Below are 72,089 nucleotides of genomic sequence, written 5' to 3' on the forward strand. Positions count from 1 at the left end.
AATAAACACCCAGGATTGGCTTATTTGAACCTTATTCACTCTGGAATGAAAGGAGGCTTTGTACACAGATCTCATAGCGCCCCATAGCAAAACTTAGTATGGGCTCCATGCATCTAGTTTCCCACCAGTGTATGCATGTCAATTACTCCCAGGCAACACAGAACATTTGCAATGCCCCAGATTTCCGATTTTCCTTTTTATCAAGTGGAAAACATTTTACATAAATACAAATTGTAATAAGAAAAATTTGCTATTGGCCTCACCTACTTTATCCAACTTAATTGTCCGAAAAAGAGGTGCTTCAAATGTATGGCGCTCATTCTGAACACTATGTTTCTCAATGTATTTACACCAGAAACCTGGCAAAGACACATTGATAAAGCTCCTGCTTCTCTTCTATTAAAAAGCTAGCTGGCTGCTTAGTGGAGCATAGTAAATATGAATTACTACAACTTCCATGGAAGCTGTAATAATCTTTCCCTAGTGGTCACTCAAGGAAGAGAAAAACAAGTTCCGTGCTGGGCCCCCTTCCCACCAGGTACCATAGCAGAACCTCACACTTCCTTGGCCACACAGCATAAAAAAGCACAGTTTTCAGTCCCTACATTCTTCAGCAGATTCATGGTAGCAAGAGGTACCTTACCAGCCTTTCAGAACATTCAATCACAACATGTTTCCTGATTGGCACTTTCACCTTAAATGCCTTTGTCAGTACTTCAAGCCTTCAAGTACTGAAGACCAATGAAGAACGTATTTCCATGGATTATTTTTAAAGGGTTGGCTTTGAAGTCGGATTTTAACGGCAGCCAATTATTAGATATGGAGAAACTGACGTTCAGGGACACAAGAAGTGTAATAGGTAAAACTTTTCAGTTTCCTTTCCGGTAGCCTAACTGGTAGAACACTTCTATCCTGATTATACTTAGAACTATTAGATATGAGGGTTCTGGAAAGACCAAGATTTATCATGGCTTGTGAGGAGATTTTGGGCAGCCAATTGTCTGATGAGGATACAACTTTTATTCTCTGTCATTCTCATGGCTTCTCAAATTCTGAGTTAGGTTCTGTGGCACTCTGAAGCAAGGATGGATGCCTCAAAATAGGATAGCCAATCTGTTGGGATAGTATAAATCTGGGGTGAACAACCCACAGCCCCCAGAACTGAGGTTTGTGGCCCCCATTCTAATGGGCAGAAACACAGCTGATCGCCTGAGCTTCACACGACGGAGCAGCTCCTGCTACTGCACTGTAGCAGGAGCCGGACTGGTCCCCAGCAGGGAGCTGAGGAGAAGGCAGAAGTGGTTTTACAGCGCTTATGCCTTTTTCTCAGATAAGTGAGCAGTAGGGATGAGCGAACCCGAACTGTAAAGTTTTGGGGTGTCGTGTGACACGGACCCGAACCCGAACATTTTCGTAAAAGTCCGGGTTCGGGTTCGGTGTTCGTCGCTTTCTTGGCGCTTTTTGAAAGGCTGCAAAGCAGCCAATCAACAAGCGTCATACTACTTGCCCCAAGAGGCCGTCACAGCCATGCCTACTATTGGCATGGCTGTGATTGGACAGTGCAGCATGTGACCCAGCCTCAATTTAAGCTGGAGTCACGTAGCGCCGCACGTCACTCTGCTCTGATCAGTGTAGGGAGAGGTTGCAGCTGCGACGTTAGGGCGAGATTAGGCAGTGATTAACTCCTCCAAAAGACTTAATTCAGTGATCGATCTACAGCTGCGGATCATTGAACGGCTGCTATTCAATTGCTCACTGTTTTTAGGCTGCCCAGAGCGTTTTTCAGTCACTTTTTACTGAAGTGATCGGCGGCCATTTTGTGTCTTGTGGTGCGCCAGCACAAGCTGCCACCAAGTACATTTAACCATCAATAGTGTGGTTATTTTTTGGCTATATTCTACATCATTGTCAAGCTGTCACCAAGTGCATTTAACCATGAATAGTGTGGTTATTTTTTGGCTATATACTACATCAGGGTCAAGCTGTCACCAAGTGCATTTAACCATCAATAGTGTGGTTATTTTTTGGCTATATCCTACATATGGGGCAAGCTGTCACCAAGTGCATTTAACCATCAATAGTGTGGTTGTTTTTTGGCTATATCCTACATATGGGGCAAGTTGTCACCAAGTGCATTTAACCATCAATAGTGTGGTTAATTTTTGGCTATATCCTACATATGGGGCAAGCTGTCACCAAGTGCATTTAACCATCAATAGTGTGGTTATTTTTTGGCTATATCCTACATGTGGGGCAAGCTGTCACCAAGTGCATTTAACCATCAATAGTGTGATTATTTTTTGGCTATATCCTACATATGGGGCAAGCTGTCACCATGTGCATTTAACCATCAATAGTGTAGTTATTTTTTGTCTATGTCCTACATCAGGGTCAAGCTGTCACCATGTGCATTTAACCATCAATAGTGTGGTTATTTTTTGGCGATATCCTACATCAGGGTCAAGCTGTCACCAAGTGCATTTAACCATCAATAGTGTGGTTATTTTTTTTTTTGCTATATCCTACATCAGGGGCAAGCTGTCACCAAGTGCATTTAACCATCAATAGTGTGGTTATTTTTTGGCTATATCCTACATCAGGGGCAAGCTGTCACCAAGTGCATTTAACCATCAATAGTGTGGTTATTTTTTGGCTACATCCCACATCAGGGGCAAGCTGTCACCCAGTGCATTTAACCATCGATAGTGTGGTTATTTTTTGGCTATATCCTACATCAGGGGCTTGGCTGTGCTTGCTATTTTATTGAGGGGTGAAATACAATTGCCAAAATAGCAGTACCTTAAATCTGGTGTTTCAGCTGTGGCCAGCCAATTGTAATACTGTCTGCTGTCTGGCAAAGGATATCTTTTTGCTCAGGTTTGAAATACAATTCCCAGTTCCAAGTCTAATTCTGTGTGTAAACGTATTCCTGTCACCCAGCGCCTAAATACTAGGCCTCAAATTTATATTCATCTAAATCTGTGGTTATTGCTGTGGCTGGGCAAGTTATTTAGTGTCCGTCAAAGCACAGTTTTGTTCTGGGTTGAAATACAATTCCTAATTTAGCAATTCTCTAAATTAGTGGTTTCTGCTGTATCAGGCCTACTTTAAATCTATCCCTAAAAGGGTATATTAGATTCAAGGTGCAGATAGGGTCATTCTCAATAACTTCACACACACGCTACTGTGCAATTCCAAGTCTAATTCTGTGTGTAAACGTATACCTGTCACCCATCGCCTAAATAATAGGCCTCAAATTTATATTCATCTAAATCTGTCATTATTGCTGTGGCTGGTCAAGTTATTTAGTGTCCGTCAAAGCACAGTTTTTGTTCTGGGTTGAAATACAATTCCCAATTTAGCAATTCACTAAATTAGTGGTTTCTGCTGTATCAGGCCTACTTTAAATCTATCCCTAAAAGGGTATATTAGATTCAAAGTGCAGATAGGATCATTCTCAATAACTTCACACACACGCTACTGTGCAATTCCAAGTCTAATTCTGTGTGTAAACGTATACCTGTCACCCAGCGCCTAAATAATAGGCCTCAAATTTATATGTATCTAAATCTGTCATTATTGCTGTGGCTGGTCAAGTTATTTTGTGTCCGTCAAAGCACAGTTTTTGTTCTGGGTTGAAAAACAATACTCAATTTAGCAATACTCTAAATTAGTGGTTTCTGCTGTATCAGGCCTACTTTAAATCTATCCCTAAAAGGGTATATTAGATTTAAGGTGCAGATAGGGTCATTCTCAATAACTTCACACACATGCTACTGTGCAATTCCAAATCTAATTATGTGTGTAAACGTATACCTGTCACCCAGCGCCTAAATAATAGGCCTCAAATTTATATTCATCTAAATCTGTCATTATTGCTGTGGCTGGTGAAGTTATTTGGTGTCCGTTAAAGCACAGTTTTTGTTCTGGGTTGAAATACAATTCCCAATTTAGCAATTCTCTAAATTAGTGGTTTCTGCTGTATCAGGCCTACTTTAAATCTATCCCTAAAAGGGTATATTAGATTCAAGGTGCAGATAGGGTCATTCTCAATAACTTCACACAAACGCTACTGTGCAATTCCAAGTCTAATTCTCTGTGTAAACGTATACCTGTCACCCAGCGTCTAAATATTAGGCCTCACATTTATATTCATCTAAATCTGTGGTTATTGCTGTGGCTGGGCAAGTTATTTAGTGTCCGTCAAAGCACAGTTTTTGCTCTGGGTTGAAATACAATTGCCAATTTAGCAATTCTCTAAATTAGTGGTGTCTGCTGTATTAGGCCTACTTTAAATCTATCCCTAAAAGGGTATATTAGTTTCAAGGTGCAGATAGGGTCATTCTCAATAATTTCACACACACGCTACTGTGCAATTCCAAGTCTAATTCTGTCCGTAAACGTATACCTGTCATCCAGCGCCTAAATACTAGGCCTCAAATTTATATTCAGCTAAATCTGTCATTACTGCTGTGCCTTTATTAGTGTAATACAGTACCTAAATAGATAGCCAGATAGTGTTAGGTGTCTGTAAAAAAAAGGCCTGAATTTGAATACAATACATTGGGCCAAATAATATTTTTGTTATTATGGTGAACGGTAAAAATGAGGAAAACATCTAGTAAGGGACGCGGACATGGTCGTGGTGGTGTTAGTGGACCCTCTGGTGCTGGGAGAGTTCGTGGCCGTTCTGCCACAGCCACATGTCCTAGTATACCAACTACCTCAGGTCCCAGTAGCCGCCATAATTTACGACGATATTTGGTGGGGCCCAATGCCGTTCTAAGGATGGTAAGGCCTGAGCAGGTACAGGCATTAGTCAATTGGGTGGCCGACAGTGGATCCAACACGTTCACATTATCTCCCACACAGTCTTCTGCAGAAAGCGCACAGATGGCGCCTGAAAACCAAGCCCATCAGTCTGTCACATCACCCCCATGCATACCAGGGAAACTGTCTGAGCCTCAAGTTATGCAGCAGTCTCTTATGCTGTTTGAAGACTCCGCTGGCAGGGTTTCCCAAGGGCATCCACCTAGCCTTTCCCCAGCGGTGGAAGACATAGAATGCACTGACGCACAACCACCTATGTTTCCTGATGATGAGGACATGGGAATACCACCTCAGCACGTCTCTGATGATGATGAAACACAGGTGCCAACTGCTGCGTCTTTCTGCAGTGTTCAGACTGAACAGGAGGTCAGGGATCAAGACTGGGTGGAAGACGATGCAGGGGACGATGAGGTCCTAGACCCCACATGGAATGAAGGTCGTGCCACTGACTTTCACAGTTCGGAGGAAGAGGCAGTGGTGAGAACGAGCCAACATCGTAGCAAAAGAGGGAGCAGTGGGCAAAAGCAAAACACCTGCCGCCAATAGACTCCGCCTGCTACTGACCGAGCACCCCAAAGGCAGCTTCAAGGAGTTCCATGGCATGGCACTTCTTCAAACAATGTGCTGACGACAAGACCCGAGTGGTTTGCACGCTGTGCCATCAGAGCCTGAAGCGAGGCATTAACGTTCTGAACCTTAGCACCACAACCTGCATGACCAGGCACCTGCATGCAAAGCATGAACTGCAGTGGAGTAAACACCTTAAAAACAAGAAAGTCACTCAGGCTCCCCCTGCTACCTCTTCTGCTGCTGCCGCCTCGGCCTCTTCTGCTGCTGCCGCCTCCTCGGCCTCTTCCTCCGCCTCTGGAGGAACGTTGGCACCTGCCGCCTAGCAAACCTGTACCACCAACACCACCACCACCTCCGTCACCAAGCATTTCAACCATGTCACACGGCAGCGTTTAGCTCGCCATCTCACAAACATTTGAGAGAAAGCGTAAATTCCCACCAAGCCACCCTCGATCCCTGGCCCTGAATGCCAGCATTTCTAAACTACTGGCCTATGAAATGCTGTCATTTAGGCTGGTGGAAACAGACAGCTTCAAACAGCTCATGTCGCTTGCTGTCCAACAGTATGTTGTTCCCAGCCGGCACTACTTTTCCAAGAGAGCCGTGCCTTCCCTGCACAACCAAGTATCCGATAAAATCAAGTGTGCACTGCGCAACGCCATCTGTGGCAATGTCCACCTAACCACAGATACGTGGACCAGTAAGCACGGCCAGGGACACTATATCTCCCTAACTGCACACTGGGTAAATGTAGTGGCGGCTGGGCCTCAGGCGGAGAGCTGTTTGGCGCACGTCCTTCCGCCGCCAAGGATCGCAGGGCAACATTCTTTGCCTCCTGTTGCCTCCTCCTCCTACTCGGCTTCCTCCTCCTCTTCTTCCACCTGCTCATCATGTCAGCCACACACCTTCACCACCAACTTCAGCACAGCCCGGGGTAAACGTCAGCAGGCCATTCTGAAACTCATATGTTTGGGGGACAGGCCCCACACCGCACAGGAGCTGTGGCGGGGTATAGAACAACAGACCGACGAGTGGTTGCTGCCGGTGAGCCTCAAGCCCGGCCTGGTGGTGTGCGATAATGGGCGAAATCTCGTTGCAGCTCTGGGACTAGCCGGTTTGACGCACATCCCTTGCCTGGCGCTGGTGCTGAATTTGGTGGTGCAGAAGTTCATTCACAACTACCCCAACATGTCAGAGCTGCTGCATAAAGTGCGGGCCGTCTGTTCGCGCTTCCGGCGTTCACATCCTGCCGCTGTTCGCCTGTCTGCGCTACAGCGTAACTTCGGCCTTCCCGCTCACCGTCTCATATGCGACATGCCCACCAGGTGGAACTCCACCTTGCACATGCTGGACAGACTGTGCAAGCAGCAGCAGGCCATAGTGGAGTTTCAACTGCAGCACGCACGGGTCAGTCGCACTGCGGAACAGCACCACTTCACCACCAATGACTGGGCCTCCATGCGAGACCTGTGTGCCCTGTTGCGCTGTTTCGAGTACTCCACCAACATGGCTAGTGGTGATGACGCCGTTATCAGCGTTACAATACCACTTCTATGTCTCCTTGAGAAAACCCTTAGGGCGATTATGGAAGAGGAGGTGGCCCAGGAGGAGGAGGAGGAGGAAGAGGGGTAATTTTTAGCACTTTCAGGCCAGTCTCTTAGTAGTGACTCAGAGGGAGGTTTTTTGCAACAGCAGAGGCCAGGTACAAATGTGGCCAGCAAGGGCCCACTACTGGAGGACGAGGAGGACGAGGATGAGGAGGAGGTGGAGGAAGATGAGGATGAAGCATGGTCACAGCGGGTGGCACCCAACGCAGCTCGGGCCCATCACTGGTGCATGGCTGGGGGGAAACGCAGGATGATACGCCTCCCACAGAGGACAGCTTGTCCTTACCTCTGGGCAGCCTGGCACACATGAGCGACTACATGCTGCAGTGCCTGCGCAACGACAGCAGAGTTGCCCACATTTTAACCTGTGCGGACTACTGGGTTGCCACCCTGCTGGATCTATGGTACAAAGACAATGTGCCCACCTTACTTCCTGCACTGGAGCGTGATAGGATGATGCGCGAGTACAAGCGCACGTTGGTAGACGTGCTACTGAGAGCATTCCCAAATGTCACAGGGGAACAAGTGAAAGCCCAAGGCCAAGGCAGAGGAGGAGCAAGAGGTCGCCAAGGCAGCTGTGTCACGGCCAGCTCCTCTGAGGGCAGGGTTAGCATGGCAGAGATGTGGAAAAGTTTTGTCAATACGCCACAGCTCACTGCACCACCACCATTCAACTTCTGGGTCTCTAAATTGTCCACGTGGCCAGAGCTAGCCTTTTATGCCTTGGAGGTGCTGGCCTGCCCGGCGGCCAGCATTTTGTCTGAACATGTATTCAGCACGGCAGGGGGCGTCATTACAGACAAACGCAGCCGCCTCTCTACAGCCAATGTGGATAAGCTGACGTTCATAAAAATGAACCAGGCATGGATCCCACAAGACCTGTCCATACCTTGTGCAGATTAGACATTAACTACCTCCCCTTAACCATATATTATTGTACTCCTGGGCACTTCCTCATTCAATCCTATTTTTTTTTAAATTTTACCATTATATTGCGGGGCAACCCAAAGTTGAATGAACCTCTCCTCTGTCTGGGTGCCGGGGCCTAAATATACAGACGTGGACAAAATTGTTGGTACCCTTTGGTCAATGAAAGAAAAAGTCACAATGGTCACAGAAATAACTTTAATCTGACAAAAGTAATAATAAATTAAAATTCTATAAATGTTAACCAATGAAAGTCAGACATTGTTTTTCAACCATGCTTCAACAGAATTATGTAAAAAAATAAACTCATGAAACAGGCATGGACAAAAATGATGGTACCCCTAGAAAACACAGAACATAATGTGACCAAAGGGACATGTTAATTCAAGGTGTGTCCACTAATTAGCATCACAGGTGTCTACAACCTTGTAATCAGCCATTGGGCCTATATATATGGCTCCAGGTAATCACTGTGTTGTTTGGTGATATGGTGTGTACCACACTCGACATGGACCAGAGGAAGCAAAGGAAAGAGCTGTCTCAAGAGATCAGAAAGAAAATTATAGACAAGCATGTTAAAGGTAAAGACTATAAGACCATCTCCAAGCAACTAGATGTTCCTGTGAGTACAGTTGCACATATTATTCATAAGTTTAAGATCCATGGGACTGTAGCCAACCTCCCTGGACGTGGCCGCAGGAGGAAAATTGATGACAAATCTAAGAGACGGATAATCCGAATGGTAACAAAAGAGCCTAGAAAGACTTCTAAAGAGATTCAAGGTGAACTTCATGCTCAAGGAACATCAGTGTCAGATCGCACCATCCGTCGTTGTTTGAGCCAAAGTGGACTACATGGGAGACGACCAAGGAGGACACCATTGTTGAAAACGAATCATAAAAAAGCAAGACTGGAATATGCCAAACTACATGTTGACAAGCCACAAAGCTTCTGGGAGAATGTCCTGTGGACAGATGAGACAAAAATCGAAGTTTTTGCCAAGGCACATCAGCTGTATGTTCACAGACGAAAAAATGAAGCATATCAAGAAAAGAACACTGTCCCTACTGTGAAACATGGAGGAGGCTCTGTTATGTTCTGGGGCTGCTTTGCTGCGTCTGGCACAGGGTGTCTTGAATCTGTGCAGGGTACAATGAAATCTCAAGACTATCAAGGAATTCTAGAGAGAAATGTACTAGCCAGTGTCAGAAAGCTTGGTCTCAGTCGCAGGTCATGGGTCTTGCAACAGGACAATGACCCAAAACACACCGCTAAAAACACCCAAGAATGGCTAAGAGGAAAAAATTGGACTATTCTAAAGTGGCCTTCTATGAGCCCTGACCTCAATCCTATTGAGCATCTTTGGAAGGAGCTGAAACATGCAGTCTGGAAAAGGCACCCTTCAAACCGGACACAACTGGAGCAGTTTGCTCATGAGGAGTGGGCCAAAATACCTGCTGAGAGGTGCAGATGTCTCATTGACAGTTACAGGAAGCGTTTGATTGCAGTGATTGCCTCAAAAGGTTGCGCAACAAAATATTAAGTTAGGGGTACCATCATTTTTGTCCATGCCTGTTTCATGAGTTTATTTTTTTACATAATTCTGTTGAAGCATGGTTGAAAAACAATGTCTGACTTTCATTGGTTAACATTTATAGAATTTTAATTTATTATTACTTTTGTCAGATTAAAGTTATTTCTGTGACCATTGTGACTTTTTCTTTCATTGACCAAAGGGTACCAACAATTTTGTCCACGTCTGTATGACAATGGACTGTTCCAATGTTGGGTGACGTGAAGCATGATTCTCTGCTATGACATGAAGACTGATTCTCTGCTGACATGAAGACTGATTCTCTGTTATGGGACCTCTCTCCTCTGCCTGGGTGCCTGGGCCTAAATATCTGACAATAGACTGTTCCAGTGTTGGGTGACGTGAAGCATTATTCTCTGCTATGACATGAAGACTGATTCTCTGCTGACATGAAGCCAGATTCTCTGTTACGGGACCTCTCTCCTCTGCCTGGATGCCGGGGCCTAAATATCTGACAATGGACTGTTCCAGTGTTGGTGACGTGAAGCATGATTCTCTGCTATGACATGCAGACTGATTCTCTGCTGACATGAAGACTGATTCTCTGTTACGGGACCTCTCTCCTCTGCCTGGGTGCCTGGGCCTAAATATCTGACAATGGACTGTTCCAGTGTTGGGTGACGTGAAGCATGATTCTCTGCTATGACATGAAGACTGATTCTCTGCTGACATGAAGACAGATTCTCTGTTACGGGACCTCTGTCCTCTGCCTGGGTGCCTGGGCCTTAATATCTGACAATGGACTGTTCCAGTGTTGGGTGGCGTGAAGCATGATTCTCTGCTATGACATGAATACTGATTCTCTGCTGACATGAAGCCAGTTTCTCTGTTACGGGACCTTTATCCTCTGCCTGGGTGCCTGGGCCTAAAAATCTGACAATGGACTGTTCCAGTGTTGGGTGACGTGAAGCATGATTCTCTGCTATGACATGAAGACTGATTCTCTGCTGACATGAAGCCTGATTCTCTGTTACGGGAGCTCTCTCCTCTGCCTGGGTGCCTGGGCCTAAATATCTGACAATGGACTGTTCCAGTGTTGGGTGACGTGAAGCATGATTCTCTGCTATGACATGAAGACTGATTTTCTGCTGACATGAAGCCAGATTCTCTGTTATGGGACCTCTCTCCTCTGCCTGGGTGCCGGGGCCTAAATATATGACAATAGACTGTTACAGTGGTGGGTGACGTGAAGCCAGATTCTCTGCTATGGGACCTCTCTCCAATTGATATTGGTTAATTTTTATTTATTTTATTTTTATTCATTTCCCTATCCACATTTGTTTGCAGGGGATTTACCTACATGTTGCTGCTTGCCCTCTAGCCCTTTCCTGGGCTGTTTTACAGCCTTTTTAGTGCCGAAAAGTTTGGGTCCCCATTGATTTCAATAGGGTTCGGGTTCGGGACGGAGTTCGGGTCGGGTTCGGATCCCGAACGTTTCCGGTAAGTTCGGCAAGAAATTCTCGAACCCGAACATCCAGGTGTTCGCTTAACTCTAGTGAGCACTACACAGTTTGGACCCGGCTTGGGGCAGAGGAGCGCAGAGCTGCAGGATCAGGAGACCTTGATCAGCTCTGCCTTCTACAAAGCCCCCACAGCAGGCTGGTTTCCCCTGTAACTGGGGCTCCTTTGGATGTTTCAGTTAGTTGAAATAGTGCAAAAAAATATATTATTGTCTCCCAAAGGTCTTTTACGTGACATCCTGGGGACAAATTATGTAGGAAAACATATTTATATAAAAGACAAATTAGACAAACAAACTAAAATAAAAATATAATAAAATACAAATAAAATAAAAAGTTATGTGGCAAAAAATATTAAATTATTAAAAGAAAAAAAAAACATAAAAAGAAAAAAGGAAAAGGAAAAAATGCAAAATAAAAGGGTGTTCACTGTCTTTATATAACTTCTTGGAGGACATATTATGTGGTAAAAATATATTCAAATAAATAGAAAATGTAAAAAAAATTGTATTTAAAAAAAAAATGATAAAATGTAATAAAAAAATACTAAAAAGGAAAAAGTGCAAAAAAGTAGAATGTTCATTGTCCACCAACAGTCTTTTTATGACCTCTAAAACAATAAGTAAAAAAAACAATAAAAAAAATTATAATAAAAATATTAATAAAAGGCATATAAAAGGAAGAAAAAGTGGAACTAATTATAATAATTTATTTCTGTGGCAGTTTGCATATTTAAAGAATAAGGAGTTATAGTTTAAAAAAAATACTTTCCCTCTAATAAATTATATGTGTCACGTTAAAAATTGTTGTAGTCCAACAAATAACAGTTACAACTGTTTGAACCAGCATGTACACTAAAACACAAAAAAAAATTCTGGTCATTAAGGCTTTTTCAGGCCTCGTCATTAAAGTGTTAACCAATGAGCGCTTTCCCTGCTAGTGAAGCAAAGTGCGTACTGGCTATTACATGGCATCTGTAACTGGGGGGCAGGATGCAATAATAACCAATGAACGCTGTCATCTGCAGTGATGGAAAGTGCTGATTTATATATAGGAGGCAGAATGGCAGGAAATGTCACCACTTTTATGGTAAAAATTATTTGTAATAAGTTCCTGCAGCATGGCCCCTGAAATAGAAGATTCATAATTACCTGCTCCCCACAGCTCTGGTCTTCTGCGCTGCCCCTGCTGCGTCGATCTTCCGGTTCCTGCACTGTTTACACCTGGCATTGCATCGGCATAGTCACATACATCGCTCCAGTCAATGACTGGCTTCAGTGGTGACTAGGGATGAGCGAACCCGAACTGTATAGTTTGGGTTCGTACCGAGTTTTGGGGTGTTCGTGACACGGACCCGAAGCCGAACATTTTCGTAAAAGTCCGCTTTCTTGGCGCTTTTTGAAAAGCTGCAAAGCAGCCAATCAACAAGCGTCATACTACTTGCCCCAAGAGGCCATCACAGTCATGCCTACTATTGGCATGGCTGTGATTGGCCAGTGCAGCATGTGACCCAGCCTCAATTTAAGCTGGAGTCACGTAGCGCCGCACGTCACTCTGCTCTGATCAGTGTAGGGAGAGGTTGCAGCTGCGACTGTTAGGGCAAGATTAGGCAGTGATTAACTCCTCCAAAACACTTAAGTCAGTGATCGATCTACAGCTGTGGATCATTGAACGGCTGCTATTCAATTGCTCACTGTTTTTAGGCTGCCCAGAGCGTTTTTCAGTCATTTTTTTCTGGGGTGATCGGCGGCCATTTTGTGTCTTGTGGTGCGCCAGCACAAGCTGCCACCAAGTACCTTTAACCATCAATAGTGTGGTTATTTTTTGGCTATATTCTACATCAGGGGCAAGCTGCCACCAAGTGCATTTAACCATCAATAGTGTGGTTATTTTTTGGCTATATCCTACATCACCGTCAAGCTGTCACCAAGTGCATTTAACCATCAATAGTGTGGTTATTTTTGGGCTATATCCTACATCAGGGTCAAGCTGTCACCAAGTGCATTTAACCATCAATAGTGTGGTTATTTTTTGGCTATATCCTACATCACCGTCAAGCTGTCACCAAGTGCATTTAACCATCAATAGTGTGGTTATTTTTTGGCTATATCCTACATCAGGGGCAAGCTGTCACCAAGTCCATTTAACCATCAATAGTGTGGTTATTTTTTGGCTATATCCTACATCAGGGTCAAGCTGTCACCAAGTGCATTTAACCATCAATAGTGTGGTTATTTTTTGGCTATATCCTACATCACCGTCAAGCTGTCACCAAGTGCATTTAACCATCAATAGTGTGGTTATTTTTTGGCTATATCCTACATCAGGGGCAAGCTGTCACCAAGTCCATTTAACCATCAATAGTGTGGTTATTTTTTGGCTATATCCTACATCAGGGGCAAGCTGTCACCAAGTGCATTTAACCATCAATAGTGTGGTTATTTTTTGGCTATATCCTACATCAGGGGCTTGGCTGTGCTTGCTATTTTATTGAGGGGTGAAATACAATTGCCAAAATAGCAGTACCCTAAATCTGGTGTTTCAGCTGTGGCCAGCCAATTGTAATACTGTCTGCTGTCTGGCAAAGGATATATTTTTGTTCAGGGTTAAAATACAATTCCCAACTTAGCAATTTCCTAAATTAGTGGTTTCTGCTGTATCAGGGCTACTTTAAATCTATTCATTAAAAGGGTATATAAGATTCAAGGTGCTGACAGGGTCATTCTCAATAACTTCACACACACGCTACCGTGCATTTCCAAGTCTAATTCTGTGTGTAAACGTATTCCTGTCACCCAGCGCCTAAATAATAGGCCTCAAATTTATATTCATCTAAATCTGTGGTTATTGCTGAGGCTGGTCAAGTTATTTTGGGTCCGTCAAAGCACAGTTTTTGTTCTGGGTTGAAATACAATTCCCAACTTAGCAATTCTCTAAATTGGTGGTTTCTGCTGTATCAGGCCTACTTTAAAGCTATCCCTAAAAGGGTATATTAGATTCAAGGTGCAGATAGGGTCATTCTCAATAACTTCACACACACGCTACTGTGCAATTCCATGTCTAATTCTGTCTGTAAATGTATACCTGTCACCCAGCGCCTAAATAATAGGCCTCAAATTTATATTCATCTAAATCTGTGGTTATTGCTGTGGCTGGTCAAGTTATTTAGTGTCCGTCAAAGCACAGTTTTTGTTCTGGGTCATTGTGAGTGATAGGTTATTTGACAACGGAAGTCCGTTTTTAGTTCCGGGGTAGAAGTGATCTTTTACTCGCGGTTTGCAGCGGCGTCTGTACCGCAGCCCCTGAAGAAGCGAATAGCGAAACCCGGGTCGGGCATTTCTATGTGCATGCTTGTAACTTAAAAATTGTGAGTACAATAAACCTCTTACCTTTAAAGATACCGAGGGTATTGCACCATCTGTTCTATTCCTTCTTGAAGGTATTCGGGTCCGGTGTTTGGATTCCTTGGTTGGTGATTCATCACGAGATCTGTGGACCAGCAGGAGGTGGATTACAACCTTTTCGTATGAACATTACGTCTCTGTGAATAACGCCTCTGTTAGCTGGATTAGACTTCAGTTCTCTGTATTTGTAGGGTTCAAGAACTGACATAAACTGTTTATTTGGAGAGCGGGTCCCGCACCTTCTGTTCTTTTTGGGCCTATTGGCCGGAGACATTTTTTCACACGACCCCCAAACACTGAATTCAAGCCACAGTACACTGTGAAGACAGTGAAGCATGATGGCACAAGTATCATGATATGGGGATGTTTCACATACTACAGTGTTAGGCCTATTTATCTCATACCAGGGATCATGGATCAGTTTGAATACATCAGAATACTTGAAGAGGTCATGCTGCCTTATGCTGAAGAGGAAATGACCTTGAAATGGGTGTTTCAACAAGACAACGACCCCAAACACACCAGTAAACATGCAACATCTTGGTTCCAGACCAACAAGATTGTTATGGAGTGGCCAGCCCAATCCCTGGATCTTAATCCAATAGAAAACTTGTGGGATGACATCAACAATTAAGTTTCTGAGGAAAAACCAAGAAATAGAGAAGAACTGTGGAATGTAGTCCAATCATCCTGGGCTGGAACACCTTCACAGGTGCTAGAAGTTGGATGACTCCATGCAACACAGATGTACAGCAGTTCTCAGAAACAGTGGTTATACAACTAAATAGTAGTAAAGTGATTCAAAGTGAAGCAAAATCTTAATTTTTCAGTTTATATAGTGAATGTTTGAGTTTGTAAAGTAGAATACAAACACTGCTATTTTTTTGAACAGTCAAATATTTACTTTTCTTCAATTTGTTTAGAGGAACAACACACAATAGATATATTTTTCATTATGTTTAGATTTGAAATAGAATGCGTAGTGTTCCCAATGCATTTGGGTGTATGGAAATAAAAGCTATTAGAAGGATTTTTAGCTTTATTTACTTTTTTAAACACACTGCTATTATTTTGAACACAACTGTATGTATGGACAGCAGAACCTATCACACTACCTAACACACTGCACTGCAACAGCTACACTATATCACTATCTAACCTACACTGACTATCTCCCACTAACTATCTGTAATATATATATATATATATATATATATATATATATATAAGCTAACTAACTATCTATCTACTGTAGAGTGGAAAGCACAGAGCAGAGGAATGACACTGCTTATATAGTTGCTGGGGAGGTTCTTATATAGTAAGGGGAGGGTAACTTTCCTATTGATTGCTAGGGATTAGGGATGAGCGAACTCGAACTGTATAGTTCGGGTTCGTACCGAATTTTGGGGTGTCCGTGACACGGACCCGAACCCGGACATTTTCGTAAAAGTCCGGGTTCGGGTTCGGTGTTCGTCGCTTTCTTCGCGCTTTTGTGACGCTTTCTTGGCGCTTTTTGAAAGGCTGCAAAGCAGCCAATCAACAAGCGTCATACTACTTGCCCCAAGAGGCCATCACAGCCATGCCTACTATTGGCATGGCTGTGATTGGCCAGAGCACCATGTGACCCAGCCTCTATTTAAGCTGGAGTCACATAGCGCCGCCCGTCACTCTGCTCTGATTAGCGTAGGGAGAGGTTGCGGCTGCGACAGTAGGGCGAGATTAGGCAGATTAACTCCTCCAAAGGACTTGATTAACTGATCGATCTGCAGCTGTGGATCATTGAGCTGCTGATCCTCAATTGCTCACTGTTTTTAGGCTGCACAGACCGTTTGTCAGTCTCATTTTTCTGGGGTGATCGGCGGCCATTTTGTGTCTTGTGGTGCGCCAGCACAAGCTGCGACCAAGTGCATTTAACCCTCAATGGTGTGGTTGTTTTTTGGCTAAAGCCTACATCAGGGTGAAGCTGTCACACCAAGTGCATTTAACCAGCAATAGTCTGTTCATTTTTTGGCCATATACAAAATCAGGGGCAAGCTGCGCCTGTCACCAAGTGCATTTAACCCTCAATGGTGTGGTTGTTTTTTGGCTAAAGCCTACATCAGGGTGAAGCTGTCACACCAAGTGCATTTAACCAGCAATAGTCTGTTCATTTTTTGGCCATATACAAAATCAGGGGCAAGCTGCGCCTGTCACCAAGTGCATTTAACCCTCAATGGTGTGGTTGTTTTTTGGCTAAAGCCTACATCAGGGTGAAGCTGTCACACCAAGTGCATTTAACCAGCAATAGTCTGTTCATTTTTTGGCCATATACAAAATCAGGGGCAAGCTGCGCCTGTCACCAAGTGCATTTAACCCTCAATGGTGTGGTTGTTTTTTGGCTAAAGCCTACATCAGGGTGAAGCTGTCACACCAAGTGCATTTAACCAGCAATAGTCTGTTCATTTTTTGGCCATATCCCAGTCTAATTCTGTCACTAAATCCATACCGGTCACCCAGCGCCTAAATACTAGGCCTCAAATTTATATCCAGCTAAATCTGTCCCTAGTGCTGTAGCTGGGCGAGTTATTTAGTGTCCGTTCAAGCACATTTCTTGTTCTGGGTTGAAATACAATTCCCAATTTAGCAATTTCATAATTTAGTGGTTCCTGCTATATCAGAGCTCTTTGAAATCTATCCCAAAAAGGGTATATAATATTGAAGGTGCACATAGGGTCATTCAGAGTAACTTCACACACACCCGCTACTGTGTATTTCCAAGTCTAATTCTGTCACTAAATCCATACCGGTGACCCAGCGCCTAAATACTAGGCCTCAAATTTAATTCCCTCTAAATCTCTCGTTACCCACCGCTGTACTGTTGTTGCTGGGCAAGATATTTAGTGTCCGTCAAAGCACATTTTTTGTTCTGGGTTGAAGTACAATTCCCAATTTAGCAATTTCATAATTTAGTGGTTTCTGCTATATCAGAGCTATTTGAAATCTATCCCAAAAAGGGTATATAATATTGAAGGTGCACATAGGGTCATTCAGAATAACTTCACACACACCCGCTACTGTGTATTTCCAAGTCTAATTCTGTCACTAAACCCATACCTGTCACCCAGCGCCTAAATACTAGGCCTCAAATTTAAATCCCTCTAAATCTCTCGTTACCGTTGTCCTGTTGTAGCTGGGAAAGTTATTTAGTGCCCGTCAAAGCACATTTTTTGTTCTGGGTTGAAGTACAATTCCCAATTTAGCAATTTCATAATTTAGTGGTTCCTGCTATATCAGAGCTATTTGAAATCTATCCCAAAAAGGGTATATAATATTGAAGGTGCACATAGGGTCATTCAGAATAACTTCACACACACCCGCTACTGTGTATTTCCAAGTCTAATTCTGTCACTAAATCCATACCGGTGACCCAGCGCCTAAATACTAGGCCTCAAATTTAATTCCCTCTAAATCTCTCGTTACCCACCGCTGTACTGTTGTTGCTGGGCAAGATATTTAGTGTCCGTCAAAGCACATTTTTTGTTCTGGGTTGAAGTACAATTCCCAATTTAGCAATTTCATAATTTAGTGGTTTCTGCTATATCAGAGCTATTTGAAATCTATCCCTAAAAGGGTATATAATATTGAAGGTGCACATAGGGTCATTCAGAATAACTTCACACACACCCGCTACTGTGTATTTCCAAGTCTAATTCTGTCACTAAACCCATACCTGTCACCCAGCGCCTAAATACTAGGCCTCAAATTTAAATCCCTCTAAATCTCTCGTTACCGTTGTCCTGTTGTAGCTGGGAAAGTTATTTAGTGCCCGTCAAAGCACATTTTTTGTTCTGGGTTGAAGTACAATTCCCAATTTAGCAATTTCATAATTTAGTGGTTCCTGCTATATCAGAGCTATTTGAAATCTATCCCAAAAAGGGTATATAATATTGAAGGTGCACATAGGGTCATTCAGAATAACTTCACACACACGCTTCTGTGCATTTCCAAGTCTAATTCTGTCACTAAATCCATACCGGTGACCCAGCGCCTAAATACTAGGCCTCAAATTTAATTCCCTCTAAATCTCTCGTTACCCACCGCTGTACTGTTGTTGCTGGGCAAGATATTTAGTGTCCGTCAAAGCACATTTTTTGTTCTGGGTTGAAGTACAATTCCCAATTTAGCAATTTCATAATTTAGTGGTTTCTGCTATATCAGAGCTATTTGAAATCTATCCCTAAAAGGGTATATAATATTGAAGGTGCACATAGGGTCATTCAGAATAACTTCACACACACCCGCTACTGTGTATTTCCAAGTCTAATTCTGTCACTAAATCCATACCGGTGACCCAGCGCCTAAATACTAGGCCTCAAATTTAATTCCCTCTAAATCTCTCGTTACCCACCGGTGTACTGTTGTTGCTGGGCAAGATATTTAGTGTCCGTCAAAGCACATTTTTGTTCTGGGTTGAAGTACAATTCCAAATTTAGCAATTTCATAATTTAGTGGTTTCTGCTATATCAGAGCTATTTGAAATCTATCCCTAAAAGGGTATATAATATTGAAGGTGCACATAGGGTCATTCAGAATAACTTCACACACACCCGCTACTGTGTATTTCCAAGTCTAATTCTGTCACTAAACCCATACCTGTCACCCAGCGCCTAAATACTAGGCCTCAAATTTAAATCCCTCTAAATCTCTCGTTACCGTTGTCCTGTTGTAGCTGGGAAAGTTATTTAGTGCCCGTCAAAGCACATTTTTTGTTCTGGGTTGAAGTACAATTCCCAATTTAGCAATTTCATAATTTAGTGGTTCCTGCTATATCAGAGCTATTTGAAATCTATCCCAAAAAGGGTATATAATATTGAAGGTGCACATAGGGTCATTCAGAATAACTTCACACACACGCTTCTGTGCATTTCCAAGTCTAATTCTGTCACTAAATCCATACCGGTGACCCAGCGCCTAAATACTAGGCCTCAAATTTAATTCCCTCTAAATCTCTCGTTACCCACCGCTGTACTGTTGTTGCTGGGCAAGATATTTAGTGTCCGTCAAAGCACATTTTTTGTTCTGGGTTGAAGTACAATTCCCAATTTAGCAATTTCATAATTTAGTGGTTTCTGCTATATCAGAGCTATTTGAAATCTATCCCTAAAAGGGTATATAATATTGAAGGTGCACATAGGGTCATTCAGAATAACTTCACACACACCCGCTACTGTGTATTTCCAAGTCTAATTCTGTCACTAAATCCATACCGGTGACCCAGCGCCTAAATACTAGGCCTCAAATTTAATTCCCTCTAAATCTCTCGTTACCCACCGGTGTACTGTTGTTGCTGGGCAAGATATTTAGTGTCCGTCAAAGCACATTTTTTGTTCTGGGTTGAAGTACAATTCCCAATTTAGCAATTTCATAATTTAGTGGTTTCTGCTATATCAGAGCTATTTGAAATCTATCCCTAAAAGGGTATATAATATTGAAGGTGCACATAGGGTCATTCAGAATAACTTCACACACACGCTTCTGTGCATTTCCAAGTCTAATTCTGTCACTAAATCCATACCGGTGACCCAGCGCCTAAATACTAGGCCTCAAATTTAAATCCCTCTAAATCTCTCGTTACCCACCACTGTACTGTTGTTGCTGGGCAAGATATTTAGTGTCCGTCAAAGCACATTTTTTGTTCTGGGTTGAAGTACAATTCCCAATTTAGCAATTTCATAATTTAGTGGTTTCTGCTATATCAGAGCTATTTGAAATCTATCCCTAAAAGGGTATATAATATTGAAGGTGCACATAGGGTCATTCAGAATAACTTCACACACACGCTTCTGTGCATTTCCAAGTCTAATTCTGTCACTAAATCCATACCGGTGACCCAGCGCCTAAATACTAGGCCTCAAATTTAAATTCCCTCTAAATCTCTCGTTACCCACCGCTGTACTGTTGTTGCTGGGCAAGATATTTAGTGTCCGTCAAAGCACATTTTTTGTTCTGGGTTGAAGTACAATTCCCAATTTAGCAATTTCATAATTTAGTGGTTTCTGCTATATCAGAGCTATTTGAAATCTATCCCTAAAAGGGTATATAATATTGAAGGTGCACATAGGGTCATTCAGAATAACTTCACACACACGCTTCTGTGCATTTCCAAGTCTAATTCTGTCACTAAATCCATACCGGTCACCCAGCGCCTAAATACTAGGCCTCAAATTTATATCCCGCTGAATTTGAATACAATACATTGGGCCAAATAATATATTTGTTGTTGTGGTGAACCATAACAATGAGAAAAACATCTAGTAAGGGACGCGGACGTGGACATGGTCGTGGTGGTGTTAGTGGACCCTCTGGTGCTGGGAGAGGACGTGGCCGTTCTGCCACATCCACACGTCCTAGTGTACCAACTACCTCAGGTCCCAGTAGCCGCCAGAATTTACAGCGATATATGGTGGGGCCCAATGCCGTTCTAAGGATGGTAAGGCCTGAGCAGGTACAGGCATTAGTCAATTGGGTGGCCGACAGTGGATCCAGCACGTTCACATTATCTCCCACCCAGTCTTCTGCAGAAAGCGCACAGATGGCGCCTGAAAACCAACCCCATCAGTCTGTCACATCACCCCCATGCATACCAGGGAAACTGTCTCAGCCTCAAGTTATGCAGCAGTCTCTTATGCTGTTTGAAGACTCCGCTGGCAGGGTTTCCCAAGGGCATCCACCTAGCCCTTCCCCAGCGGTGAAAGACATAGAATGCACTGACGCACAACCACTTATGTTTCCTGATGATGAGGACATGGGAATACCACCTCAGCATGTCTCTGATGATGACGAAACACAGGTGCCAACTGCTGCGTCTTTCTGCAGTGTGCAGACTGAACAGGAGGTCAGGGATCAAGACTGGGTGGAAGACGATGCAGGGGACGATGAGGTCCTAGACCCCACATGGAATGAAGGTCGTGCCACTGACTTTCACAGTTCGGAGGAAGAGGCAGTGGTGAGACCGAGCCAACAGCGTAGCAAAAGAGGGAGCAGTGGGCAAAAGCAGAACACCCGCCGCCAAGAGACTCCGCCTGCTACTGACCGCCGCCATCTGGGACCGAGCACCCCAAAGGCAGCTTCAAGGAGTTCCCTGGCATGGCACTTCTTCAAACAATGTGCTGACGACAAGACCCGAGTGGTTTGCACGCTGTGCCATCAGAGCCTGAAGCGAGGCATTAACGTTCTGAACCTGAGCACAACCTGCATGACCAGGCACCTGCATGCAAAGCATGAACTGCAGTGGAGTAAACACCTTAAAACCAAGGAAGTCACTCAGGCTCCCCCTGCTACCTCTTCTGCTGCTGCCGCCTCGGCCTATTCTGCTGCTGCCGCCTCGGCCTCTTCCTCCGCCTCTGGAGGAACGTTGGCACCTGCCGCCCAGCAAACAGGGGATGTACCACCAACACCACCACCACCACCTCCGTCACCAAGCGTCTCAACCATGTCACACGCCAGCGTTCAGCTCTCCATCTCACAAACATTTGATAGAAAGCGTAAATTCCCACCTAGCCACCCTCGATCCCTGGCCCTGAATGCCAGCATTTCTAAACTACTGGCCTATGAAATGCTGTCATTTAGGCTGGTGGACACAGACAGCTTCAAACAGCTCATGTCGCTTGCTGTCCCACAGTATGTTGTTCCCAGCCGGCACTACTTCTCCAAGAGAGCCGTGCCTTCCCTGCACAACCAAGTATCCGATAAAATCAAGTGTGCACTGCGCAACGCCATCTGTAGCAAGGTCCACCTAACCACAGATACGTGGACCAGTAAGCACGGCCAGGGACGCTATATCTCCCTAACTGCACACTGGGTAAATGTAGTGGCAGCTGGGCCCCAGGCGGAGAGCTGTTTGGCGCACGTCCTTCCGCCGCCAAGGATCGCAGGGCAACATTCTTTGCCTCCTGTTGCCACCTCCTCCTTCTCGGCTTCCTCCTCCTCTTCTTCCACCTGCTCATCCAGTCAGCCACACACCTTCACCACCAACTTCAGCACAGCCCGGGGTAAACGTCAGCAGGCCATTCTGAAACTCATATGTTTGGGGGACAGGCCCCACACCGCACAGGAGTTGTGGCGGGGTATAGAACAACAGACCGACGAGTGGTTGCTGCCGGTGAGCCTCAAGCCCGGCCTGGTGGTGTGTGATAATGGGCGAAATCTCGTTGCAGCTCTGGGACTAGCCAATTTGACGCACATCCCTTGCTTGGCGCATGTGCTGAATTTGGTGGTGCAGAAGTTCATTCACAACTACCCCGACATGTCAGAGCTGCTGCATAAAGTGCGGGCCGTCTGTTCGCGCTTCCGGCGTTCACATCCTGCTGCTGCTCGCCTGTCTGCGCTACAGCGTAACTTCGGCCTTCCCGCTCACCGCCTCATATGCGACGTGCCCACCAGGTGGAACTCCACCTTGCACATGCTGGACAGACTGTGCGAGCAGCAGCAGGCCATAGTGGAGTTTCAGCTGCAGCACGCACGGGTCAGTCGCACTACAGAACAGCACCACTTCACCACCAATGACTGGGCCTCCATGCGAGACCTGTGTGCCCTGTTGCGCTGTTTCGAGTACTCCACCAACATGGCCAGTGGCGATGACACCGTTATCAGCGTTACAATACCACTTCTATGTCTCCTTGAGAAAACACTTAGGGCGATGATGGAACAGGAGGTGGCCCAGGAGGAGGAGGAGGAGGATGAGGAAGAGGGGTCATTTTTAGCACTTTCAGGCCAGTCTCTTCGAAGTGACTCAGAGGGAGGTTTTTTGCAACAGCAGAGGCCAGGTACAAATGTGGCCAGCCAGGGCCCACTACTGGAGGACGAGGAGGACGAGGATGAGGAGGAGGTGGAGGAGGATGAGGATGAAGCATGGTCACAGCGGGGTGGCACCCAACGCAGCTCGGGTCCATCACTGGTGCGTGGCTGGGGGGAAAGGCAGGACGATGACGATACGCCTCCCACAGAGGACAGCTTGTCCTTACCCCTGGGCAGCCTGGCACACATGAGCGACTACATGCTGCAGTGCCTGCGCAACGACAGCAGAGTTGCCCACATTTTAACCTGTGCGGACTACTGGGTTGCCACCCTGCTGGATCCACGCTACAAAGACAATGTGCCCACCTTACTTCCTGCACTGGAGCGTGATAGGAAGATGCGCGAGTACAAGCGCACGTTGGTAGACGCGCTACTGAGAGCATTCCCAAATGTCACAGGGGAACAAGTGGAAGCCCAAGGCCAAGGCAGAGGAGGAGCAAGAGGTCGCCAAGGCAGCTGTGTCACGGCCAGCTCCTCTGAGGGCAGGGTTAGCATGGCAGAGATGTGGAAAACTTTTGTCAACACGCCACAGCTAACTGCACCACCACCTGATACGCAACGTGTTAGCAGGAGGCAACATTTCACTAACATGGTGGAACAGTACGTGTGCACACCCCTCCACGTACTGACTGATGGTTCGGCCCCATTCAACTTCTGGGTCTCTAAATTGTCCACGTGGCCAGAGCTAGCCTTTTATGCCTTGGAGGTGCTGGCCTGCCCGGCAGCCAGCGTTTTGTCTGAACGTGTATTCAGCACGGCAGGGGGCGTCATTACAGACAAACGCAGCCGCCTGTCTACAGCCAATGTGGACAAGCTGACGTTCATAAAAATGAACCAGGCATGGATCCCACAGGACCTGTCCGTCCCTTGTCCAGATTAGACATTAACTACCTCCCCATAACCATATATTATTGGACTCCAGGGCACTTCCTCATTCAATCCTATTTTTATTTTCATTTTACCATTATATTGCGATGCTACCCAAAGTTGAATGAACCTCTCCTCTGCCTGTGTGCTAGGCCTAAATATATGCCAATGGACTGTTGCAGTGGTGGCTGACATGAAGCCTGATTCTCTGCTATGACATGCAGACTAATTCTCTGCTGACATGAAGCCAGATTGTCTGTTACGGGACCTCTCTCCTCTGCCTGGGTGCTGGGCCTAAATTTATGACCATGGACTGTTGCAGTGGTGGCTGACGTGAAGCCTGATTCTCTGCTATGACATGCAGACTGATTCTCTGCTGACATGAAGCCAGATCGTCTGTTACGGGACCTCTCTGCTCTGCCTGTGTGCTAGGCCTAAATATATGCCAATGGACTGTTGCAGTGGTGGGTGACGTGAAGCCTCATTCTCTGCTATGACATGCAGACTGATTCTCTGCTGACATGAAGCCAGATTGTCTGTTATGGGACCTCTCTGCTCTGCCTGTGTGCTAGGCCTAAATATATGCCAATGGACTGTTGCAGTGGTGGGTGACGTGAAGCCTCATTCTCTGCTATGACATGCAGACTGATTCTCTGCTGTCATGAAGCCAGATTGTCTGTTACGGGACCTCTCTGCTCTGCCTGTGTGCTAGGCCTAAATATATGCCAATGGACTGTTGCAGTGGTGGGTGACGTGAAGCCTCATTCTCTGCTATGACATGCAGACTGATTCTCTGCTGACATGAAGCCAGATTGTCTGTTACGGGACCTCTCTGCTCTGCCTGTGTGCTAGGGCCTAAATATATGCCAATGGACTGTTGCAGTGGTGGGTGACGTGAAGCCTCATTCTCTGCTATGACATGCAGACTGATTCTCTGCTGACATGAAGCCAGATTCCTCTGTTACGGGAGCTCTCTCCTCTGCCTGGGTGCTGGGCCTAAATTTATGACAATTGACTGTTGCAGTGGTGGGTGACGTGAAGCCTGATTCTCTGCTATGATATGAAGACTGATTCTCTGCTGACATGAAGCCAGATTGTCTGTTACGGGACCTTTCTCCTCTGCCTGGGTTCTGGGCCTAAATTTATGAAAATTGACTCTTACAGTGGTGGGTGACGTGAAGCCTGATTCTAGGCTATGATATGAAGACTGATTCTCTGCTGACATGAAGCCAGATTGTCTGTTACGGGACCTTTCTCCTCTGCCTGGGTTCTGGGCCTAAATTTATGAAAATTGACTCTTACAGTGGTGGGTGACGTGAAGCCTGATTCTCTGCTATGATATGAAGACTGATTCTCTGCTGACATGAAGCCAGATTCTCTGTTACGGGACCTCTCTCCTCTGCCTGGGTGCTGGGCCTAAATATATGACAATGGACTGTTGCAGTGGTGGCTGACGTGAAGCCTGATTCTCTGCTATGACATGCAGACTGATTCTCTGCTGTCATGAAGCCAGATTGTCTGTTACGGGACCTCTCTGCTCTGCCTGTGTGCTAGGCCTAAATATATGCCAATGGACTGTTGCAGTGGTGGCTGACGTGAAGCCTCATTCTCTGCTATGACATGCAGACTAATTCTCTGCTGACATGAAGCCAGATTGTCTGTTACGGGACCTCTCTCCTCTGCCTGGGTGCTGGGCCTAAATATATGACAATGGACTGTTGCAGTGGTGGCTGACGTGAAGCCTCATTCTCTGCTATGACATGCAGACTAATTCTCTGCTGTCATGAAGCCAGATTGTCTGTTACGGGACCTCTCTGCTCTGCCTGTGTGCTAGGCCTAAATATATGCCAATGGACTGTTGCAGTGGTGGGTGACGTGAAGCCTCATTCTCTGCTATGACATGCAGACTGATTCTCTGCTGACATGAAGCCAGATTGTCTGTTACGGGACCTCTCTGCCTCTGCCTGTGTGCTAGGCCTAAATATATGCCAATGGACTGTTGCAGTGGTGGGCTGACGTGAAGCCTCATTCTCTGCTATGACATGCAGACTGATTCTCTGCTGACATGAAGCCAGATTCTCTGTTACGGGACCTCTCTCCTCTGCCTGTGTGTGTGCTGGGCCTAAATATATGCCAATGGACTGTTGCAGTGGTGGCTGACGTGAAGCCTCATTCTCTGCTATGACATGCAGACTAATTCTCTGCTGACATGAAGACAGATTCTCTGTTACGGGACCTCCCTCCTCTGCCTGGGTGCTGGGCCTAAATATATGCCAATGGACTGTTGCAGTGGTGGCTGACGTGAAGCCTCATTCTCTGCTATGACATGCAGACTGATTCTCTGCTGACATGAAGCCAGATTCTCTGTTACGGGACCTCTCTCCTCTGCCTGTGTGTGTGCTGGGCCTAAATATATGCCAATGGACTGTTGCAGTGGTGGCTGACGTGAAGCCTCATTCTCTGCTATGACATGCAGACTGATTCTCTGCTGACATGAAGCCAGATTCTCTGTTACGGGACCTCTCTCCTCTGCCTGTGTGTGTGCTGGGCCTAAATATATGCCAATGGACTGTTGCAGTGGTGGCTGACGTGAAGCCTCATTCTCTGCTATGACATGCAGACTAATTCTCTGCTGACATGAAGACAGATTCTCTGTTACGGGACCTCCCTCCTCTGCCTGGGTGCTGGGCCTAAATATATGCCAATGGACTGTTGCAGTGGTGGCTGACGTGAAGCCTCATTCTCTGCTATGACATGCAGACTAATTCTCTGCTGACATGAAGACAGATTCTCTGTTACGGGACCTCTCTCCTCTGCCTGGGTGCCGGGGCCTAAATATCTGAGAATGGACTGTTCCAGTGGTGGGTGACGGGAAGCCAGATTCTCTGCTATGGAACCTCTCTCCAATTGATTTTGGTTAATTTTTATTTATTTAATTTTTATTTTAATTAATTTCCCTATCCACATTTGTTTGCAGGGGATTTACCTACATGTTGCTGCCTTTTGCAGCCCTCTAGCTCTTTCCTGGGCTGTTTTACAGCCTTTTTAGTGCCGAAAAGTTCGGGTCCCCATTGACTTCAATGGGGTTCGGGTTCGGGACGAAGTTCGGATCGGGTTCGGATCCCGAACCCGAACATTTCCGGGATGTTCGGCCGAACTTCTCGAACCCGAACATCCAGGTGTTCGCTCAACTCTACTAGGGATGTTGCTAAGCTCTGACAAAGATATTGCAGCCTTTTCATTGGCCCACAAGCAAGAAGGGAGGTTACTGATGAAAAAAAAAAATCTAGAATATTAGAAATTACAAATATATATCACTATATTTTAAATATTCCCGCATTCTTGAAGTGCTGATATTCGCGATTTAAATCATTCCTCCTCAGTCACTTTGCATTGGCTTGTGTAATAGGCTGATTCAAATGAGCACCGAAATTCTTTTATTTGCGTCCCCTTGAAAAAGAGCAATGTGACAATGCGGCCCTCAGATCAAAAAAGGTTGTGCACTGTGCACCCCTGGTAGAAATAAACTGTAGCACTCCAAAGTAGATGCAAGATTTGAGTAAGTTTATTATGATACATTTGTGGCAAAATGTGTGACGTTTCGGTCAACAAACAACTTTTTCAAACACTTTTTGTCGAGTGCATACTGTTTTGCCCTTTTTTGGCACTTTATTCTACCTTTCTTCCTTGACAAATAGGCCCCTTGCAGACGAGCATGAGTGGATTAGGTCCGGATGCGTTGCGAATGCACCCGCGTGAAAAATGTGAGATTTCGCAAGCAAGGTCATTCAGTTTTGTATGCAATCGCGTTCAGTTTTTTAGCATGCGGATGCAATGCGTTTTAATGCGTTTTGCACGCGCGTGATAAAAAACTGAAGTTATACAAACAACATCTCTTAGCAACTGTACGTGAAAAACTCATCGCATTCGAACTTGCTTGGGGATGTGACGATTTTCACGCAGCGCAGCCCAATTCACTTCTATGGGGCCAGCGTTGAGTGAAAAATGAAGAATATAGAACATGCTGCGATTTTCACGCAAAGCACAAGTGATGCATGAAAACCAACGTTCATGTACACAGCCCCATTGAAATGAATGGGTCCGGATTCCGTGCTGGCGCAATGCGTTTGCATCAAGCATTGCACCTGCACGGAATACTCGCTCATGTGAAAGGGGCCAAAGTGTTTGAAAAAGGTTGTTTATTAACTAAAATGTCACACACATTGTTTGCCATGAATGTATCAAAACAAACCCATTAAAATGTGGCCAGTGATGGCCAGTTCGCATTGTTCGCCCGAGAGCATATGCGGGCTGCCATCTTTTTTTACAAGTCCTGCGAGGCACAGGTAAGCCCTTGCCTGTGCCTGTGCGCGAGCCAGTCTGAAAACAAGTGCGGTTAGCGGGAGCAGGCAGTTCCGAGAACAGCCACTGGGGGCCTTCATCTGCCTGTTCTCGGAACTGCCTGCTCCCGGTGACCGCCTTTGTTTTCAGACCGGCTCACGGCACAGGCACAGGTAAGGGCTTACCTGTGCCTCGCCGGACTTGTGAAAAAAGATGGAAGCCCGCATATGTTCGCGGGTGAACAATGGGAACTGGCCGTCACTGAATGTGGCTTCTCAAATTGTGTGAGAATTCAGGTGAATTCTTTTGAGACTCTGACTAGATGGTATAGGCCAGTGGCCTTCTTGAGTCCGCAAATTGCGTATCCGCAAAACATGGATGGCGTCCGTGTGCGTTCCGCAATTTGCAGAACGGACAGCCATTGATATAACTGCCTATTTGTGTCCATTTTGCGGACAAGAATAGGACATGTTATTTTTTTTTTGCGGACCACGGAATGGAGCAACGGATGCGACCCCATTGAAATGAATAGGTCCACATCCAAGCTGCAAAAACTGCGGCTCGGATGCGGACCAAAACAACTGTCGTGTGCATGAGACCTGAATTTGCTATTCAACTCTTCACAGAACTTCTGTTCTGGCTCTTTTGCCACACTTTAGGCCCCAAAAATTTGACCTAACAGAATGGCACCAAGCTGTCAGGCTTTTAATTCCAACTATTTGGTGGTCTCATGATCCTCCTACTATAAGACCCCCTCCGTAGCTGCTTTGTTTAACAGAGCCATGCAGTGAGAGGGGTTGACCACATAAATGAGTGAAGCTTGGGTGCAACAAGAACAATGGTGATCCTGTTATTACATCATTGCATATTAAGAAAAAGTATCACCGAGGAACAGAGCCTCAGATCAACAAAAGAAAAACAGTGATTTAATCAAGTGAACTACAGCTATCTGTCTATGCAAATAGTTTTATAGGGAGGTCGCTGGTGATAGATTCACTTTAAATTATCTTGGCATACTCTCCATTTAGTTACCTGGGGTATAAAGGCTTTTAGGCTCAGGATATATTGGTTTCAACCCCTCTTAGATGAACTTGTTTTTATAATACTTATGAGAAATGCATGCTGACTCTCTCCAATTCTTTACTTTGGAAGCAATTTCCCTCACATTTTTTGATCTTTCACAAGGGAACATTCTGCAATTTTTCAGCCAAACAGCTGTTTTCCCCACAAATATCGTTTATGAAATATTGTTTTGCTTACTAAGTACTTTCATCCTTACACTGAACCTTTAGCACTTACAATTGTCTTGCTAATTAAATCTCATTCATATGATTTATTTGCCTTTTTTTTTTTATTAAACCTAAAAGGACTCATCACTAGTTCACCTGGTGTTATTTTTTTCCCTTATTGTGAAAAAAAGAAATAAAAAATCTTACTAGAAGAAAGATAAAACAATAGTTGTCAGCTATATGTCCTAATCCTGCTTCATCAGAACTATATACAGGTAGCACAAAAGTATGTAATAAAAACCAGCACAATAGAGTCTTACATATACTTTTTTAACTACATATTGTGCATATAAAAAGATTTTTCACTGTGATTTTTACAATCATTTTTGTGCTGATTTTTTTGCTACTTATTACGATTTGTAACATGCTTTTAGTCTAGCATTTTTCAATTCCCATAATTTTTTTTATTTTTTTTTTACAATTGTTAAATATAATTAAATCAGCATATATATATATATATATATATATATATATATACACATATATATATATATATATATACAGACGTGGACAAAATTGTTGGTACCCTTTGGTCAATGAAAGAAAAAGTCACAATGGTCACAGAAATAACTTTAATCTGACAAAAGTAATAATAAATTAAAATTCTATAAATGTTAACCAATGAAAGTCAGACATTGTTTTTCAACCATGCTTCAACAGAATTATGTAAAAAAATAAACTCATGAAACAGGCATGGACAAAAATGATGGTACCCCTAGAAAACACAGAACATAATGTGACCAAAGGGACATGTTAATTCAAGGTGTGTCCACTAATTAGCATCACAGGTGTCTACAACCTTGTAATCAGCCATTGGGCCTATATATATGGCTCCAGGTAATCACTGTGTTGTTTGGTGATATGGTGTGTACCACACTCGACATGGACCAGAGGAAGCAAAGGAAAGAGCTGTCTCAAGAGATCAGAAAGAAAATTATAGACAAGCATGTTAAAGGTAAAGGCTATAAGACCATCTCCAAGCAACTAGATGTTCCTGTGAGTACAGTTGCACATATTATTCATAAGTTTAAGATCCATGGGACTGTAGCCAACCTCCCTGGACGTGGCCGCAGGAGGAAAATTGATGACAAATCTAAGAGACGGATAATCCGAATGGTAACAAAAGAGCCTAGAAAGACTTCTAAAGAGATTCAAGGTGAACTTCATGCTCAAGGAACATCAGTGTCAGATCGCACCATCCGTCGTTGTTTGAGCCAAAGTGGACTACATGGGAGACGACCAAGGAGGACACCATTGTTGAAAACGAATCATAAAAAAGCAAGACTGGAATATGCCAAACTACATGTTGACAAGCCACAAAGCTTCTGGGAGAATGTCCTGTGGACAGATGAGACAAAAATCGAAGTTTTTGCCAAGGCACATCAGCTGTATGTTCACAGACGAAAAAATGAAGCATATCAAGAAAAGAACACTGTCCCTACTGTGAAACATGGAGGAGGCTCTGTTATGTTCTGGGGCTGCTTTGCTGCGTCTGGCACAGGGTGTCTTGAATCTGTGCAGGGTACAATGAAATCTCAAGACTATCAAGGAATTCTAGAGAGAAATGTACTAGCCAGTGTCAGAAAGCTTGGTCTCAGTCGCAGGTCATGGGTCTTGCAACAGGACAATGACCCAAAACACACCGCTAAAAACACCCAAGAATGGCTAAGAGGAAAAAATTGGACTATTCTAAAGTGGCCTTCTATGAGCCCTGACCTCAATCCTATTGAGCATCTTTGGAAGGAGCTGAAACATGCAGTCTGGAAAAGGCACCCTTCAAACCGGACACAACTGGAGCAGTTTGCTCATGAGGAGTGGGCCAAAATACCTGCTGAGAGGTGCAGATGTCTCATTGACAGTTACAGGAAGCGTTTGATTGCAGTGATTGCCTCAAAAGGTTGCGCAACAAAATATTAAGTTAGGGGTACCATCATTTTTGTCCATGCCTGTTTCATGAGTTTATTTTTTTACATAATTCTGTTGAAGCATGGTTGAAAAACAATGTCTGACTTTCATTGGTTAACATTTATAGAATTTTAATTTATTATTACTTTTGTCAGATTAAAGTTATTTCTGTGACCATTGTGACTTTTTCTTTCATTGACCAAAGGGTACCAACAATTTTGTCCACGTCTGTATATATATATATATATGTGATTACTACAAAACACAAAGTATAGAAGCAATTTACCTATGTGTATTAACAAAATAAATGAGTGTCAGGCCTCAATAATCTGTTTCCGTGAATTCTATTTCCACATGGTTGGAATTTAAATGTTTTTTGAGACTTGTTCAAGATAAAAGTATCTGTGATAGATAACACAATTTAGACCTTAATCAGTTTCTCTTCATTTCTGTGTTTCCAATTGTTAATTTTTTTTTATTAGGGACTGATTATATTCAACTTAGCAGCATATATACATGATTACTACGCCAATTGACAGGGTAGCACACAAAAGTAAACCAAAACTAACAAGTGGAAAATGGTATAAAAAATATAATTTATTGATAAAATACAAAAGATGGAGCTACTACAGAGTTACAAGAATACGGAGAAGCGCAGGGTCACAGACGCCACAGTTCACCTAAGTGTCTATGAATGATGACACATTAACAGGTACCAAAATCAAGTACTAATATACGTACAAATATGACCAAAATGGGCCAATATGGAAGTTCTAAACAATACCTATAAACAAGTAATGCAGTTAACCCTGTTGATAGCAGGGGAAAGACACAGTGAATCACCACCATGTCTTCAGGTACGTTCTAAACTGGTATCTCCCTGTCCAAACTTTTGCTAGGGACCTTTGCATGTATCCATAGTGAGTCTCTCCGTGCATCCATGGTAATTATTGTTCACATCGTGATCTCTATTAGAGAATTTCACTCCCATGGTCTGCTGTTCCATGGTTTCAATACCATGTGTAGATTCACTGTGTCTTTCCCCTGCTATCAACAGGGTTAACTGCATTACTTGTTTATAGGTATTGTTTAGAACTTCCATATTGGCCCATTTTGGTCATATTTGTACGTATATTAGTACTTGATTTTGGTACCTGTTAATGTGTCATCATTCATAGACACTTAGGTGAACTGTGGCGTCTGTGACCCTGCGCTTCTCCGTATTCTTGTAACTCTGTAGTAGCTCCATCTTTTGTATTTTATCAATAAATTATATTTTTTATACCATTTTCCACTTGTTAGTTTTGGTTTACCTTGGATGTCATACAAGTGGTATTTGTAACTGTCTAGTCGACAGGTGGCCTTTTGTAGGTTAATAGCATTGAATATATATTTATAGGCAATTCCTCATTCATGGATTATCGATCACGTGACAAAGATTGGATGTCACAATTGGGATCAGTGTTTGGTGACACTACAGTGCAAGATGCGGAGAAATGTGATAGCAAGGAATTAAAGCATAAGCTCAGAGAGGCCCTTAAAAAACGTACCAAGTTGTGGTGGAATAAAGCCTCCCTAGAGAATTACCTTAATAGGAATATTATACCACGGGGACTTCGGATCCAGATTTTTCCAACTTTGGAGGGTGAGGATCCCTCTTTTATTGCAAAATGGGAGGAAACTCTCACTAAATGTTCACAAACCTTAATTGAATTGCTGATTGGGGCGGATCGGAGATCTTTGGAGGCTGTGGAGAAGGACATTGACAGCCACAAGGACAATATCAACCAACTGCTGACTAAGGAGGATTTGGAGACCTTTGATAGAGGTCTTGAGGAAGATTTAATCAAGTGGGAAAAAGAAATCCAGTTGATTAAAACAAAAAAATTCCAGAGAGATCTGGGAGACTACCAGCAAAACAAAGTATTTAAGTGGCAACGCACGAACCTCAGATCTGAATCCCGTTCACGATCCCAGTCCCTAGTATCATCTTTATCTGAGGAAGAATGTGGCGGGCCTTTTTTAGAAGGACGCCCGGCCACTACTCGCGGTCCAGATCCCGACAGGGCAGGCTACAACCTCCGCACTCCAGTACAAAAGCGGAAACACTGGAACGGGTATGGCCGAGGGAAGAGAGCAAAGAACTAAAGGTAATAAATCTTTCTACCATTAATCTCACCCCAGTACAACAAGAGGTCTTACAAAAAGGTTTATCATTTTCTCCAGTTGGTAGATTCGACTACTTTGAGGTAGTCAAAGATTTAGAACTGTTTGCCCGAAAATTACTTTTCAAAAAATACTTTAATCGCGGTCAGGAAGGGACTGCCTCCCTGTCTCCAGTTGAGAGGCAAGCGATTAGAGACTTAGAATCCCTTTTGGACGACCAGGTAGAAACTACACCCAGTAGATCCCCCATACATCTGCACAGGCGCTCGCAGACGTTTCCCCCTAAAACATTATGTCCCGCAGTGGATGTCTTTGTGAAGCTTGTCAAACGTGATCTTAACATTGATCACTCACATATTAGGGGTGATAATTTGTCACGCCCACAGAGACAGGCACTGCGTGAACTTCAAAATCTCAAGGAGGTAGTTATAAAACCTGCTGATAAAGGGGGCAACGTCGTGATATGGCCTGTGCAGATGTATGAAAAGGAAGCCTTTCGACAGCTAAATAACAAACAATGTTATAGAAAAATTGAGAAAGATCCCACCTTGATCTTCAAGAGGGAATTAGATGACCTGATTGAGGGAGGGGGGATTGTAACGGGATTGCTGTAGAATATCTAAAATTAGTCAAAGTCAAGTCAAATGTTGCATGCAACAATCATTAAATAGGTGGTCGACAAAAAAGGGGTGGGTCAATGGGCGGAGTCAATGGGGCGGCAAAATTAGCTTTTGCCTAGGGTGGCAAAAATCCTTGCACCAGTCCTGACTATAAAATGAACACCTCCTTATAGACTGCACTGACTATAAAATGATTGCACGCTGATGGACCACACTGAGTATAAAATGAAAACCTCTCGACAGACTGCACTGATTGTAATGGGATTTAGTTTCTATTAGAAAATCCGGCATTTCACCGGACAAGAAGACGCACCATGCTGCGCTATTCTGTCCTATATTTTAGATGGAATCTGCAACACAAGTTCCTGATGGATCCTCCAGTACAGATGTGGATAAAACCTACACAATAGACTTCTGTGCATGTAATCTTTCCCCCCATCAGTCAGAGCATGATTGCTCTCTGACTGTCACATATGGGGGTCTTTTTTTTTCCAAAGGACTGAACATAAGTTCTTTTGCACAAAAATGTGATGTGAACACAGCCTTACACACTTCAGTAATAACGATTATCACTTGAGAGGAATTTCTGATTTGGAAGGTTTCCATCAGAACAGACATTTTGGCCTCATACACACAACCGCGGTGTGTTTTGCAGTCCACAAATCGCGGATCCACAAAACACGGATGGCGTCCGTGCGCGTTCCGCAATTTGCAGAACGGCACGGACAGCCTTCAATATAAATGCCTATTCTTGTCCGCAAAGAGCAGACAAGAATAGGACATGTTATATTTTTTTTGCGGGGCCACGGAACGGAGCAACGGATGCAGACAGCACACGGAGTGCTGTCCACATCTTTTGCAGCCCCATTGAAGTGAACGGGTCCGCATCCGAGCTGCCAAAACAGCAGCTCGGATGCGGACCCAAACAACGGCCGTGTGCATGAGCCCTTTCTCTCACTGACTTTCACTACGAACCGTGGATTGCTTTATATTTGTATATATTTGCATGGAGAGGGAGATTTATCTTGGTAGATTTAGCATTCTGCAGTCTATTAAAGTTCAAAATTGTTTTAACCCAGCTTTCCCAGAACCTTGAAATCTTCCTAGCTATGGCACTATTTGGAAGTTAGGAGTAGGATTTATTTAGGTAGACAGGATTTAGAAGTCCCTATTACAGTTCCACATAATCTGTTACCCATCTTTCCTGGGACCCTGAATAACAAATCTGTCTGTCACAGATCAGAGAGTGTGAACCCACTGTGCCACTGACCGGCTATACTCTGGAGGGGTAAGCAACTACCTGGTTTTCACTAGAGCCTCTGGTGGTGAGGATAGACTTGACCCGTTAGGGTAGCTGCCAGGGGCTACTCCAGAGCAATCCCCGAGTCAGTGGCAGCTGGTCCAGGCGGACCAGGAGATACCTGGGTAGGTACCGCAAGTACAAGCGTAGTCAGGTGGCAGAGACGTTACCAGGAGCAACGATGCAGGACCGAAGGATTAGGCAAAGGCATAGTCAGACAGGCAGAGGGTCCGGGCAGGCGGTACAGGAACAGGTCAGGCAATCTGGGTCGGCAACAGGAGAAACGAATCAAACAGGCAAGGATCAGATGATAATTGAAGTCCAGGGATGAGATAAAGATCAGAGCACATGTAAGTATCAGGTACTTGCAAACACAAGGACCTTGACACTGAGGCACCTGGGAAGGGGGTTGAGCCACTGAAATACCTTCAGGAGACACCATTGCTGCTCTACAGTCTTGTCACCCAGCTTTTCCAAAACCCCAAACGGCAAGTTGGTCTACCTATATGAATGTATTAATCACTAAATAACTAGGAGGCAAATTTGGAATTCAGCAGTCTGGAAAAGCTGGATAAAAACCTCTGCTTGGTACATACATTCTGTATACACTACATCCATAAATATAATATCAGGACAACCATGAATATATACTATATATGTCGTTTGATCTCCAGCATATTGCCACCAGCTACCTACTAATTAGCATTCCAAAGCTGCTGAAAAGCAAATCTGCTCAATTAGGCAGCAAAGGGAGGAATTATCACTGTATGTACTATGTACAGTATATAGTAACACTGCCTGATACTATTAACAATAGGGTAAGCATGGTTATCAAATCTATTTTGTACTATTACTAAGAGATTCTTCCAACAAAAGGGCCACGCTTACTATGTAGACAAAAAATATCCAGACTAAACCCAGACCACTCATCCTAAACTTACTGACTCACGTGCACTAGCATCAGAGAGCGGAGAGGTAGGAAAAGAGACGGCTGCAGCCTGAGAGAGCAATGTGCTACTTTTCTAGTTTATTTTTAATGGACTGCAATTATGATATCTTACGAAACAAGTGCAAATAACACATAAGACAAAAGACACATAAATTAGGTTTTGTTGTTTGATTTTTGTTTTGTTTGTATTCTGCATTTAATGGCCCTTTAATAAATGTGATGCCACAATTCTAGTTCACTTTGAGCCACAATACTGATGCATTTCCAGCGATATATATACACCCTATAGTTATATGACATGAACCCAAGAAATGTTGCAAGTCCAATCAAAGTACAACATATTAAGACTTACCAAACTTAAGGGATGCTCATGACCAGGGCATCATCACCCTAAAAATGATGGAAGGGTTGAGGGTTGACTTTCCTGTCAAACCAACCCTTTATTTGCTTCCAAAAGTGCACAAGAACCGCACCCATCCGCCTGGACGCCCAATCGTCTCGGGGATCGGTAGTCTGTGTACCAACATAGGGAAGTTTATTGACTTCTTTCTTCAAAAGAGTGTGGAAATTCTCCCATCTTTTGTAAAAGATACGACAGATATGCTGAGGCGATTGAATGGTATTCACGTCGATCAGGATGCGGTTCTTGTCACTTGCGATATTGAATCGCTATACACGTCTATATGCCACGACCAGGGAGTGCGAGCATCTAGATCCTTTCTAGTCATGACTGACTACGATAACGATCTGATTGAATTCATCCTAGCGTTATTAGAATTCACATTGACGCACAATTATTTTCTTTTTAAGGACCGCCTCTTCCTACAGCTCCAGGGTACAGCAATGGGGGCATCATGTGCACCCTCATATGCAAATCTGTTCCTGGGGCTGTGGGAGAGAGAGCTGGTGCATGAAACACCTGGATACGATGCCGCACTCCTATGGTCGAGGTATATAGACGATGTATTCTTTCTATGGCATGACACTATTCCTGCCTTGGAAGATTTCTTGGCTCGTCTTAATACAAATACTCGCAATATTAAACTTACCTGGAAATATAGCCTCACAAACGTCGAATTTTTAGACATTATGATCATCAAAGGTCCTGATGGATATCTGTCTACCGATCTATTCAGGAAATCCACAGCTGTCAATGCCCTTCTCCACGCCTCCTCTGCTCACCATCCAAACACGATACAGGCAATTCCTACAGGGCAATTCCTGAGAACTCGCAGGATTTGCTCCAGCGAAGAGTACTTCGACCAGCAGGCCTCAGCCCTGACACAACGATTTCTCGAAAGAGGATACCAGTTCAACACTATTCAGCGGGGTTATGAGAGAGCCAAAAAAACATCTAGAGACTCTCTGCTGGTGAGTAGGTCGAAACCAAAAATCAAAAAAGATACTAGCGTGAGATTCATCACCCCCTTTAATAGCAAGTGGAAGTTTATACAATATATCCTTCGCAAGCACTGGCCAGTCCTGCATACCGATGGTGATCTGGCTGTAAGCCTTCCGGCGTACCCCCAGATCACTTGGAGAAGGTCGCGCAATTTACGCGACATTCTCACCAAGAGTCACTATGTGCCCAAACCCACCAGCGGAATTTTTGGGAGTAGGGGCCCGAATTGGGGCTCTTTCTCCTGCGGATCCTGTACTGCTTGTCAGTACATGATCCGGTCTACTGGCTTTTGCGATTCTTCTGGTCTGAAGAACTACACCATCGTACACCATATAAATTGCAACACTGAGGCAGTGATATATCAGATCACCTGCCCTTGTAATTTATTTTATATTGGTATGACCAAAAGAGCACTTAAGGTTCGTGTCTTGGAACACATTCGCAGTATTCGGGCAGCGGCAGGCACACTTGAAAAGGATTGGGACTCGCTACAAGCAGTCCCAAGACATTTTCACAAATTCCATAGATCCGACCCAGGGGGACTATCAGTTAGGGGTATTGACAGAATCCACTTGGGATCCAGAGGCGGCAATATTAAAGTGGCATTGCTGCGTAGGGAAACCAAGTGGATTGTCACCCTAGATACCGTCACACCCCATGGCCTCAATGAGTTTAGCAGCTTTTCTTCTTTTCTATGAATAGCGCGCGAATTTTAATCACAGGGTATATATATTTGGATGTCAATATATGTCTTCATGACTATAACATTATATGTCTCTTTTCCTTCTTTTTTGAGATTCCATATACCCAGTTCTTTGTGGGTTCTGGTGGTAAGGGAGGTCGTCATCAACCATAGGAGAATACGATCGTCATGCGGGATAATGCCGGATATTGTATCATTGGACACATGTAGGACATTATTCCTCAGCACAGTTATCCTATTGCCCTAACATCCAGGGCTGCAACATGGTTTTCATTTCGTTAGCAGGTCTTATATTGCCTTCTGATTATGTGGATATCTCCGAGTTCCAGCTTGGCCTGGATCGTCCCTTTTTTTCATAGCTGGGTCGATTCTGACCCCCTTTTTCTTCCCTTTTTTTCACTGCAGAAGTCTGGGCTCCTGTTGGATGGGTGACTTTTTCGGTCGACCCCGCTGGCGGCCTTTCTTGCCGCCCGCGGTGTCGACCTTTATGTCCCCCACCCAAACCTCGACTCTCATTAACCGCAGGGGCGGGTGAATTGATATATCACTGCCTCAGCATATGTATTTTATTTATTCACCAGATAATCACATTTATTTTTTCACTGGTGTTCACTGTCTGTTGTCTATGAAATATTATATTCAAGTTGTATATGTTTTTTGTGATATTTTTTTTAATTTTCATTATATGCATCATGACTATTCAATTACAATTATGATTTTTGAATCATGTTTTTTCGAATCATGCTGCTCGGCTTATAGATGTTGACTGTGTGTTCGATATCGAATCAGGTAATATATATAGATTTTCTATTTATTAAGGCATGGATCTATTTATGCTCCGGTGACTTTTTAATTCTAAATCTAATTATCAAGAGTATTTACTAACGGGTAGGCGTATTCAATTACGTCGTCCGGATTCCGAACACATAGCCGACACTTGATTACAATCATAAGAAATATATATGAAATTTTATTGTTAAATCATTGTGTATATTGTTCTTATTCTTTACATCTTTTACATATATATGTGTGTATTTTTATATAATGTACAACACATCATGTTATTTACTTCTTTTTGTTTCACAGTCACTTCAAGGTAGATGATATTTGGTCCACAATCATATGGTCCGCTGTGCACTTTTTCTGTTTCGGCTGTGGTCAGTGGGGACGGGCTAGAGCAACCATTTGTTATGGATGTGCTCCGCCCCGCCCCCACTCACACACGGCTGACTCTATACACTATATTATTGGATTATTTAGCACGTGCATATGATGTGAATTGTCGTTTTCAGGCTTAGTTGTAATTGTGCGAGACTCAGTATGGATACGTCCGGTGTCCTTTCTGGCATTCTGTTACAGTCAGCGACATGATTGTAGCATTTCCTGTCTCCTTATCTACATACTACCGGTTGCGGGTCACCTGCGTTCCACAGGGCCGCGGACTGCGCATGCGCTGCTCGGCGCCATCTGGACGCGCTCCATTACGTCACTTTTTCGCGCTTGCGCGATGACGTGGAGGCGCCGAGAGATGGCGTCGAGCATCATGGAGCATCCCGCGCCCAGACATGTGGACCACAGGTGCACCATATGGAGGTAATTTCCCCTTACCCACCCACTTCTCCCTATATATACCCTGTCTACATATCATTCCATACCTCCTGACGAAGCCGTAGGGCGAAACGCGCGTCGAGGTTGTGCGCTCAGGGTCCTTACGCCCATTCACCACCATGTCTTCAGGTACGTTCTAAACTGGTATCTCCCTGTCCAAACTTTTGCTAGGGACCTTTGCATGTATCCATAGTGAGTCTCTCCGTGCTTCCATGGTAATTATTGTTCACATCGTGATCTCTATTAGAGAATTTCACTCCCATGGTCTGCTGTTCCATGGTTTCAATACCATGTGTAGATTCACTGTGTCTTTCCCCTGCTATCAACAGGGTTAACTGCATTACTTGTTTATAGGTATTGTGTAGAACTTCCATATTGGGCCATTTTGGTCATATTTGTACGTATATTAGTACTTGATTTTGGTACCTGTTAATGTGTCATCATTCATAGACACTTAGGTGAACTGTGGCGTCTGTGATCCTGCGCTTCTCCGTATTCTTGTAACTCTGTAGTAGCTCCATCTTTTGTATTTTATCAATAAATTATATTTTTTATACCATTTTCCACTTGTTAGTTTTGGTTTACCTTGGATGTCATACAAGTGGTATTTGTAACTGTCTAGTCGACAGGTGGCCTTTTGTAGGTTAATAGCACACAAAAGTATCTGGGAGTGATATCAAATATAGGACCAAATCTGTTTCCATATTTCACACGTTTTGAATCAATTTCTTTTTGAGGGGGTTATTGTTCTCCCAGTCCTCACTGCCCCTTCCTAGAGGGGTGCCTTTCTTTTTCCTAAGAAGCGGCAAGAAAACCCTACCATGCCCTACGTCAGATAGTCAAGAGAGTCTACCTGTTGATGACTTGTTTGAGAAGTCAACATTTGTACTGCCCTGAGGAGGAAGTGGAGACTAAAGACCCCAGGCATAACCGTGTTGGTGGTGGTAGTAGTAATGGCCCCCATAGACATGCTATTGATTTTGGGGGCAGCGAAAGTGGCAGTGGAGGAAGAGCAGGGGAGGGGGACAAAGAACTGAGTATGATATCCCACAATCTGATAGAAGTGAAAATGAGGACTCTGATGACAATTGTGTGCTGGACAGTACCTGGGAGATGGATCATGGTGCTGAGGAGGAGGCAACATAAGAGGAGGAGGGTGATGGCATCAGCAATAAAGAGCAGAGTCCACATACCTCCCAAAGAACAGCCAGGGCCTTGTTTGCTTCAGGATCTGGTGATAAAGCTAAAACAGTGGGTAGGTTATGCCTAAAATGTGCCACAGCTAAGCCCAGTTAGGTTGCATCTGCGCAAGTATCTCCCATCTGGCAGTTTTCTCCCCACTACCTCAAGACAAAAGCATTGACAATGCAATGTGTGGCCAGGGATCAACTCTACACGTCCAGGTATCCAAAGGTGCGCATGCTTAATTCCCACCTGGCCAAGTTGCTGGCAGTGCAGTTGCTGCCATACTATTTAGTTGAGTCTGCTGCCTTTAGGGAGCTAATAGGGTGTGCTCAGCCTCACTAGAAGATTCCTAGACAGCATTAACATCATGCCATCCCTGCCTTATACTCTCCCTTGGCAGACAACAAGGGCCACTCCCTGTGATTTTTGCTGTGCTTCAGAATACATGCCTCAGTGGACACCTGGAGAAGCTCTTACAGGAAGGGACAGTACATGTCTTTCACAGCCCACTCAGTCAATATTTTTTCAGGAAGTGACGAGGTAGCACCCCGGCCATGATGCCAGGTCCTTTTGAATCCCTCCATGTTTGTGTCAGCCTGGCTCCCAGACAGACACTTATCTGCCTCCTCCTCTTTCTCCTCCATGGACACATTCCTGTCCCCCAACAGCAGCTGGGCACAGGGTCACTGGCACTACCCTGACTTCTGACTTCTTATCACATATGTCAGGGCAAGTGTTACAATTCCATGTTGGAGCTTATTGGCCTGAGGGAGAGAAGCCACACGAGCAGTTGCTCAAGTACATCAAGCAGCAAACATCTTGCTGGTCATCATTTCACCAACTCCAACTGAACAAGTATTTAGCGACAATGGGCACAACATCATGGCCACCCTTAACCTTGACGAAATGCCATGTGCATGGCGCATGTCATCAACCTAATGATTCAGCACTTTCTAAATAAGTACACTGGCTTACGCAAGCTGCTGGCAAAGTCCAAGCACTTCAGCTACTCTTGTGTGACGAGGAACACTCTCCTGGACCTGCAGCGACAGAATGGTCTGCCGCTACACTGTTTAATCGGCAAGGTACCAACTCACTGGAATTCGACATTGCACATGTACCAGCATCTGTACAAGCAGTGGAAAGCCATGAACAATTTTGTCTTACACCAGACAACCTCAGCAGCAGGAAGTATGTGTTGCTTCGAGGTCAGGCAGTGGCAGCTCATCCAAGATGCCTTGTTGAAGAGGCTACAAAGTTTGTCAACAGGGACAACTGCAGCAAGAAATATGTCATCCCTTCCAAATTTATCTTAGAGCAGACACTCATGCAGCAAGGCACCATGGCGGAAGAAGAGAAGCTGACCCATCTTACTGTCTGCCCTATAGATGTTTGGATCACACAAAGGGAATTTGCCATAAAGGAGGAGGAGGATGAAGATGAGGATGAGGAGCTGAAAGTGCAAGAGGAGTCGGAGATGGAGGAGCAAGAGGATGACAATGAGGATGATGCCAGCCAAGACACTCATTTATCTCATTGGGGGGACCTGGAAAGAAGTGGCTCTTCGAGCACGCTGTTTAGAATGGCCACCTGTATGTTACAGTAGCTTGCCTAAGTAGGTGTATTTTTTACATAAAGCAGTCTTATGATTACTGGATAGCCATGCTTTTAGACACTCGCTACCAATGCAAAATGGGGGAATGTTGGCAGAAACGGTGGACAAATTACGCTACTGCCAGGAAACATTGTGTACGCAGCTTGTTGCAGCATACGGTGAGTAGACGCCTGCCACCAACCTGTCTGAAAAGGAGACCCCCATCTGGCCCTCAGAGTCACCTTCTTCCCTCTGCCACAAACAGCAGAAGCCACAGCAGACATTTCAGTCTGTTCAACATGCTGGAGCAGTTTTTCCAAGTGCTGCACCTGGCTGAGGCCAGTCAGCAATCCGGCAGCTCCAGCCTCGATGCCCAGGTTCAGGCATACCTAAACTATGGCCGGTCTCTGTTGCATACCCAGTTCCCTGTTCCCATGGATTTCTTGGCTGGCAGACTGGAACAGTGGCCCAAGCTGGCACAGCATATTCTCTATCTTATTTCTTACAATGCCTCCAGTGTTATCTTAGAGAAGGTTTTCAGTGCTGCGGTGAGTGTGGTGACACCAAGGCGGACCAATCTGTCCTCTGACAGTGTCCAAAGTATCACTTTTGTTAAAATGAAAGAAGCCTGGATTCAGGAGGATTTTTACACTCCAATTCCGATGTATAGACCTTGCCAACCGCTCCTTGCTGGAGGTGTCCCATCTAGAGTTGAACGAACGCGAACTGTAAAGTTCGGGTTCCTACTGAACTTTAGGGTTTTCGGCTCCCGGACCCAAACCCGAACATTTACGTAAAAGTTTAGGTTCGGGGTTGGTGTTCAGCGATTTTTATGGCGCTTTTTGAAAGGCTGAAAAGCAGCCAATCAACAAGCGTCATACTACTTGCCCCAAAAGGCCATCACAGCCATGCCTGCTATTGGCATGGCTGTGATTGGCCAACTGCCGCATGTGACCCAGCCTCTATTTAAGCTGGAGTCACGTAGCGCCGCCTGTTACTCTGCTCGGATTAGTGTAGGGAGAGGCTGCAGCTGCTGTGAGGGAGATATCAGGGAGAAATCTTATCAAGAACTGTTTTTTGTACAGAGCGATCTACAGCAAATGTGTTTTGTGGGTGCAGCTTACAATTTTTTTAAGCCTGCCCTGAGCCAAATACTACTGAAAACAAACTTTTTTATATTAATTTCATCAATATCAGTACATAATCGGCAGCCATTTTATGCAAAGATAGTGCACCAGCACAGGCTATCTGCATGTCTGCAAGTCCAGAAATACAACTTTTTGCTTACTGGGATTGAAAAAATACATCTGTTAAATATAGTGCACATCTGGGATTACACGTGCATAAGTGATTGTCACATTTAGGCCAGAAATACGGCTTTGGTATACTGGGGTGAAAAAAGCCTTTCATATACTGCAAATCTGAGATTACACGTGCATAAGTGATTATAACATTTAGGCCAGAAATACGGCTTTGGCATACTGTGGTGAAAAAAGCCTCTGATATACTGCATATCTGGGATTACACATGCATAGGTGATTGACACGTTTAGGCCATAAATACGGTTTTGGCATACTGTGGTGAAAAAAGCCTCTAATATATTGCACATCTAGGATTACACTTGCATAAGTGACTGTCACATTTAGGCCAGAAATACAGCTTTTTGGGTACTGGGGTGAAAAAACTCTAATTTACTGCACATCTAGGATTAGAAAAGCATAACTGACTGTCACATTTAGGCTAGAAATACGGCTTTTTGGTTACTGGAGTGAAAAAACTCTCTAATATACTGCACATCTAGGATTAGAAAAGCATAAGTGACTGTCACATTTAGGCCAGAAATACGGCTTTTTGTTTACTGGGGTGAAAATCCCTCTGATATATTGCACATCTGGGGTAAGACATGCATAAGTGACTGTCACATTTAGGTCAGAAATACATCTTTTTGCTTACTGGGGTGAATAAGCCCTCTGATATACTGCACATCTGGGAAAAAGACAAGCATAAGTGACTGTCACATTTAGGCCAGAAATACGTCTTTTTGCTTACTGGGGTGAAGAAACCCTCTAATATACTGCACTTCTGGGATTACATGTGCATAAATGATTGTCACATTTAAGCCAGAAATACGGCTTTGGCATACTGGGGTGAAAAAGGCCTATAATATATTGCACATCTGGGAATAGACATGCATAATTGACTGTCACATTTAGGCCAGAAATACATCCTTTTGGTTACTGGGGTGAAAAAACCCTCTAATATACTGCATATCTGGGATAAGACGTGCAAAAGTGACTGTCACATTTAGGCCAGAAATACATCTTTTTGCTTACTGGGGTGAAAAAAACTCTAATATACTGCACATCTGGGATTAGACAAGCATAAGTGACTGTATCATTTAGGCCAGAAATACATCTTTTTGCTTACTGGGGTGAAAAACCCTCTAATATACTGCACATCTGGGATTAGACAAGAATAGGTGGCTGTCACATTTAGGCCAGAATTACGGCTTTTTTCTTACTGGGGTGAAAAAACCCTCTAATATATTTCACATCTGGGATAAGACTTGCATAAGTGACTGTCACATTTAGACCAGAAATACATCTTTTTTCTTACTGGGGGTGAAAAAACCCTCTAATATATTGCACATCTGGGATACGACATGCATAAGTGACTGTCACAATTAGGCCAGAAATACATCTTTTTACTTACTGGGGTGAAAAAACCCTCTAATATACTGCACATCTGGGATAAGACGTGCATAAGTGAGTGTCACATTTAGGCCAGAAATACATCTTTTTGCTTACTGGGGTTAAAAAACCCTCTAATTTCCTGCACATCTGGGATTAGTCGTGCATAAGTGACTGTCACATTTAGGCCAGAAATACGGCTTTTTGGTTACTGTGGTGAAAAAACCCTCTAATATACTGCACATCTGGAATAAGACATGCATAAGTGACTGTCACATTTAGTCTAGAAATATGGCTTTTTGGTTACCGGTGTGAAAAAACCCTCTAATATACTGCACATCTGGGATAAGACATGCATAAGTGACTGTCACATTTAGGCCAGAAATACGGCTTTTTGGTTACTGGGGTGAAAAAACCCTCTAATATACTGCACATCTGGGATTAGACATACATAAGTGAGTGTCACATTTAGGCCAGAAATACAGCTTTTTGGTTACTGGGGTGAAAAAACCCTCTAATATACTGCACATCTAGGATTAGACAAGCATAAGTGACTGTCCCATTTAGGCCAGAAATGCGGCTTTTTGGTTACTGGGGTGAAAAAAACCTCTAATAAACGACACATCTAGGATTAGACAAGCATAAGTGACTGTCACATTTAGGCCAGAAATACGGCTTTGGCATACTGGGGTGAAAAAAGCCTCTGATATACTGCACATCTGGGATTACACATTCATAAGTGACTGTCACATTTAGGCCAGAATTACGGCTTTTTGGTTACTGGGGTGAAAAAACCCTCTAATATACTGCATATCTGGGATTAGACATACATAAGTGAGTGTCACATTTAGGCCAGAAATACCGCTGTCATATAGAGTAAAAAATATAATATTGTGCAATACCCTACATCAGGGTTTTTATTGGCGGTTAATTATTTTTAACAGACTTAACCACTTTTTACTTTGCTTTGTAAACGCTAACTATGAGGCAAATATCTAATAAGGGACACGGTCATGGTCGTGGTGGTGGTGTTGGTGGAGCCTCTGGTGCACGGAGAGGACGTGGCTGTTCTGCCACAGCTACACGTCATACTGAACTTACTATCTCAGGTCCCAGTAGCTGCCAGAATCTACAGCGATATTTGGTCGGGCCAAATGCCGTTCTAAGGATGGTAAGGCCTGAGCAAGTACAGGCACTAATCAATTGGGTGGCCGACAGTGGATCCAGCACGTTCACATTATCTCCCACCCAGTCTTCTGCAGAAAGCGCACAGGTGACGCCTGAAACCCATTCCCATCAGTCTGTCACATCACCCCTGTGCATATCGGGGAACCTGTCTGAGCCTCAAGTCATGTAGCAGCCTCTTATGCTGTTTGAAGACTCTGCTAGCAGGGTTTCCCAAGGGCACCTAGCCCTTTCCCAGGGGTGGAAGATATAGAATGCACTGATGCACAACCACTTATGTTTCCTGATGAGGACATGGGAATACCACCTCAGCAAGTCTCTCATGATGACGAAGCAAAGGTGCCAACTGCTGCGTCTTTCTGCAGTGTGCAGACCGAAAAGGAGGTCAGGGAGGAAGACTGGGTGGAAGACAATGCAGGGGACGATAAGGTCCTTGACCCTATAGGGAACGAAGGTCGTGCCACTGACTTTCAGAGTTCAGAGGAATAGGCAGTAGTGAGACCGAGCCAACAGCGTAGCAAAAGCGGGAGTAGGGTGCACCAAAACAGTTTGCCTGCTACTGGCCACCGTCACCAGGGACCGAGCACACCAAAGGCAGCTTCAAGGAGTTCCCTGGCATGGCACTTTTTCACACTATGTGCTGACGACAAGACCCGAATGGTTTGCACGCTGTGCCATCAGAGCCTGAAGCGAGGCATTAACGTTCTGAACCTTAGCACAACCTGCATGACCAGGCATCTACATGTGAGACACGGGCTGCAGTGGAGTAAGCACCTTCAAAACCTAGAAAGGGCTCAGGCCCCTCCTGCCCCCTCTTCTGCTGCTGCCTCAGCCTCTTCCTCCGCCTCTGGAGGAACGTTGGCACCTGCCACCCAGCAAACAGAGGATGTGCCACCAACAACACCACCTCCGTCACCAAGCATCTCCACCATGTCACATGGAAGCGTTCAGCTCTCCATCTCACAAACCTTTAAGAGACAGCATAAATTCCCACCTAGCCACCCTCGATCCCTGGCCCTGAATGACAGCCTTTGAAAGGTTGTCATTCAGGCTGGTGGAGATGGACAGCTTCAAACAGCTCATGTCGCTCGCTGTCCCACAGTACGTCATTTCCAGCCGCCACTCCTTCTCCAGGAGAGCTGTGCCCTCCCTGCACAACCAAGTATCAGATAAAATCAAGTGTGCACTGCACAACGCCATCTGTGGCAAGGTCCACCTAACCACAGATACGTGGACCAGTAAGCACGGCCAGGGATGCTATATCTTCCTAATTGCACACTGGGTAAATGTAGTGGCGGCTGGGCCCCAGGCGGAGAGCTGTTTGGCGCACGTACATCCGCCGCCAAGGATCGCAGGGCATCATTCTTTGCCTCCTGTTGCCTCCTCTTCCTACTCGGGTTCCTCCTCCTCTTCTACCAACTCCTCATCCGGTCAGCGACAGACCTTCACCACCAACTTAAGAACAGCCAGGCCGTTCTGAAACTAATGTGTTTGGGGGATAGGCCCCACACGGCGCAGGAGTTGTGGCGGGGATAGAACAACAGACTGACGAGTGGTTGCTGCCAGTGAGCCTCAAGCCCGGCCTGGTGGTGTGCGATAATGGGCGAAATCTTGTTGCAGCTCTGGGACTAGCTGGTTTGGACGCACATCCCTTGCCTGGTGCATGTGCTGAATTTGGTGGTGGAGAAATTTATTCACAACTACCCCGACATGTCTGAGCTGCTGCATAAAGTGCGGGCCGTCTGTGCGCGCTTCCGGCATTCTCATCTTGCCGCCACTCGGCTGTCTGCTCTACAGCGTAACTTCGGCCTTCCTGCTCACCGCCTCATATGCGACGTGCCCACCAGGTGGAACTCCACCTTGCACATGCTGGACAGACTGTGCGAGCAGCAGCAGGCCATAGTGGAGTTTCAGCTGCAGCACGCACGGGTCAGTTGCACTACAGAACAGCACCACTTCACCACCAATGACTGGGCCTCCATGCGAGACCTGTGTGCCCTGTTGCGCTGTTTCGAGTACTCCACCAACATGGTCAGTGGCGATGACGCCGTTATCAGCGTTACAATACCACTTCTATGTCTCCTTGAGAAAACACTTAGGGCGATGAAGGAAGAGGAGGTGGCCCAGGAGGCGGAGGAGGAGGTGGAGGAAGAGAGGTCATTTTTAGCACTTTCAGGCCAGTCTCTTCGAAGTGACTCAGAGGGAGGTTTTTGGCAACAGCAGAGGCCAGGTACAAATGTGGCCAGCCAGGGCCCACTATTGGAGGACGAGGAGGACGAGGATGAGGAGGAGGTGGAGGAGGATGAGGATGAAGCATGGTCACAGCAGGGTGGCACCCAACGCAGCTCGGGTCCATCACTGGTGCGTGGCTGGGGGAAAGGCAGGACGATGACGATACGCCTCCCACAGAGGACAGCTTGTCCTTACCCCTGGGCAGCCTGGCACACATGAGCGACTACATGCTGCAGTGCCTGCGCAACGACAGCAGAGTTGCCCACATTTTAACCTGTGCGGACTACTGGGTTGCCACCCTGCTGGATCCACGCTACAAAGACAATGTGCCCACCTTACTTCCTGCACTGGAGCGTGATAGGATGATGCGCGAGTACAAGCGCACGTTGGTAGACGTGCTACTGAGAGCATTCCCAAATGTCACAGGGGAACAAGTGGAAGCCCAAGGCCAAGGCAGAGGAGGAGCAAGAGGTCGCCAAGGCAGCTGTGTCACGGCCAGCTCCTCTGAGGGCAGGGTTAGCATGGCAGAGATGTGGAAAACTTTTGTCAACACGCCACAGCTAACTGCACCACCACCTGATACGCAACGTGTTAGCAGGAGGCAACATTTCACTAACATGGTGGAACAGTACGTGTGCACACCCCTCCACATACTGACTGATGGTTCGGCCCCATTCAACTTCTGGGTCTCTAAATTGTCCACGTGGCCAGAGCTAGCCTTTTATGCCTTGGAGGTGCTGGCCTGCCCGGCGGCCAGCGTTTTGTCTGAACGTGTATTCAGCACGGCAGGGGGCGTCAATACAGACAAACGCAGCCGCTTGTCTACAGCCAATGTGGACAAGCTGACGTTCATAAAAATGAACCAGGCATGGATCCCACAGGACCTATCCGTCCCTTGTCCAGATTAGACATTAACTACCTCCCCTTAACCATATATTAGTGGGCTCCAGGGCACTTCCTCATTCAATCCTATTTTTATTTTCATTTTACCATTATATTGCGAGGCTACCCAAAATTGAATGAACCTCTCCTCTGTCTGGGTGCCGGGGCCTAAATATATGCCAATGGACTGTTCCAATGTTGGGTGACGTGAAGCCTGATTCTCTGCTATGACATGCAGACTAATTCTCTGCTGACATGAAGCCAGATCCTCTGTTACGGGACCTCTCTCCTCTGCCTGGGTGCTGGGCCTAAATATCTGACAATGGACTGTTGCAGTGGTGGCTGACGTGAAGCCTGATTTTCTGCTATGACATGCAGACTGATTCTCTGCTGACATGAAGCCAGATCCTCTGTTACGGGACCTCTCTCCTCTGCCTGGGTGCTGGGCCTAAATATCTGACAATGGACTGTTGCGGTGGTGGCTGACGTGAAGCCTGATTTTCTGCTATGACATGCAGACTGATTCTCTGCTGACATGAAGCCAGATCCCCTGTTACGGGACCTCTCTCCTCTGCCTGGGTGCTGGGCCTAAATATCTGACAATGGACTGTTGCAGTGGTGGCTGACGTGAAGCCTGATTTTCTGCTATGACATGCAGACTGATTCTCTGCTGACATGAAGCCAGATCCTCTGTTACGGGACCTCTCTCCTCTGCCTGGGTGCTGGGCCTAAATATCTGACAATGGACTGTTGCAGTGGTGGCTGACGTGAAGCCTGATTTTCTGCTATGACATGCAGACTGATTCTCTGCTGACATGAAGCCAGATCCTCTGTTACGGGACCTCTCTCCTCTGCCTGGGTGCTGGGCCTAAATTTATGAAAATGGACTCTTACAGTGGTGGGTGACGTGAAGCCTGATTCTCTGCTATGACATGAAGACTGATTCTCTGCTATGACATGAAGACTGATTCTCTGCTGACATGAAGACAGATTGTCTGTTACGGGACCTCTCTCCTCTGCCTGGGTGCTGGGCCTAAATTTATGAAAATGGACTGTTGCAGTGGTGGGTGACGTGAAGCCTGATTCTCTGCTATGATATGAAGACTGATTCTCTGCTGACATGAAGACAGATTGTCTGTTACGGGACCTCTCTCCTCTGCCTGGGTGCTGGGCCCAAATTTATGAAAATGGACTCTTACAGTGGTGGGTGACGTATAGCCTGATTCTCTGCTATGATATGAAGACTGATTCTCTGCTATGACATGCAGACTAATTCTCTGCTGACATGAAGCCAGATTCTCTGTTACGGGACCTCTCTCCTCTGCCTGGGTGCTGGGCCTAAATTTATGACAATGGACTTTTGCAGTGGTGGCTGACGTGAAGCCTGATTTTCTGCTATGACATGCAGACTGATTCTCTGCTGACATGAAGCCAGATCCTCTGTTACGGGACCTCTCTCCTCTGCCTGGGTGCTGGGCCTAAATATCTGACAATGGACTGTTGCAGTGGTGGCTGACGTGAAGCCTGATTCTCTGCTATGACATGCAGACTGATTCTCTGCTGACATGAAGCCAGATTCTCTGTTATGGGACCTCTCTTTCCCGCCTGGGTGCCGGGGCCTAAATATATGCCAATGGACTGTTGCAGTGGTGGCTGACGTGAAGTCTGATTCTCTGCTATGACATGCAGACTGATTCTCTGCTGACATGAAGCCAGATTCTCTGTTATGGGACCTCTCTTTCCCTCCTGGGTGCCGGGGCCTAAATATATGCCAATGGACTGTTGCAGTGGTGGCTGACGTGAAGCCTGATTCTCTGCTATGATATGCAGACTGATTCTCTGCTGACATGAAGACAGATTCTCTGTTACGGGACCTCTCTCCTCTGCCTGGGTGCTGGGCCTAAATATCTGACAATGGACTGTTGCAGTGGTGGCTGACGTGAAGCCTGATTCTCTGCTATGACATGCAGACTGATTCTCTGCTGACATGAAGCCAGATTCTCTGTTACGGGACCTCTCTCCTCTGCCTGGGTGCTGGGCCTAAATATCTGACAATGGACTGTTGCATTGGTGGCTGACGTGAAGCCTGATTCTCTGCTATGATATGAAGACTGATTCTCTGCTGACATGAAGCCAGATCCTCTGTTACGGGACCTCTCTCCTCTGCCTGGGTGCTGGGCCTAAATATCTGACAATGGACTGTTGCAGTGGTGGCTGACGTGAAGCCTGATTTTCTGCTATGACATGCAGACTGATTCTCTGCTGACATGAAGCCAGATCCTCTGTTACGGGACCTCTCTCCTCTGCCTGGGTGCTGGGCCTAAATTTATGAAAATGGACTCTTACAGTGGTGGGTGACGTGAAGCCTGATTCTCTGCTCTGACATGAAGCCTGATTCTCTGCTATGACATGCAGACTAATTCTCTGCTGACATGAAGCCAGATTCTCTGTTACGGGACCTCTCTCCTCTGCCTGGGTGCTGGGCCTAAATTAATGACAATGGACTGTTGCAGTGGTGGCTGACGTGAAGCCTGATTTTCTGCTATGACATGCAGACTGATTCTCTGCTGACATGAAGCCAGATCCTCTGTTACGGGACCTCTCTCCTCTGCCTGGGTGCTGGGCCTAAATATCTGACAATGGACTGTTGCAGTGGTGGCTGACGTGAAGCCTGATTTTCTGCTATGACATGCAGACTGATTCTCTGCTGACATGAAGCCAGATCCTCTGTTACGGGACCTCTCTCCTCTGCCTTGGTGCTGGGCCTAAATATCTGACAATGGACTGTTGCAGTGGTGGCTGACGTGAAGCCTGATTCTCTGCTATGACATGCAGACTAATTCTCTGCTGACATGAAGCCAGATTGTCTGTTACGGGACCTCTCTCCTCTGCCTGGGTGCTGGGCCTAAATATCTGACAATGGACTGTTGCAGTGGTGGCTGACGTGAAGCCTGATTCTCTGCTATGACATGCAGACTGATTCTCTGCTGACATGAAGACAGATTCTCAGTTACGGGACCTCTCTCCTCTGCCTGGGTGCCGGGGCCTAAATATCTGAGAATGGACTGTTCCAGTGGTGGGTGACGTGAAGCCAGATACTCTGCTATGGGACCTCTGTCCAATTGATTTTGGTTAATTTTTATTTATTTAATTTTTATTTTAATTCATTTCCCTATCCAAATTTGTTTGCAGGGGATTTACCTACATGTTGCTGCCTTTTGCAGCCCTCTAGCCCTTTCCTGGGCTGTTTTACAGCTTTTTTAGTGCCGAAAAGTTCGGGTCCCCATTGACTTCAATGGGGTTCGGGTTCGGGACGAAGTTCGGATCGGGTTCGGATCCCGAACCCGAACATTTTCGGGAAGTTCGGCCGAACTTCTCGAACCCGAACATCCAGGTGTCCGCTCAACTCTAGTTATTACTTTACATTCTCCATATGTCTACTTCATGATTGGATCATTTGGGAAATTATATTTTATATTTTGGGGCTGTTACAAGGCTTAGAAATTTGGAAGCAAATCTTGAAATTTTTCAGAAATTTTCAAAAACCCAATTTTTAGGGACCAGTTCAGGTCTGAAGTCACTTTGTGAGGCTTATATAATAGAAACCACCCAAAAATGACCCCATTCTAGAAACTACACCCCTCAAGCTATTCAACTGGCAAATGGAGATAACATTTCAGAATTTAGATTTTTGGGCAAATTTTCCATTTTAATCTATTTTTTACAGTAACAAAGCAAGGGTTAACAGCCAAACAAAACTCAATATTTATTGCCCCGATTCTGTAGTTTGCAGAAACACCTCATATGTGTCCGTAAACTATTCTACGGGCAAACAGTAGGGCAGTGGTGGCAAACCTATGGCACGGGTGCCAGAGGCGGCACTCAGAGCCCTCTATGTGGGCAACCGCACCCTGGAAAAAGTCTATGGTGTACCAATATGCCTTAGACTTCTCCTGCCATTCATCAGCACAGGGCATGCTATGAACAACAGAGGCATCACATTAAATGTAGGCAGGCTATTATAGCTAAATGATAAAGTACATGGAAGATATACTATATTGGTATTCGGGTTAAATTTCAGTGTTGACACTTTGCAATAAATAAGTGGGTTTTGGGTTGCAGTTTGGGCACTCAGTCTCTAAAAGGTTCGCCATCACTGCAGTAGGGCGTAGAGGGAAAGTTGTGCCATATGGTTTTTGGAAGGCAGATTTTGCTGGACTGGTTTATTTACACCATGTCCCATTTGAAGCCCCCCTGATGCACCCCTAGAGTAGAAACTCCATAAAATTGACCCCATCTAAGAAACTACACCCTTTAAGATATTCCAAACTCATTTTATGAACTTTGTTAACCCTTTAGGTGTTGCACAAGAGTTATTGGCAAATGTGGATGAAATTTGAGAATTTCATTTTTTGCCAAATTTTCCATTTTAACCCATTTTTTTCTACTTACAGATCAAGGGTTAACAGCCAAACAAGACTGTATCTTTAAAAATGGATTAACGTGGATAGCTCACCACCTTTCTCAAAATGGAAAAGGTGCTCTAGTCTTGACTGATCACCCAATCAGTAAAGAATGCGCAATTAAAAAGTTATATATAAGACTGGCACTCACTATGTGGGTCACATCAACACAATTTAATAAAGCAGCAGAAATACATATGCTAATCACACCATAAAAGTCACTTAAAATAGCTCTATGCAACCACAGTTCCGGATAGATGTATCTTTGCGGAAAGAGTAGAGTAAAAGCAATCACATTCAATCACAATCTAAAAATGTATAAAAAAACACATAAGAAGCGCATAAAAAGCGCAATGCACTTGCAGCAGTCCTCTACATACAAAGGAGGGCTCTATAGATGAAATCCCTTCAAATGCTGTGCTGTGGGATATTATACTGCTAAAGAGCCAAGTGTTCCATCAGCCTGTTATTACGCAGCGGTATATTTGATTTTCAATCGTACTCCTTTACAAACAGTGTTTGTACTGTCCATATGACAGTTAATTTGTCAAGAAGCAATGTCCGTCTGTGCTCCTATAATAGAAAGTTCACATTGGGCATATGGCAATGTAGTCTAGCCACAAAAAGTCTTTCCTCCTGCAGTGCAATATTCACACTCAATATAGCGCTTTTTTTCCGAGCGGATGCCGTGATCAAAGTGGTATTATGCCCAATGATGTTGTAGGCAATACAATTTGGTGGTAAGTAGTATGGGAATACAAATCTTACCGGTACGTTGCGGCAGTTGGCAGTCCCGTTTGTTAGTTTTCTACTCACCACCGCACGGCTGTTATTGCTCCCTTGGCGTCCTCACTCTCTGGTGTGTCTCACGTGACTGTCTCAGAAATATCGAGAGGTTTGGTCTTTCGGTCCGCTTCGTAGGTGAGACTTTACTCACAAAGTGAAGAAGTTTGGAGCACTCCAATCTTTAAACTTTCTTAAGTGGTCTGAGCTGTATCCAGTTCCTTGTAAGTGCAGGGGTATAACGCCAGACGCGTTTCGGGAACTTCACTCCCCTTCCTCAGTGGCTTTACCCCTGCTCAAACTTCACACCCTTTTATATCCCCGTAGGTCATCTTCAAAACCTGGACCGGAGCACAGATTTTACTTGCAATATCGGTGCGTCTTCTGTCCGGTTTTTGACCAACATATGCGTTTTTTGTATATTATCCCCGCATTAAGATAGGCAATGAAGGAAAAATCGCGGCGGCATTGCTTTTATTAAAAAATATTTAAAAAATGTTCAAAAAGTAAATAATTTTAAAAACATCAATCTGTCTTTAAAAAGGGGGGGAGGTTTGAACTGCAGTACATGATAAATTTATGTTCATTTGAATAACACAGTTTTATATCTGATATGCGTTAAATATAGACTGTATCTTTATTAACCTGACTCTGCCGTTTACAGAAACACCCCATATGTGGTCGTACACTACTGTACGGCGACGCGGCGGGGCGTAGAGGGAAAGGAGTGCAGTGTGGTTTTTGGAGGGCTGATTTTTATGGACCGGTTTATTTACACCGTGACCTGTTTCAACCCCCCTGATGCACCCCTGGAGTAAAAACTCCTTAAAAGTGACACCATCTAAGAAACTACACCACTCAAGGTATTCAAAACTGATTTTACGAACTTTGTTAACCCTTTAGGCGTTGCACAAGAGTTATTGGCAAATGGGGATGAAATTTGCGAATTTATTTTTTTTGCCAAATTTTCCATTTTAACCCATTTTTTCCACTAACAAAGCAAGTGTTAACAGCCAACCAAGACTGTATCTTTATTGCCCTGACTCTGCCGTTTACAGAAACACCCCATATGTGGCCGTACACTACTGTACCGCCACACGGCGGGACATAGAGGGAAAGGAGCTCTGTGTAGTTTTTGGAGGGTTGATTTTTATGGACCAGTTTATTTACACCATGTCCTGTTTCAACCCCCTTGATGCACCCCTGGAGTAGAAACTTCCTAAAAGTGACCCCATTTTGGAAACTATGGGATAAGGTGGCGGTTTTTTTGAGACTATTTTTAGGGTACATATGATTTTTGGTTGCTCTATATTTCATTTTAGTGAGGTAAGGTTACCAAAAACTGAAATTCTGAAATTACATCTCCATTTGTCATTAACTGTTGAGGAACACCCAAAGGGTTAATAAAGTTTGTAAAATCTGTTTTGAATACCTATGAGGGGTGTAGTTTCTTAGATGGGGTCACTTTTAGGGAGTTTCTACTCTAGAGGTGCATCAGGGCGGCTTCAAAAGGGACATGGTGTCAATAAAAAAGGCCATCACAATCGGCCTTCCAGAAACCATGTCGGTCCTTTCCTTTTGCGCCCTGCCTTTTAGTGATACAGCAGTTTACGCCCACAAATGTGGCATTTCTGTAAACTGCAGTATCAGGGTAATAAATGTTAAGTTTTGTTTGGTTGTTAACCCTTGCTTTGTTACCGGAAAAACCGTATTGAAATGTAAAAGTGTCAAAAATAGCTGTTTTGGTCCTTTCTTTTTTTTTTTTTTTTACTGTGTTAATCTGGGGAATTTGGTCATGGGGTATTTTTATAGTTTACTTTTTTACAATTGATTAGGTTTTAGACTATATTATCCTTTTTAATTTTGTTAGACTATATGATCCTTTTTAATTTTTTTTGTATCTCTAAAGTCTAAGCAATTTATTTTTATTTTTTTAGCCTATTATCTTATGTAGGGGATCATCTTTTGTGGGATGAGAGGATGGTTTTATTGGCACTATTTGGGGGGCTATATGACTTTTTGATTGCTTGCTATTAAACTTTTTGTTACTTACATAACAAAAAAAGTTCTTCTTTTGCACCGTTTTTTTTTTTTTTTGGACCGTGTTAATCTGGGGGGGGTTGGTAATGGGGTATTTTTATAGAGGAGATTTTTACAGATGCGGTGATACCTAATTTCATACTTTTTAAATTTATTTTAGTTTTTACAATTTTTTTGGGTGTCTCAAGTCTGAGAACCAGTTTTTTTATCTGATTGTCAGTGGCTAAATTGGGATATAAATTTAGTACTCCATGGAAGTGTGGTACTCCCTGAAGCAACCGTCAATGCAGAGGCCCGGATGAGTAGTGGTGTCCTTCCGTATACCCCTCCTGCGACACACACTGCACTTTTTTTGGGTTCGTCCCTTCTTTCCAGTATGGGGGACCACACCTGGAATGTGTTGGCCAGGGACAATCCGGGCGCCTCCAGTTCCCGAGGTACTCCGGCCTGCTCTTTCCCGGTCCGAAAAGATCAGGGCCTTGAGGACTGCCTCATAGAACTGAAAGAATGTTCCTGTGTTGCCAGCGCTCCGGGACAGCACAAAAGAGTTGTGCAAGGCAACCTGCACCAAGTAGACCGCAACTATTTTGTACCATGCCCGGGTTTTGCACGTGGCATTATATGGCTTGAGGACTTGACCAGAGAGATCAACTCCTCCCATATACCGATTGTAGTTGACGATACAATCGGGCTTGAGGACCGTTGCCGCGGTACCTCGCACAGGGACAGTGGTGATGCCGGTACAATGAATTGTGGACAGTACAAGGACATCCCTCTTGTCCTTATATCTGACTAGCAACAGGTTTTCACTGGTAAGGGCACGGGTCTCACCCCTGGGGATAGGTACCTGGAGGGGGTGGGAATCCACGTCCGCACGGTCCCACAAGCGGACGTGGATCTGGTGGCGAGGGACTGGAACAAGGGGATACTAGTATAAAAGTTATCCACATACAGGTGATAACCTTTATGTAGCAATGGGTGCATAAAGTCCCACACAAGTTTCCCGCTAACACCCAGAGTGGGGGGACATTCAGGGGGTTGAATACAGGAATCTCGCCCCTTGCACACACGAAACTTGTAACTGTGTACGCTGAGGCACTCTCACAAAGTTTGTACAGCTTCACGCCATACCTTGCCCGCTTTGAGGGAACATACTGGCAGAAAATGAGTCTCCCCTTGAACGCAATGAGAGACTCATCAACAGCGACCTCCCTTCCAGGTACATAGGCCTGTACAAATTTGGCCCCAAAGTAATCGATGACCGGCCTGATTTTGTACAGGCGGTCATAGGCAGGATCACCTTGGGGGGGGGGGACATGCTGCATTATCTGAATAATGCAGACATTTCCGGATGGCCTCAAACCGGGTACGTGTCATGGCCGTACTGTAAAGTGGGGTCTGGTAGAGGACGTCCCCACTCCAGTAATGCCTGACACTAGGTTTCAATGATTTGAGCAGGCACCGGGTTATGATCACCGCCCGCCACGTGGCGGTGATCGGAAATACACAGGGCGTACAGTTCCTTAAGTACCAGAACATCAGGGCGTACCAGTACGCCCTGTGTCCTAAAGAGGTTAAAATGTCGGAGATTGGGATATATGTTAATCACATTTTTAGTTATACAATCTGTTAAGTAATACCTGTAACAATATTTGTTCACTAATATATTCAATCAAACTGAAGCATTTTCCTCTGGTTTTGAGATCCTCTGCCGGATCTCAAAAGTTGAAAGGGAAATGCATATGTGAAAGTAGCCTAAGGAACGTGTCTTGCAACTACCCTCTACGGACCTGTTGAATAGTGTCCAATATTGTCTCTACATAGCACTCTGCAACTTCCAGGCGCTTTATTTGCTGCCCTTGGGCAGCACACCCATTCTGGAACACTCGCAACCCACTCATTTGTACAAACACATGGTCTCAGCCACGGTATGACTGCCTCTCCCATCACTCTGCCTTTTCTAATTTCTCTGAGTGTTCCACATTGCACTAACCTACCTTAGTGTCAGACTTACAGCACATCCATGTTGATGTTCATCCTTCTCCTAGTAATCTCTAGGAAACAAGGCTTCTAGTAACTTGTTTTCACTTCCTATGCTTGCGCCACCACTATGAGCTGTGGTCCATCTTGCAGAGCAGGGATGCAGCAGCAAACAAAGGGGTAGTGAGTTGCATGGTCACCCCTTGCATGTCGCCCTTAAACAGTGCAACATAATCTGATCACAGATCTACTGTCCCATAAAGTCACAGCACAAAATCACTTCAACTGTATCCATCTCAGCATAATTTACTGCTTGCAGTTTGTGTAATTTGTACAGGTTCGTTAGTAAAGAAATTATATTTCTCCTTCTTTTAAATTAGTTTATGCTTAGACAATAATCTATTTTTCATAGAGTACTTTGTGTTACAGGTATAAACTATTACTACTGTAACTTTTTTTCCCGTTAAGTTTTTAATCAACATTTATTTGACCTAAAACACAATACACAATATTAATAATATTCAAGAATATAAATATTGAACTTATAAAAATAATAAAGTGCATTTTGGCACCAGAAAATATATTTTAAAATAGAGATCTATGCTATGTGGTGTCTACCTTTAGTTTCATTGTACTCCATTGCATTATTCTTTTTACAGATGGGTTTAATTTAATGGAAATCTGTACATCTATTTGGGAAATCAAGTTGAACTTTGCACGTTTTGTGCACATATGCTCTTTACTTTCAACAAAAAGCCATGGGGATATGGCTGGAATATGCATTTATTCCTCAACACTTTCTAAATTTTAATAATGAACCCATCTGGAATAGCAGTCCCTTGATATGTAGGCACTAAGCAGCCTTGAATTGTTTCTGTGCTATTGGCAGTGCTATTGACCTCAAATAACTTATTGAACAGCTGTGGAAGGTTATAAAATTTATTATGCAATCCATCTTACATACTGCACTTTTAGAAACTTTGCACAGAAAAAGCTTGTTATTTTTATAAAAACCTGAACAGGGTAGTCCAGATGTACCGGAGACTTCAGTTTAGTATTCATGTGTTTTCATGATTATAATTATGTGAGGAAAATCAAGAGAATGATGTAGAGAAATATTCTGAAGATATCCTCCAATATAAAAAATATATATAAAAAAAAAATCATGGAATGCAACAATTGACTTTAAAAGATTACAAAGCAATGCAAGAAAATCATCAGTTATATGCGATATAGGTGGTATAGTGTATGTTTTTAGTTTTTTCCATTAATATATATCTCCATTAAATGTATGAGTTTATTTATTTTTTTACTTTAATGTGTTTCCAAAGCAGAATACAGTGCCTTTCCTCATTAATGTAAATTAGGAAGATAACACAAGAGCCAGTAAAAGGCTAATTTCACTGTCCAGAGGTTTTTCAGATTTGGAGAGGTTCTGTTTTGTAGAATTGTATATACATGGTTAAAAAAACATAAAGCATTGAACTATGGTTGTTTTAACACATTAGGGGCCCAGTACAATGGTTTAATGAGTGGGCATTAATAAGAACCATATAGACATTAATTAATTTCTTGAAATTGCCTAATCTTTGTAAAAAAAATTAGATTCGGGTCTGAATAAATTGTACCCAAATTGCTACCCAAGTGCTCCAATTGGCCTGAAAATTGGTAAATGACACTCTGAAGTTTCCGAGGACTCATATTTTTTTTCTTTCTTCTCTTCATATATATTTTTTCCTCTTTCTCTCTCGCCTGCCTCCATTTTAAGATCTTTAACAGAATGACAACAATAGCCAGCGACACTGGCATATACAGTATAACTATTGGTAAATGCTTGGTTGACAGTGTTAACAAATGGAGTCTTTAAAAGCACACTGCATAGTTGCATTTGTTTTGATTTTTAAGATGCTGTTTAAATGCAATGTTATTGCAAAGAAAAAAAAAAAGTGGTTTGTTGCTACCAAACATCCAAACATAATGATTTAATGGGGCAGAATACTTACTCATATTTATACATGCACAATTGATAATTGTCAGAAGAAACAGTGGCTTGTCATGAGCAAGCCTTGAAAAATAGCCCTATTTTGGGAGCAACAGAAGTACAGTATGCATGTGGAAAGAGTAAAGTAAAGTCTAAAGTTTGTAAGGGAATTAATGGCATGTGACAGCAATAGTAGTGGAAGCAGTAGCAGCACAGTATGGAATAGCCAAAGCAGTAGATATATGTGCAGCTGTGTAGGCGTAATAATAGTACAGTGATCCCTCAAGATACAATGGCCTCAGGATACAATATTTTCTGGGCCATCGTAAGTTTAAACTAGACTCAACATACAATGCCTCAGACTCAGATCCAACCAATTAAGGCCACTTCTCTGGTAAAATAGTTGTATTAGTTGTTAGTTATCAGCTGTTCCTGACTGGTATATGTAAGGATCTTCCTTATTTATCTGCTTATTTTTCTTAAATCTTCATTTTCTCTTATCTTAGATGACATTTTGGGGCTTTGGAACCAATTACTCAACTTATAATGGTTTCTACCTACAATGATCATCCTGGAACCAATTAATATTGTAACTTGAGGGACCACTGTAGTAGTAGTGATTAGCATCTGTGGCAGTGGCAGCAGCAGTAGCTGCCATTCAGTACAGAACAATGTCATAGGCAGGCAGACAGCAGTAGTGGCATGATGGAGCCGGTGATAAATAGCCAACGTCAGCAAGGGAAGATCTATTCATCGCCCTCAGCCAGATATGTGTGAAAATCCCCACAGATCCTTTGTCATGGAACCATGAACCAGACGTACAACAAGAGATAAGTGGAAATAAGAAGGCTTTATTGAAAATCAAGCTGTAGGGCAAAAGTCCAAACGGATGGCTAAACCGAAGCAGGGTCTTGCGAAGCCAGAGGTCAGGAACCAGAAGGGTAGTCAGACGAAGCCTGGATCAGGAACCAGCAGGGTAGTCAGACGAAGCCTGGATCAGGAACCAGCAGGGTAGTCAGACGAAGCCAGGATCAGGAACCAGAAGCAGCAGCAGTCTTAGAAGCATGTGAATACAGGAGGACCAAGCAAGGAACTGAAGCCACAGACCTCCTATATATATGAGCTAGGCATCCAGCTCCTCCCAGTGGGAAGGAGAAGCCGCAGGGTGGGAGGCTACAAGAGACCCAGAAACCAAGATGGCCGCCAGCACATGTCAAACGAAGGAGAACAGCAAGAAGGTAAAACTATGACAGTACCTCCCCCTCAAGGGCCCCTCCTCCGCGGAGTAAAGAACGGTTTCTGAGGGAAGCGTGCGTGGAAGGCTTGGAGCAAGGCAGGAGCATGGACATCTGCGGAGGGAACCCAGGAACGCTCCTCTGGACCATAACCACGCCAATGGACCAAAAACTGCACCCGACCGTGGACCAGGCGTGAGTCCAGGATATTGCTCACCTCATACTCCTCACGATTGCCCACTTGGACCGGACGAGGCCGAGGAACCGAGGAAGTGAAACGATTACACACCAGTGGCTTCAACAGGGAGACATGAAACACGTTGGAGATCCGCATGCCAGGAGGAAGCGCAAGGGCATAGGCTACCGAGTTTACCCTGCGAAGCACTCGGAAGGGACCAACAAAGCGAGGCGCCAGCTTGGGAGTGGGCACTCGAAGGTTGAGGTTGCCGGTGGACAACCATACGCGGTCTCCGACCTGGTAGGAAGGAGCGGGCGCTCGTCTGCGATCAGCCTGGAGTCTCTGGCGCTGCGCAGAGACCTCAAGGGACCTCTGGATCTGTACCCAAGAAGCACGTAGGACGGAAAGGTGATCCTCCACATCCGGAATATCCTGGGGAGAGAATACCTCCGGTAACACGGCAGGTTGGAACCCATAATTGGCCACGAAGGGAGACGTCCCAGAGGAAGAGTTCACCGCCGTGTTCCTGGCAAACTCAGCCCAAGGCAGGAGGTCAACCCAATTGTCTTGGTGATTGGAGACATAGCAACGAAGGAATTGCTCCAAGGCCTGATTGGATCGTTCTGCGGCCCCATTGGACTGAGGGTGATAGGCCGAGGAGAAAGAGAGATGAATCCCCAACTGGGAGCAAAAGGCGCGCCAGAACCTGGACACAAACTGACTCCCCCGATCCGACACAATCTCCTTGGGCAAACCGTGCAACCGGAAGACCTCCCTGGCAAAAATCGAGGCCAACTCTTGTGCAGAGGGTAACTTCTTGAGAGGAACACAGTGGCACATTTTGGAAAAACCGATCCACAATCATGAGAATGACCGTATGGCCTCGGGATGCAGGGAGGTCCACAATGAAATCCATCCCCAGGTGTGACCATGGACGCTCCCCGGTGGCTATGGGTTGCAAAAGGCCCAACGGAAGGTGCCGAGGGGACTTACTCTGGGCACAAACGGAGCATGCCGCTACATATGCGGCAATGTCGGAACGTAGAGAAGGCCACCAGAACAGACGTGAAACAGCCCAGGACAGCTGATTCTTTCCAGGATGCCCCGCGGCCTTGGAGTTATGGTAGGTTCGCAACAACCGAGTGCGCAACTCCTCAGGCACAAAACATCTGCCGTTGGGTCTCCCAGAGGGAGCACCAGATTGAGCCGCCAAAATCTGCTCACCCAGGGGAGAGGTCAGGCTGGTGCGAATGGCGGCCAGGATCTGATTCGGAGGTATGACCGAAGTCGGAATCGACTCCTCCCCGGACAGCTCGGAGTACTGCCGTGATAAGGCATCCGCTCTGATGTTCTTGGAACCGGGTAGGTAGGAGACCATGTAATTAAAACGTGACAAGAACAGAGCCCATCTGGCCTGACGTGGTGTCAATCTCTTGGCCTCAGAGAGGTAGGTCAGATTCTTGTGGTCCGTCAGGATGAGAACCGGAACCACCGAGCCCTCGAGCAAGTGCCTCCATTCTTTAAGGGCCTGCACGATGGCCAATAACTCCCTGTCACCAATCTGATAGTTGCACTCCGCGGAAGACAGTTTCCGGGAGTAAAACCCACAAGGAAGCAGAGGGCCCTCTGGTGTTCTACGCTGAGACAGAAGGGCGCCTACTCCCGTCTCAGACGCGTCCACCTCGAGGACAAAAGGCAACCCAGGGTTGGGATGCGACAGAATCGGAGCCGACACAAAGGCGGACTTTAGAGCCTCAAAAGCTCGGATGGCCTCGAGCGGCCAGACCTGGGGATTACTGCCCTTTCTGGTCAGATCCGTGAGAGGCTTGGCTAGCATGGAAAAGTCCCTGATGAACTTCCGATAATAATTGGCGAAGCCCAAAAAGCGCTGCAGGGCACGAAGACCACTGGGCTGGGGCCACTGTAAGACAGCCGAAACCTTCTCAGGATCCATGGAGAACCCCTCAGCGGAAATGATGTAACCTAAGAAGGTTACCTGGGATCGGTGAAATTCGCATTTCTCAAGCTTACCGAACAGCTTGTTCTCTCGTAACCGTTGCAACACTCGTCTGACATCCAGAATGTGGGCCTCCATGGATTCAGAATATACCAAGATGTCATCCAAATAGACCTCCACACACTGCTGCAACAGGTCACGGAAAACATCGTTGATGAATTCCTGGAAGACTGCGGGCGCATTGCACAACCCAAAGGGCATAACCAAGGATTAATAATGACCGGTCCTGGTGTTAAACGCGGTCTTCCACTCATCGCCCGCCTTGATCCTTACCAGGTTATATGCCGCCCTCAGGTCGAGTTTGGTAAAGACCGTGGCCCCTTTGAGGCGATCGAACAGCTCGGAAATCAAGGGTATCGGGTAAGCGTTCTTGATCGTGATGCGATTGAGACCCCTGTAATCGATGCAAGGCCTCAACTCACCGCCCTTCTTTTTCACAAAGAAAAATCCAGCCCCTGCCGGGGACAAGGATTTGCGAATGTGTCCGCGTGAAAGCGCCTCCCTCACGTACTCCTCCATGGCCTCATTCTCCGCTACCGACAGTGGATAGACTTTGCCACGAGGAGGAACGGCACCAGATTGTAACTCTATGGCACAATCGTATGGGTGGTGCGGAGGTAGGGCAACCGCACGCACCTTATTGAATACATCCCGGTACTCCTCGTATTCAGGAGGCAACAGAGAGTCCGAGGAAGTACACAGCAACTTGACAGGCCCATGGATGCAACTAGCCCCACACTGCGGTGACCACGAGAGGATTATGCTTCTGGAGCCAGGGGTACCCCAAGACCACCGAGTAGTGTGGAGACTAAATAACCTGGAGACAGACCGACTCTCTGTGAACGGCACCAATGGCCATCCCCACTGGAAGGGTCTCCTGAGTCACGTGTGGCGGCACAAGGGGTCTGCCGTCTATCGCCTCAAGAGCCAGTGGGGAACCTCGAGGCTGCAGAGGAATGGAATTGGCGGCAGCGAACACACTATCAATGAACAAACCACCAGCACCAGAGTCCACCAACGCCTGGGTTGTCACCGAGCCCCCGACCCAGGAGAGGACAACAGTAATCAGTGGTTTGTCAACACGGGAAACCGGGGACGAGGAGACTCCACCCAAGATCTGCCCCCGACAGGATCTCAGGTGCGAGCGTTTCCCGGACGGTTCGGGCATGCCAACCGAAAATGCCCACCGAGACCACAGTACATGCATCGGCCCTCGCGTCTCCGGAGTACCCTCTCCCCCTCGGACAGGCGAGCAAACCCCAGCTGCATGGGTTCACCCCCAGACAAGTCATCCCCAGGAGGCGTGGGAGGAGAGGGAGGCACAGGTGGGACAGCAAACGCAGGCGCCAATCTGTTAGAAGACCTCCGCAGGCTCTCCTTAAAGGAAGGTCTCTCCCTGAGTCTGGTGTCAATCAAAATCAGGAAAGAAATAAGAGACTCGAGCTCCACTGGTAGGTCCTTAGCTGCAACCTCATCCTTCAAGGCATCCGAGAGACCATGAGAGAAAGCAGCGACCAGAGCCTCATTATTCCAGCCCACCTCTGCTGCCAGGGTACGAAACTCAATGGCGTATTCAGCTACGGATCGTGAACCCTGTCTGATGGACATAAGGAGCTTCGCAGCAGAGGCAGCACGAGCCGGCACATCGAATACCTTCCGAAGAGAAGCAACAAAACCGGAAAACTCGGCAACCACCGGATTGTTGTTCTCCCATAAAGGGCTGGCCCAGGCCAAGGCCTTGTCCGAGAGCAGCGAGATCAAGAAGCCCACCTTTGATCTCTCAGTAGGAAAGGCATGTGGCAGCAACTCAAAATAAATGCCCACCTGGTTAAGGAAACCTCGGCACTGAGTTGGCTCTCCCCCAAAGCGCTGTGGAAGGGGGGCAGAACCGATCATACCCCGAAACACCGCAGGCGCAGCAACAGGTGTCGGGGTAGACTCTGGCGCAACAACCGGAGCGGCAGTAGGAGCGGGCCCAGGAGCGACAACCGACCCATCGGCAACGGAAGCTAAATGAGCCGTGCGTTCAAGCAGGGTTTGCAACGCCACAGCGAACCGACCCAACAGGTGATCCTGCTGATCAAGTCTGGCAACCAGCGTAGGTAGCGAGGATGGCCCTGTACCGTCAGAATTCATGGCTTGGTCCTAATGTCATGGAACCATGAACCAGACGTACAACAAGAGATAAGTGGAAATAAGAAGGCTTTATTGAAAATCAAGCTGTAGGGCAAAAGTCCAAACGGATGGCTAAACCGAAGCAGGGTCTTGCGAAGCCAGAGGTCAGGAACCAGAAGGGTAGTCAGACGAAGCCTGGATCAGGAACCAGCAGGGTAGTCAGACGAAGCCTGGATCAGGAACCAGCAGGGTAGTCAGACGAAGCCAGGATCAGGAACCAGAAGCAGCAGCAGTCTTAGAAGCATGTGAACACAGGAGGACCAAGCAAGGAACTGAAGCCACAGACCTCCTATATATATGAGCTAGGCATCCAGCTCCTCCCAGTGGGAAGGAGAAGCCGCAGGGTGGGAGGCTACAAGAAACCCAGAAACCAAGATGGCCGCCAGCACATGTCAAACGAAGGAGAACAGCAAGAAGGTAAGACCATGACATCCTTGCCTCATTCATTTTGACAAAAGTGATATTATGTATCACTGGAGGCTGGACAAAACAGTACAGTGAGAGCAAACAGCTACTATTCCGATATGCCTGCCTAAAAGTCTATCGTGTGACAGTATGTGCTGGAGAAAGTCCACAGTCCAAGTAGAACTGAACCTAGCAATACATTTCTATTCGTTGATCTGAGTCAGCCTGGTGCTGCACATGAAAAAACTTGATCACCATGTTCATGATAATGAACTGCCTGCTGCGCTCTCTGCTACTTGTGGTAGCAGAGAAGGTGGGAGGAGGTTGACTCAGCAGGGGGTGAAGAGGGGCCATCTTGTCAGGTGAGGAGGATTTTTATTTACAACAGTGGGGGACCTTGATGGGGACTAGATTCACACCAAGCTTTGCCAATCAGTATTTGTGGGTAGGTGGGAGGAGTCCATCATTTACTAATTTAGTAAGCTACAGATGAACCTGGTCCTCTAGCAGAGGTTTATTGATAATGTTGTTTTTATATGGCAGGCAGGTGAGGAATCCCTGTTAGAGTTTTTTTTTAAAAAGAAATTAATAACAATTAATTTTATTTTATTTTATTTAAAGTGCACTCCCAAATATTGCGAGGTTAAGAATAATTTTCTTGATCTCACTATTTATTTGGGGGAAACAATTGCTTGTTGACAACATATTATAAATCTACGGATACAAATAGCTTTATTTCTAGGTCCAGTTGCCACTAATAACCATGGATTTGTAACCCTAAATGTTAATTCACACAAATTCACAGGCATTACAGCAATAAACAAATATTTGAACAAAAGACTGATATTATTCAGAAGAAATTTGAGACCAATGGCTATGATAGCCAGTTGCTTTTGGTAGATAGGGAGAAGGTGAGTCAAATGGGTAGAAAACTACTCCAGGATGTTAAAAATGAAAATAACATATGGAGAATACATCAAACTGTATTTCTTTTGTAGTATAACAGCCAAATAGGGACACTCAAAACCATTGTGCACACATATTGGGAAACTCTCTGACAAGGCAAGATTATAGGGTAGTTTATTCCAACATGTCCCTCATTTGTGTTTAGGAAGGCCAGCATTTTAGGTAACAGCCAACCGATAAAGGGAAAACACAGGTGACAAAGGACAAGTACCTTAGTTTCTCCGAAAATAAGACAGGGTCTTATATTAATTTTTTTCTCCGAAAAAAGGGTTAAGGCTTATTATCGGGGTAGGGCTTATTTTGGGTCCATGAACAACAATCACACATTAATGCTTGGACAAAATATCAAGATTTATTCAAATACAGTATAATCACAGTGGGTGGCACAGTACTACGGTATGATACCGGTACAGCACTCTGGCAGGCAATGCCACACTTCTTTCTGGCACCGTACGTACGCTGCCCCTGAGCCCCTAGGCAGCAATTTGTATGGTACGTTACCTGGGAGATCCGGCGCAAGAGATGACAGGGTGCTGATTGGTGGAGGCGGGGGAGGGAGCAGGACGCGCTCACCACCAATCAGCACCTCCAGCTCCAAGCAGCAGAGAGAAAGACATCCTCCTGCTTCCTCATTCAGCTATGGTAGGGGTAATTTAGAATGTACGGGCTGTGGCAGTACAGGGTAGAGAGGCCGATCAGCTCGCCCAGCGATGTACCTGGAAGCGCGGCTGCCGGCATAATTTTGCAATGAGTGAAGCCGCCATGTATGCACAGGCTAGCGGCTTCACTGAAGGCTAAGTGTTGGCAGCCTGCGCTGCTGTACTGTAACTCCTGCCCGCCACCGATCAGCTGGGAGAGCGCCGATGTCCTGCCCGCCCGCCCTGGCAGCTCAGGAGCCATTAGTGAGCGCTCCTGAGCTGCTCAATCCATAAATATAAAATTCATCTAGGGCTTATTTTTGAAGTAGGGCTAATATTTAAGCCCTACTCCCAAAACCCTGCCAAATAGGGCTCTGTCTTTTTTTCAGGGTAGGTCTTATTTTCGGGGAAACACGGTAGTAAGAAAATGGTTCCTCCTAAGCACAAAATTTTCTAGGTGCAAAGATGGCTTTGCAAAGATTCCACCTATACTATCAAGCAATATATTACCTGCCAAATCCAAGGGGTCATATACTGTAAAACATGCCCCTGCAATAAAATGAATGTAGGAAGAACAAAAACTACCCTCATTCAAAAGACTGAAAGAACACATAATATGTCCAGAAAGTATACTGAAAAGCAGCAGAGTAAGTGTAGGGACACCAGAGTGTGTGATATTGACCAAATAGGAGAGTGGGTTATTATATTAAGACAATGTCTAGGAAAGAAACAGTGGATTTTTAATTTAAATACCATGGCTCCATTGTTTGGATTCTAATCAAGTGGTGTGTGCCAGTCTCCTATCCTTATGGAATAGGTATGGAAAAATAGTATGGCTATGTAAAACAGCAACAGCAGGACCATATTCCTGATGAAGGAAGACATTCTGTCTTCTGGGACCATAGGATTTGTGGTCCAAGCAGCTGTCTGTAGCTACTAGTGAAATCACTGGCATTCTGAGTCTGAACATTAACTTTCAAAAAAGGAGTTGTGCTGCCAACTGAGGCACTCCCAATACCTCCTTCACCAAAACATACATACAATGCAGATGGAATTCTGAACTCTTACTAGTGAATTGGGGACTGAAAACTATGCAGATTGTTCTTTGACATGACTGGATCAGCTTAAGTTGCAACTGTCAGCCACTTTCCGGTATTTTATTAATATTCTTGCTAATTAGTATTGTGCAGACATCTGCAAGAGAAACAGCGTATCTTGTTTTTTTCTGTTGGAGTTCATGTTCACTTGGGATAGGTTATTGTTCAAGTCAATGTGGTAATAGTGCAAAAAATACCTGCCACAAACACACTGGTAAATGTGACCAGCTGCTTAATTATACGCAGTAGCAAAGTTCCAGCAGTTATTCTTTTTCTTTTTTGTAATTAACCCCTTCAGGACCCTGTAATTTTCACCTTAAGGACCAGGCAATTTTTTGCAAATATGTCATTTTAAGTGGTGATAACTTTAAAAATCTTTAAACCCAAGCTACTCTGAGATTGTTTTCTCGTCACATATTGTACTTCATGACAGTGGTAAATTTGAGTCAAAATATTACATTTTTATTTATAAAAAAAATACCAAATTTACCAAAAATTTTGAAAACTTCGCAAATTTTCACAATTTCTATTTCTTTGCTTTTAAAACAGATAGTTTTGTTTACAAAAGTGATATAAAAGTGGATAGGGAAATAACTTTAAATAACATAAAATACATAAAAATAATAATTTTGATCTAGGAGGACGAGATCCATATGGAGTAGGAGGTTGAGGTGGCGGTGTATGTGGAAGCGGCGGTGGAGGAGGAGGAGGAGGTAGCCTACACTGCTTTTTGGGTTTATATATATATATATATTTTTTTTTTATTAGGGTACACCCCAAAACAATAGGAACTATAACCTGTAATAACCCCCTCCAGTCGTGCTAAACACACGTTCAGACAATACACTGGCTGCAGGGCCACGCCAGCACCTCCAAGGGGTAAAGGGCAAGCTCAGGCCATGTGCCCAATTTGGAGACCCAGAAGTTGAAGGGGGCAGACCTGTCATTCAGTAAGTGTAGGCGTGTGCACACATACTGCTCCACCATGTTGGTAAAATGCTGCCTCCTACTAAGTGTCACGGATGGTGTTACAGAAAACTAGAAGACACAAATGAAGATCCGACTGACTTGATCCAAAACTAAGAAACAGGATGGTAAGCCCTGTAAGATCCCCAGCTCTCTCCCTTACTGCTCAGCCTATGCAAAAATCTCAATGGTAGAAAATTGCATATCCTCGTTCCTCGACTGTATAACACCTGAACACCCTATAATAGTGAGGGGACATGACCACCGGCTCCCTACACTTAATACGGAGGGTCACCTAGGATCAAGCCCACAGGCAAACAGAAATAAAGAAAACTGACTTATCTTGTGGATGCAGTAGTAACAGCTTCTAGCATTAGCACACTCCAGGAAGTTGTATAAACTGCAAAGTGATGCAGTATGGGAAGGGATTTAAAGGGATGCAATCCGTGCAACTACATGACAGCTGAGAGAGGCTAACGAGATGAGAAAATGAAAGCAAAACAAAAGGAACCTCAAGCAGGAGGTTCTGTAGAACATCTGTCAGAGCTGTTCAGATGTCTGGTGGTGACACTAAGACGTTCCATATCAGCTGGTGGTGCTGGTTGTTGTGGCGTGCTGACAAAGCCTTTCCACTTTTCGGCCATGCGAACCCTGCCTTCTGAGGTGCTTGCGGTGCCCCAGCTGCATTGGCGAATTCTTCTTCATCCTTTGCCTTTGCCTAGTGCTTCCACTGTGCCCCCGCTGTCAGGTAGGAATGCCACTAGCAGCGCGTCTACCAGCGTGCGCTTGAACTCGCGCATCTTACGAGCACGCTCCAGTGACGGAATGAAGGACGGTATGTTGTCCTTGTAACAGGGATTCAGCAGCGTGGCCACCCAGTAATCAGCACAAGTTAGAATGTGGGCAACTCGGCGGTTGTTGCGGAGACACTGCAGCATGTAATCACTCATGTGTGCCAGGCTGCCCAGAGGCAACGAAAAGCTGTCCTCTGTGGGAGGTGTATCGTCTGTGTCCTCTGTA

Source organism: Bufo gargarizans, chromosome 3, assembly GCF_014858855.1.
Source record: "Bufo gargarizans isolate SCDJY-AF-19 chromosome 3, ASM1485885v1, whole genome shotgun sequence".
Taxonomy (NCBI): domain Eukaryota; kingdom Metazoa; phylum Chordata; class Amphibia; order Anura; family Bufonidae; genus Bufo; species Bufo gargarizans.